Source organism: Littorina saxatilis, linkage group LG11, assembly GCF_037325665.1.
Source record: "Littorina saxatilis isolate snail1 linkage group LG11, US_GU_Lsax_2.0, whole genome shotgun sequence".
Classification (NCBI taxonomy): Eukaryota; Metazoa; Mollusca; class Gastropoda; order Littorinimorpha; family Littorinidae; genus Littorina; species Littorina saxatilis.
The window spans coordinates 36438161-36510249 of record NC_090255.1 but is presented as its reverse complement, the minus strand read 5'-3'; the positions used below and the strand labels follow the sequence as shown (position 1 = coordinate 36510249).

The following is a 72089-nucleotide window of genomic DNA, read 5'->3' as shown; positions in this document are numbered from 1 at the left end:
AATTTCCGCCGACATATTTTTGTAAGCAAAAGTGTCCGCCCAAAAAAAAATTGGGGGAGGCAAAAATGGTTCTGAAAACTGAATTTAATGGCAAACTTGGAGCTCTCATGACATCAAATTGCATAATTTGGGTTCTTTGGAGAAACATTTTCGGGGGGGGGGGGGGGGGGGCATGAAATTTTTCCGGGGGGGGGGGGGGCAGGCCTCCGGACCCCCCTAGTGAGGCTAGGCGCATCGTGCCGTCGACTTTGATATTACTTAAAAATTTTCAGCCTTTTTTACTTTTTTCAATTCCCATGCCTGAGGTATATTTATATTACTAGATGAATACCCGGCTTTGCCGAGTGGATCGCGAGACAGAGTATGCAGCGTGGCGGTTCGCCGGCTTAGAGCCCATGTTGAAAATGTTCATCGACCAGTTTGAACGACTCGCAAGAGAGTACAATGTGGTGGTGGTTGGTAAGCCATGTTGTTGCTGAAAGAGAAAAGAGCACAGTGTTGAAAGTGATTTGATCTGTTTTAAGACAGACACAGAAACACCGGCAAAGCTCCTGACTATTAATGTTGCAATGAATATTTACGATGGGAGGGGTAGTATTAGTGGCAATATTTTGAAGATGGGAGGGATTTTGTACACGAATTGATATACTTAGATCTGAACCAACATTGAAAACTCGGCAGGTTTCAAGTAGAAGGGTCCAGCTGAATATGCCCACCAAATTTGAAGCAGATGCATCGAGAACTTTGGCCGTGCATGGCGAACAGACAGACAGACAGACAGACAAGCCGTATATATAGATATCTATATCTATATACGGCTTGTGTGTGTCTGTCTGTCTGTCTGTCTGTCTGTTCGCCATGCACGGCCAAAGTTCTCGATGGATCTGCTTCAAATTTGGTGGGCATATTCAGGTAGACCCCGGACACAATCTGGTCGATGAACATTTTCAACACGTGCTCTCAGCGCGCAGCGCTGAACCGATTTTGCTTTTTCTGTACATCCATTCTTAGTAACTCTTCCTTATCTTCTCCAGTGTTTTGCGTGTTTATCTCCCTTCCTCCGTGTGGCGTCAATCGCGAAGCCGGGTACCTGGCGGCTCTACTTCTTACCGGCGAAGCCGGGTACCCGGCGAAGCGGGTATTCATCTAGTAAGATATATATATATATATAGAAGTCTGTGGCGTAGATGTTCATCGACCAGATTGTGTCCGGGGTCCAGCTGAATATGCCCACCAAATTTGAAGCAGATGCATCGAGAACTTTGGCCGTGCATGGCGAACAGACAGACAGACAGACAGACAGAAGCGGGTATTCATCTAGTAAGATATATATAGATAGAAGTCTGTGGTGTAGATGTTCATGCGTCAAACTGTAGTTGTTGTTTTCAGTATCCCAAAGAAGGCGAGTCAGGGTATACCAAGTCAGGGTCAGCGCAGCTCGAACTGTCCTTTGAGTACCTCATGTCCAAAGACACACTGCGCTGGATCGCCATCGTCAGTGAACAGGTCAGTTGTTTTCAGGTTTTTTTATTTTATTTTATTTGATCACTTTATTATCCCATTGCTTGGAAATTCAGATCTCTTCCTTCCGGTGAAAAGCTAGCATCATGCTAGCCAGGTGTGCGAGTGTTTAGGTGAAATCAGCTGCCTGCACTTCTGGCAGAATTATGACCAACATCTTTATGCAGTGGTGACATGGGGGTGGGGCATGGATACCATAACTTGGTCAGTCCCGGCCGAGATTCAAACCTGTGAACCTAGGATCACAAGTCCAGTGCTCTTCCATGAATTTGTGGTACAAGTTACAACAGGTCTGCCCGTTCATTGCTGGAAAGATTGCTCTTATCGCTTGTAAAAGCCTGACCAGATTTGTGGTACAAGTTACAACAGGTCTGCCCGTTCATTGCTGGAAAGATTGCTCTTATCGCTTGTAAAAGCCTGACCAGATTTGTGGTGGATGGCACAAGCCTTTCTTCTTCTTCTTCTTCTGCGTTCGTGGGCTGAAACTCCCACGTACACTACGCATACATGTCAACCCCTATCAATGTTTTCCTGTATCACATTACCAAAAAACTGTATCATCAGGCCAAAAAACTGTACATAGCGCGCGGCACCGCGGTATTACCGCGTAAGGCAGAATTTGAAAGTTGTGTTTATGGTAGTGAGGTGCATGGTATAAAGATCAATCAATTTCATCATAAAATGCCAATCAATACTGATTTCAGTGCTTCTGTTCTGATAATGAACTAAAATCAGTATTGATTTGAATTGTATGAAAAAGTGATGTGTATTGAATATGCTTTCTTATTATCATTTCATGATTTATCTATAAACTATAATGAACACAGGCAAAATCCATTCTTCACATTCCTGATTTTATGTCCAGTCCCGGATTTTCCCGAATAGTGCAAAAGTTTCCCGATTAAACATTTTTCGAGTATAGTTATATAATGACTGGAGTGTATTTTCAAGCGCCTGTACTCGGCGTAGTTTCACTTCTGAAATCTCGTTTAGCGCGAGGCTTCGTCACACAAACGCTGTGATCAAAATCGAAACTAAACGAGAATAGGCGAGATTTGTGGCTAGCGCATGCGCTTCAGTCGAATGTGGATGAGAAGCAGAAGAAGAAGCAGCAGCAGACGACCACAAAATGAAGAAAACAACGGTCCAGCGCCCGAAAGTTCTTGTAAAATTTGAAAAGAGTTACAAACAAGAGTATGACTTCATCTCCGAATCGACAAGACGCGGCATACATTTCGCGTTTTGCACCAAGTGCCGCGAAGATATCAGCATCGGACATGGACTCGGACTCGGAGGCCGGGAGGATATTGAAGCTCATTCAAGAACAGCAAAACATGAACGGAACCGTGATCGGAAACCGATCTCACGCTTTCGTCCAATCGGAATATTTCTCCCCCCTTTTTTTTTTACAAATGTCATTTTTGAAATTTCCCGTATCAATGAAGTTTTTCCGTATCAATCCCCGTCATACGCCGTATCACTCGAAAATCACGAAAAATCCGTATCCGATACGGGAAATCCGTATCAGTTGGCAACTCTGACTACGTGTTTTTTGCACGAGTGGAATTTTACGTGTATGACCGTTTTTACCCCGCCATTTAGGCAGCCATACGCCGCTTTCGGAGGAAGCATGCTGGGTATTTTTGTGTTTCTATAACCCACCGAACTCTGACATGGATTACAGGATCTTTTTCGTTGCGCACTTGGTCTTGTGCTTGCGTGTACACACGGGGGGTGTTCGGACACCGAGGAGAGTCTGCACACAAAGTTGACTCAGAAATAAATCTCTCGCCGAACGTGGGGACGAACTCACGCTGACAGCGGCCAACTGGATACAAATCCAGCGCGCTACCGATTGAGCTACATCCCCGCCCCAGCACAAGCCTTTGACAAGAACTTTAAACATTCCTTAGTTTTGAGTACGGGTAAAATGAGAATCAGATACCACTGGACAGCAGTGTACATGATGCAGACCTGGAAACCCATACGATTTTGCCGTATTTTGTACGCATGATTGTCTAGAATACGACCAGTACGGTCAGTGGAAAAAAATATGACGAGAAAAATTCCTAGACTACTTTTCTTCACAAGCGCATCCCGAAACCGAACCAGTGTTTTGACACATGATTACAGTTTTTGTCAGAAAACATTGAAAGAAGCATTTGTTTTAAATGTATTGGTTGCTTAATTAACGATGCGACGGATGCGTGTGAAGCATGTTTGAATCACGAATGTTCAAATGCTGCGTGGAGTACGCTAATTTTTCTGAAAATACACCAAGTTTGTTTAAGAATACTCCTGATGATTTTACCTGTGTGGTTTTTTTCAGGCAATGCTGATGAGCATGTGTTTGCAAAGTATGGTGGATGAACTCATCATGAAGAAACAGGGCAAAAGGTTTAAGAGGGTAAGTGAATGTTACCCTTATGTTTGTCTTGGCTGATACAGGAGCCTCTTTTAAGACCCCCCAATGTAAGACTCCCTCCTTTTTAAGACCTTTTTTTCAGATTTTCTGTTCATAATCTCTGTAAATTTACCTCCATTTTAAGACTCCCTCATTTTTAAGACCTTGTTTTTGCAGACTTTCTGTTCATAATCTCTGTAAATTTACCTCCATTTTAAGACTCCCTCCTTTTTAAGACCTGATTTTCTCAGATGTTTTGAGGTCGTAAAAAGGGGGTTCCACTGTAATTTATATGTATTGCTTTGGATCTCTGATGAGTTGCGCAGAAATCAAAGTCTGGTGGATGCATTTATCTATTTAATTTGTTGCTTTGTTTACCAGCTTTTCTCCTATTGATTTTGTAAGATTTTTATTTATTTAATCATTTCAGATTTTTTTTCTTGAGTTGATTATAATTCAAAGTAAAATGTAAAAATATTATTTGTTCATTTGTTGTAAGCTTATGTACATTTATTTAATCTAAATCAACATTTTACTTACTTTTCTGATCAATTTATTGTATCACCTATTTGGATTGATTGATTGATTGATATATTGATTGATTGATGGATTGATTTTCCAGCCGCAGGATCGACTGCAGCAAAAATCGCAGAAAGGAGGCAAACCACTGTCGCCTATTGACCCCTCTGGTGTAAGTTGCGAAGCTGTATACCCACATTTAAACATTCACACACACACACACACACACACACACACACACACACACACACACACACACACACACACACACACACACACACACATGCATGCGCACACACAAAAGCATGCACACAAGCACACACACACACACACAGACACAGACACACACACACACACACACACACACACACACACACACACATGCACACGTACACACACACACACACAAGGTTCATGATACAGTTTGGGTACATTGTACATTGAAAGTACCGTTTTCTATGTGATTAGATGTTACTGTTCATATTCTTGTCTATTTTCCCCGTGACCCTAATCTCAACTCTGCTCCATTTTTCTATCCCCTCCTGTTTACTTATGAATTTCTGCTTTTTATTCCGAGAGTTTGGTTTTGTATTGTTCGATCAGTCACGTTTTTTGTTATCCTGTGTTTGTGTTTTCTTGTGTCTAGTCCTGTCTTCTTTTCCTTGGTTTGTTTTCTTTATGTTTGTGTTCTGTGTATAAATGTGCATTGTCTTGAGTCTGTTTTGTGTGTTTGTTCATGGTTTGTGTACAAATCTAAAGTGTCTTGGATGGGTATATTTCTTTTTCCGATCCCTGTAAATGTGAATTCAGAACCTAAATATAATGAGTTTGTATATAATGTGTGTTTGTTCTCGTTTTGTGTCTCAATAAACCTACTGTGTCTTAGTTTTGTACATTTCCTTTTTCTTGGAAATGCAAATTCAGAACCTGAGTCTCTTGGTTCTATCCAATATATGTTTAAACTTGTTCATCAATTTTGTGGTCTGTGTGTAATTTTCTTCAGTGTCTTGGATTTTTGAGTCACTTGAGAAAAAGTGACTCTATGTAATCGGTCAGTGTTAGTCTGTCCGGCCGGCCGGCCGGCTGTCCGTAGACACCACCTTAACGTTGGACTTTTCTCGGAAACTATCAAAGCGATCGGGCTCATATTTTGTTTAGTCGTGACCTCCAATGACCTCTACACTTTAACGATGGTTTCGTTGACCTTTGACCTTTTTCAAGGTCACAGGTCAGCGTCAAAGGAAAAATTAGACATTTTATATCTTTGACAAAGTTCATCGGATGTGATTGAAACTTTGTAGGATTATTCTTTACATCAAAGTATTTACATCTGTAGCCTTTTACGAACGTTATCAGAAAAACAAGGGAGATAACTAGCCTTTTCTGTTCGGCAACACACAACTTAACGTTGGGCTTTTTTCGGAAACTATAAAAGTGACCGGGCTCAAATTTTATGTGAACGTGACTCATTGTGTTGTGAATAGCAATTTCTTCCTGTCCATCTGATGCCTCATATAATATTCAGAACTGCGAAAGTGACTCGATCGAGCGTTTGCTCTTCTTGTTTAAATTTCTTTTTCCGGTCCCTGTAAATATGAATTCAGAACCTGAGTATTTGGGTTCTTTCAATGTAATTATTTTACATTGTTTATCAACGTCATGGTTTGTTTGTAAATCTACAGTATCTTAGATTTGTTCATTTCTTTTTCCTATCCCTGTAAATGCTAATTCAGAACCAGAGTCCACGCTCACAGTCACCAGTGGAGACGACAGACCGAGTCAGTGTGGCAGTGGTAAAGTGCAGTCGACGAAATAACTTTGGTGTTTGTGTCCCCTTTTTCAGTTTTCTTCATTTTGGACTTGTTTCATTTTGTTTTAACTGGTTGCGGTTTGTTTGCCTGCAAACATTAACAACTTTATTTCTTCACTACATCTCTGTAACTTTAGAACGTATAAAAGCACGTGACTGCTGACTCAACGTTTAGTTCAGAGAAGCTCAGATTTGTATGTGTTCTGTTTTTCTTCTGTTTTGCACTATGATTTGTGTTAATTTTTAACCTTTTTTATTCTGACTGATCAGTCCTGTTTTTTTTGTTGGACTTTTTCCCCTCTGTACATTGTACTTTGGTTTTGTTTTGGTTTTTATATTCAGCACCTTTTCTTGTTCTTCTTCGTCTTCTTCTTCTTCATTCATGGGCTTAGACTCCCACGTTCACTCATGTTTTTAGCACGAGTGGATTTTTACGTGTATGACCGGTTTTACCCGCCATTCAGGCAGCATACGCCGATTTCGGGGGAGATCAGGTCTTAAAAAGGAGGGAGTCTTAAAATGGGGGTAAATTTACAGCGGTTTTTAGCAGAAAATCTGAGAAATTGGAGTCTTAAATTGGGGCAGTCTTAAAAGGGGGAGGGGGGTAAAACACACTTGTTATAAATAGAATGCTGAGGATTGTCAAGAAGACATTATTTATACAAAACTTGCATGAAGTGGGACCCTAGCTTGCATCAGTTCATACTTTTAAAGTTTGCTCACCAATGCAGCTGTTATTTTTCTAAATTTCAGCTTCTGTCTTTAACATTTTGAATTTGTGTTTTGCTGTTGCTTTTATAGTTTTGCTTGCAGTTTCACAGTGTTTCCTTCAAGTTCTGGCTTTTGTTGTCAACACTAGACTGGTTTAACATTAGAATTTAAGTACATTTACTTACAGTATGCTGCAGTATTGTGATGCATGAAATCATTTAAAGTATATGGAGTTGAAAAGAACAATACTGCACTTCATAAACTAACCTTAGTTTTATAAAGCAGAATGTTTCAGAATGACTTCAAAACTTACCTGTTTATTACTAACGTTTTTTAACTTTAACATCTTGGTGGGAACTAACTGTTACATGTAACAGTGATATTTGAAGCTCTGCGGCTACGTTTGCAGGTGAACATAATTAATTTGCTTACTTTCTTTTTACTAATCAACAGTTTTATGGACATTAATGGCGATTAGTGTACAGGCTACTAGGTTATTGTCATCGAGGTCCAAGGTTTGTTGTTCAAGGGAAATTATATTTACCTACATGTGTGCCTATATTACTCTAGTTTAGATGGATTATTTCTTAGCAGAGATGTAAGTTAAGTAATATTGTACTGTCGGTGTCACACAATTCTTCTCTGAAGTCAATATATCATTATTTTTATATTTATTTCTGGTTGACTGTATGAGACGTTAGTGTTATGCAGGTTGAATTTAGTTTTTCAGTCATTGTGCTCTTGCAGAAATAATAATGTTGTACAGGCGTTTATTTCAAAGAGTTATTTTTCTTGTACCAGCTATACAGCTTATCACGTTCTGGTGAGCAACACCATTGCGTGATCTAGTTGTTAAGTTTCCATGTACAGTCCAGCCTGCTCTTGCGACCACGTCTTGAAAGCGACCACCTGCCCACAACTATACAACCCCTAAGAATCCAATAAGAAGTTTTGTTCTATACAATTCACCTTTTCAAAGCAAGCACCTGTCTCTAACGACCACTTTTTGGTCGGTACGGTACCTCAGGTGGCCATTAAAGACAGGATTGACTATACCTAATGATTCATTTCCTCTTCAGTCAAGTTAGGTGTGATAAATGACCACAGAGACACATAAAACAATATCCATGTACGCCTGTATTTACCCCATGCCTTGTTCTGTTTGGCAGGAAAAATCCAAAATGAACGGAAAAGGAGAAAACGGGGTGACAGAGAACGACGCTTTTGAAGGAATTGGCGATGATGACTTGTGAGGATTCCTCGTCATGTGAACAACAGGGTTACAGAGAGAATGCAGAGTGTTACTAAAGATGGAAGGAAGAGAACCTTTGTACCAGTTTATTATGACAGTTTGATTGTATGTCGGTATGATAAGACAATTTTATCGTAATGATATGTTTGGAGACCATCCCAAATACTGGGGAACACTTAAAATTTCATGTGGTGCCCCTACATTCTGGCTATCGATGAAACCTTTTTCCCATGCATGTCAAGGTTAATGTGATATGTGCAATAGTATATTTATGTATTTGAAAATGACTTTTGTTCATAAGTAAAGCTAATAATTATTTATTAAGAGTTGAACATTAATCTTGAAATTTGAAGTCGAAATGGCACTGAAATGTGGCACATGGGAACCCAGTATGTGCATTTTTTACTTGCAAGATGCAAAAGCCATTGTGACTGGGCTTAAAAAAAAGTTATTTGAAGCTGCGGAATAAATGTAATTTGCAACGACAGCACAGGATCAAATTTTATTTTCACACGATTTCTAAAGAAACATTTAGGGGAAATTTGTCTTGTCGTTGGTAACATTCGTCGCCGGCGACCCTCCATGAGAAGCTGCATGGACCTGTGGAGGCTCTACATAAGACCACCAGCTTCATAACCAGAGCTGGACTCCAAGTGTAACCTAGGCGAACGACAAGAAGAAGAAGAAGAAGGTAACATTCGTTTCAAGGAAGGCTCTCTCGAAAAAAGAAGTCACACCAGCTTTGCATTTTCAAGAAAAAAATGGTCCCGGCCCTTGGTCAATCTTAGTCTGTACAATATATAGGTTTTTACCATATACCAAGCTGTACGGGGCTGATTAGGAATGCAATGCAGTCATTTTGAGGATGCGCAACATCGATTCCAAGGTTAGAAACTGAATTGCAGATGCCGTGTCACAAACTATGCAACCAAATGTATTTCAGAAATTTGGAGGACTCTAGCTTTGTCATGCTTATTTTATTAATAGTGTTGTCCCAGCTTTGTTCCCCCATATCTGGGATGGTCTCTAAGACATTTTAAATTCAGTCGCAAGAGAAGGAAAATTGGTGTGTGGCATAGAAGCAGACTTGTTCTGTTGAGAGAAAAACTAGATATGTCACTGCACTGAAGTTTTCAGTGACCATACGCTTCTTTCTTGTGATGAGGTTTGTTGGTGCAAACTAAAAACGCTGTTTTTATGAGAATCAAAAGTTAAAGGTTAAACATACTGTTGTGCTGTGATATCATCTGCGAATATTGAATTTGGAAACAGTTACAAAATTTCACCTCAAAGGCTTAACTCATACAGTGGATTAATCTTTGTTTTTGGATTTATCTACACAGTGGAATTTAACTTGTGCCATCATTTGTGACAGAAGATGCAGATATACAAGAGTTCATTTCAGCCACAGATATATGTGATTTTCAGAACGAAAGGAAAGTGCTGTGTTTACAGAAGAAAGAAAAAAAGCATTTATTCTGCTTGGTTGAAAAAGAGACAAGGGGAGAGAGGGAACGTTCTGTGATACAGAAAATGGAGTGGCTTTTAGTCTTTGATGTTGATTTGCCAGCATGCTGGTGCCAGAAAAACCCGGTTGCAAGAATGTTTGGCATTTATTTAACATATTTTAATACTTTTGAATGTTACTGGCATTGTTATAGATTATCCCTTTTTATATTGTTTTGTTTGGACATTGGGAAGCCAGTATTTGTTGTTCATGGTACGTTGGAACAAAGGAAGTATGTACGATTTGTATGCTGGGGAAAACATGGTTTTTACAGAGAAAAATAGATCCTTCCTGTGTAAATGAACAGTATTTATATACATGCAGTCACCCACAGATCTGTCCTGAGGCTTCCAACTGAGATGAAAGCGATAATCTTTCGACTAGAACACAATACCAAAATCTGCAGTATGTGTGGCTGCGTTGTATGTGGAGTGAGGATTTGTGCTGCATTGATCTGTCAGATTGACTTTATAGGCGCAGTCAGTTACACAATGAACTCGGTAACAACAACAAACAAAACAAAAGAAATCCCAGTGTGCAGACAGATCAGTCTGGCTGTTGACTGTTGGTATGTGTCAAAGTGGAAGTATGCTCTTATCCCAGACACCTGTCTCGTGTTTCTTTCAGGCGAGATATTCTTTCGGCTAGCCGCTCGCGAAGCTAGGAAGCGAGATTGTCTATGAAACGGTTTAATGGCTAGCTACGCAAGAATTAAACACCATTGGTTGATTCCGAAAAGGTCGTCTGCACTGGTCTGTAAAAAACCATGGACAGCCAATCGGATGGGCAGCTGCGTGGCCGCCATGTTTTCTCGCCAAGCCCAAAGCTACCTAGCGTCGGCTACCGTCACTCGCGGCGAGATGTTCCCAAGAAACGGTACTTCCTCGCCCCACTCGCCAATCTCGCCTATTCTCGCCTGTAAGAAACAGGGGACTGTTGTGATTTTGAAGATTGTCAAACAACGAAAGGATGATTTAGCTTCTGCTGGTGTGGTGTGGTTGTCTTTGAAGAAAACAAGGAAGGTGCTAACCAAAGATAAAAATATTGAAAGTCCAAGACTTAGTGCCAATCACATGTGTATGCTCTTCTCAATGGACATAATATGCCCTGTGTACTGATAATAAATGCTAACATTGAGATGAAGTGATCTAGAATCAAAGGGAAGTAAGCTGTGAATCTTGAGAGCACTTACTTCCCTTTGTTTCTTGCGCTCTGTCTCGCGTGGTTATATATGATTATTCAGATAGAGTTCAATGAAATATTTGCTGTTGCGATGATGTGAAGTTGGCTGAAAAAGAAGTCTTTTGTTTTTGTTTTGCCTCTTTTTTTGTGTGCGACTTCCTTTCCTTATCAAATAACCAAAGGGAAGTAATCGCTCTTAATGCATACGACATGTGTAATAGAGTAAGCGAGAGTTGTACGGAACCTTTTCTCCTGGCACCTGAGAGAATAACAAGCATTGAAATGAACAAGCGACTTTCATCCTCCTTGTTTGGGACTTAAACGGTGTACATACAATATGTGTGGTTTTTCATATTGATGGTAGTCATATTTAGTTTTGTCGGTTTCTCTTGTTGTTTATGTGTTTGGGGGATGGGCGAGCTTGGGTTAACTGATTTTTTCCATCAGTGAAGATTTTGTTCCATATTTCAGGTATTGTGCTACTCCTAGTGATATTTCAAACAGAATTATGGCCACTTATTTTTTTTATTCATCCCTGAGTAAAATCTAAATTCTCCAGAACCAACGTTCCGAATAGCATTGTAAAATATTCTTGATTATGTAACCCAAAATATACAGTGTTGCTTTAAATTAGTGCAATATTCTATGGACAAGAAAGGGTAACTTTTTTTTTAACATCCTCTCCCCCCCCCCCCCCCCCCCCCCCCCCCCCATTCCCTTTTCTTTCTTTTTTCTCTCCTTTTCTTTCTTTTTACATTTAGTCAAGTTTTGACTTAATGTTTTAACATAGAGGGGGAATCGAGACGAGGGTCGTGGTGTATATGTGTGTGTCTGTCTGTCTGTGCGTGTGTGTGTGTGTAGAGCGATTCAGACCAAACTACTGGACCGATCTTTATGAAATTTTACACGAGAGTTCCTGGGAATGATATACACGGATGTTTTTTTCTTTTTTTTCGATAAATACTTTTGATGACGTCATATCCGGCTTTTTGTAAAAGTTGAGGCGGCATTGTCACACCCTCATTTTTCAATAAAATTGATTGAAATTTTTGTAAAGCAATCTTCGACAAAGGCCGGACTTTGGTATTGCATTTCAGCTTGGTGGTTTACAAATTAATTTATGACTTTGGTCATTAAAAATCTGAAAATTGTAATACATTTTTTTTATATAAAACTATCCAAATTTACGTTTATCTTATTCTACATCATTTCCTGATTTCAAAAACATATAAATATGTTATATTTGGATTGAAAACAATCTCTGAAAATTAAAAATATAAAAATTATGATCAAAATTAAATTTCTGAAATTGATTTAAAAACAATTTCATCTTATTCCTTGTCGGTTCCTGATTCCAAAAACATATAGATATGATATGTTTGGTACAGAAACGCGTGCTATGCAGCACAGCGAAACCACTACCGCGCTGAACAGGCTCATCAGTTTCACTCCGTTTTGCACAAGCGGCGGACTACGGTCATTGTGAAAAAATGCAGTGCGTTCAGTTTCATTCTGTGAGTTCCACAGCTTGACTAAATGTAGTAATTTCGCCTTACGCGACTTGTTTGTAGTTGGATATGTGGCTGAAAGGATGAATGTTTGTGAAACTTCTGTCAAAGAAGGACAAAATTCCAATTGATTGGTTAGACATTTTTGTGACGTTTTTCTGATGCATAATGTTCATCGGGTAATATACCAAAGAGAAACCGAAGATGCGTTTTCTGAAATTGCTCTCTCTCTCCATTTTCTTTTTTTTAACCGCAAACTTGTTGGCACAGAGGCTTTTCCAAAGGGCTATTATGAGGATTTTTTAAATTGTTTATCATTGAGTGGTGTTTGGTGTGACTTATCGTGGTCAAGATTGCAATCAAAACGTTACGGTGCTATAATGTACACACGTTACGAGTATATCTTTACTTTCACAGCAATGTTGACTGTGACATGACAAAAAAAGACAGTAGTAATGCACAATTTTTGGAATTTTTGCGGCTTAAGCCACTTCCTTGTCAAGTACGCGAGTTGTTTTTGTTTTTTGTTTTTTTGTGTGCTAGCCAGACAAGAATTAAACATGATTGGGTACAATTGTATTAAATACCAAAGGAGTCATCAGCAGTTGTCAACGAACATGCATCTAATGGGAGAACAACATATGCAGCTGCCATGTAACGTCTTCGCTGGGCGAGCACCTCCGGAGGCATGCTCGCATATTCTCACAAAATTCTAGCTTGCCTCGACATGGCGAGCGGTCCCCAAGAAACGCTACTTCCTAGCTTGATTTGCCATATTCGCCACTGAGAAACGGGTCTCTGGACAGACTCTAGTGGTCTGTACTTCCTTTAATGTTATCCGTTACAACCCAATGCAAGTATTCAGTGGAATCATGTACTTATCTACAAAAGGAATGGGAAATTAAGTCTATATTTCAATCAACAAAGACTGCTCTGGGGTTGAGTTGCAATGAAAATATTCCCATTTTAGCAAACCTCAGAAGCCCCGAGTGGTTTAATTTTGAGGAATTAATGCTGTTTTATTAGTGTCTTAATTATCCTCTTTTTGTATTTTAACTATGTGCATATATAACATATTTTTTCTTCACTTGCAGTTGTGTTGCTTGCACTTACTATTCAGCTACTTAAATCCATGTAGTTTTATTTCTTTTGAATGTTTTCTGTTTCCTTCCTTAAATCTTTTTTTTATGAGTGGAACATATGAAAATGTATTGATGTATTAATAACCCCTTTTTATAAGTGAAGAATGCAGTTAATTTATATTATTTTCAACTCATGTCCAGATACCTAACCTCACGTGAACATTCTGTCACATCTGCTGCCATCGTCTCCTAAGGAACTGACAAATAATTTTGAGAACAAATTTTGTCTGGGTGACTTTGATACATCAGCGTGCATTTCCCTCCGCGGGCCCCTCCGTCTGGAACTCCCTGCCGCTTGAGCTTCGCCAGAGCCCCTCTCTTGAGGCGATCAAGTGTAGGTTGAAGACTCAGTTCTTCCCGTAGCTGGCTGCGACTTTCATGCTCGACGTGATGTGTTGTGCCCCAAAAGACATTCTTGTGCTGTGCTCTGTGAGAGGGATTTTCTTTGTGCTTAATATTATTTTGTTTGGACCTAGCTATTGATGTGTACATTGTTGTTAAACAGTTGTTTGTTGTATGTTTACCAGGGTTTGCTAGTGTGTGATAGGGTTCGTGTCCGTCTGAAGATGTTAGTTTCTTTGTTAGTCCTGTGTTGACAACTCTTCGACAAGCGCTTAGAACTGTACCCACGGAATACGCGCTATATAAGCTTCATATTGATTGATTGATTGAAAATTACTCGTAAGGTCACTGCAAGGCTGTGTATGGATAAGTGGGCTTTACTGTTGTTTCTTATAAGACACTTCAGAAAATCTATAGAAACAGGATTTATGTCAGCCCAGAAAATGGGTCTCGGTAGTCTAAGACCGCAAAAACATATTCTGTCAGCCACCATGACTCCTTTCCACCAGCGATCATTGACAACGTGTCTTACCTCACAATCAATGTGCATTTCAAAGGCGCAACTGAAAAAACTGACAGCGTTATTTCCTGTATTGGTCTTATATTTGGGCAATGGAGGGGGGGGGGGGCTTGTTTAGATGATTGTGTGTTAAACAACCGGTAAGCGTTTCTATTGTTGACAAAAGTGCCTGATACTATTGTGCAGACAATTCTGTCTGCATTATGTTGTATGCAACAAAACATACACGGCTTTTACGCACTCATACACAGATAGAGGCACATTTTCTAGTATTCCAATAATTTATAAGAGCATTTATAATACCTTCTGTCACTCTTGTGCATGCAGAGTTCTAGATCAAGACCCTGAAGTTAAAAGTGCAGCATTTCTTGTCTAATTCTTTCATCAAGAAGTCATAATTTGTAAATTTTTAAAAATATTGCACCAAAGTTAAAGGGTACTCTGCACTGAATTATGAAATATGTATCCATTGAACACTCAGACATGGGACTGGTCCGAATTTTATCGGAATTCCGATATTTTCCTTAGCTCACAGACCATTCTTGAGATCGATGCAAATTCGTTGAGAAAAAAAGGGGGGGGGGGGTGGTGGTGGTATGAACCGTTCAGCCGAAGCTGTCTGCGTCTGAAGTCAGTGCATTCGCACCCCAGCACTCGCGTAAACCTATAGCAGTATCATGGGTCGCGTTTGATTGGCTGTCAATCTCTGACGATTATTGCCTAGGCCTAATTATTCACCGATGGCGGTTTGCGGGTTGTTTTGATTGGCTGTCGATCTCCAAACGCCGAAGGTGAAAAAGGTAGCCTCATGGCGTCTGGATTCCGTATTGTTTTGTCGGCTGTGGAAGCTCTTGCGATCGACGACCAAAGTGTGAAAAACAAGTGGAAAGCCAACTGGCTGTCAAAAGAAGTGACTGTCATTTATTATCAACAAGAAAGAAAGGCGCCAGCTCATTGGCGACAGTATCGCCAAGATATCCATTCCCGGTCAGGCCGTGTGCACGTGGTGCGACATTGGCCACTGCGTGGTGAAATACGGACTTGGTGGAAAAAATGTGTTGGTTCTGAAAGTTTTCAAGTAAGTTTTGTGTGTGTGTGATTGTTATAATTACACTTTTGTTTAAAATGCTAAAACATATTATTCTTGTGCTTTTTATAGCTTTTTAAAAAGGCATGATCTAATTTTTTTGCTATCAGGAGAGGCCCCAAAATGGCCTTTATAATTCTAACATTCATTGTCCGTCAGGGGGGCTTTGCCCCCCTGAACCCCCTACCAGGGCGTTGCCCCTGGACCCCACTGGGCCTATGCGGCCCCTGGACCCCGGCTTACTTTCCTACTTTTGGAACATTTGCTGGTCTCATGTCTGAACATTGGATTTTTCTTATTTGAGCTAACTGTGACGTCAGAGGCGGCTAACACTAACATTTAGGCTGCTGGTCTAGACTACAAAAGAGTGCATGATTATTCGTGTTCATGCTGTTTAAAATTGTAGAAAGAATTCTTACTAAAAATGGATTGATACATAAATGCTGTTTGTATTTTTGACCAAAATATGACAGTGACACAGATCTCGAAAGTCCTTTTTCAAATTGACCGCTCAGGCAATCTTGTAGACCAGTTCAGCTGTTACTGATCTGTGTAAAATGTCATATTTTGGTCAAAAAAATATGAGCAATATCAGTAAAGTGGTTCAAATGCAAAGAAACAAGCATTCGGGTGTGTAACTGTCATATTCAGTCTAGAGACATCCTGCTTGCTGCCGCGCGAGCCGAGAACATTTTCCCTCTTTATCTTCACTGTGCAGGCTGCAAACCCCTCCGCGCGTTGGGGTTTTCAGACACATCAGACACAGGGTGTATTTAACATAATTATGCGGATCCATCACTGGGACTTTTTTATTTAGAATTGTACACTAGTCGCACATACACAAACATTTAGTTACGATCCTCACAGATTTTAAAATGAAGTCAATTGCAAATTTGTTTCATGCAGTTTCCCACCACCTAAAACACTGCTCAACGATTTGTTAGGGTCTGTTTACGCACAATGTGTTAATTATATATGTTAAAATTGGTGATTTTTGTCTGAAAAACATGTTTTAGGGTACTAACTCCATTCAATTGCTTGGTCAAATTGTAAACATTTTATATGCATCCTGATCTAACCATGCAGGAAATTTGACTTATGTTTAAAATCAAGTACATTGAGTTGGCTTTCTGTTCCTTATAATTAACTCAGCTAAGTAAGCCCTGTCTCTGTTTTTAGATCTATGAAAATGGACATTAAATGTCCTGAATAATCATGAAAACATTTTCCCTGTATCTAATTTTAGCAAGTATGTCATTCATAATGCACTTTGACTAGGATATATCTTTTCATGTGTTTTTATATATATATGAATATTGCTTAATTACATGTCTTGTAAACTACCTAGTAGATTGGATGTATGAATTGTGTAGCTCAGGCAGATTTTAATAACTTATTTGTATGTGAGAATGTTATATTGTTATCCAAAGCTATCTTCATGCTTTTTTTAATAGTTGAAATCCAGTCAGCAGTTCTGCTTTTGGTAGACTTAGTTTAATTACTTTTTTTTAGTGCATATTCATTTTAAAAGATTCCGGGGGCACATAAGCAAGTGTTTGAACACACCAATAATATTAACCCTTAGGCTGGTTTCGCGCTACTTCACGTATACTGTCACCTGGTTGTCACAACATATGTCGCGCTACTGGCTCAGTCTGCTTGGTCGGTTCCGATTACCTCCCATTGATGCGAAAACCTATATGACAGTTTTTCTTTATTTTTCTCTCTGTTAATTCACCAGTGGCTTATATGTAACATGTGTTACAGAATTGCACCAGTGTAAGGGTTAATTCATTTTGTCTGAAGTAACTATACACGTGTGTCCTTGTAATGTTCTGTTCTGATTGCTTTTGTTTGTTCCCTTCAAAGTTTGCTTCATCATTTTCACTTAAGTTCCTTGAACTGTGACCTAATGCCTTAGGGGGAAGAATTTACCCGATGCTCCCCAGCATGTCGTAAGAGGCGACTAACGGATTCTGTTTCTCCTTTTACCCTTGTTAAGTGTTTCTTGTATAGAATATAGTCAATTTTTGAAAAGATTTTAGTCAAGCAGTATGTAAGAAATGTTAAGTCCTTTGTACTGGAAACTTGCATTCTCCCAGTAAGGTAATATATTGTACTACGTTGCAACCCCTGGATCCCCTAGTAAGGCTAGGCGCTTCGTGCTGTCGACTTTAATATTACTTACAAAATGTCAGCCTTTTTTTACTTTTTTCAATTCCAATGCCTGTAATGCTCAGAAGACAGAACCTTCTAAAACGAAAATATTACCGCGGCTCATTGAAATTGTTCAAAATCTTGTCTTGCCATCCATTTTGCAATATTTGTTGATGAGTAAAGTGACATGTTTATTACACTGTACTAGATATCCTGCGGCTGATGGGGTCTATGTCGACCAAAAGAGTGGGATTCCCTGTAGGTGGACTTCCTGTACGGGGATAATCCCACAGGTGGGAGTTCCTGTAAGCTTTTCACCGATCTCGTTGAAAGTCACGTGATGCTTAGCGACAACCTAACTTTTAAAATCTAAATAATAAATTGACAGCTTGTTACACAAACATTCTTTAATCATAAAAGAATTCTTTTTTCATCAAGACAAGATCAGTACAATTCAAAGTTGTGAAAGTTTGAAAAAAGAAAAGCCCGGAAGCAGGGTCACACAAGGGTCGTAGCAGACGACGGTTTATGCATATCGCTGTTCCTCTCAACAGTCAAAAGCCATCGCTAGAGTTCTTGTGAACCACAGCCGTTTGTTTCGTGCATAAAAACGTACTATTGTAGATAAGCTCACATCGAGTCGCGTTCAAATGACTAACTGACGACTACATTGTGAAAAAGGGAAACTGGGTTCACGATGGCTCAGGGGTAAGATACACCACGCAAAAATAAATTCTTTGAAAATTGTTCACTCTTTACGGAGGGCACCTAGGATGTTCTCAATCGGTGAGTGTTTAAATGAAAGGGTGTTTGTACTGTGTGTAAAAGCCTGACCGTATCTGTGATGGTTTACGGGAGGCTTACTGTGCCTTTTAATAAATTACTCGTAATAATGACATACTGCACGCAAATTCAGGAATTCTAACAGATTTTCCTGTGGGTAACTCAAATCGGTTTACGGCAATCATGCGCTTCGCACGAGGTCGAGCGGTATCCTACTTCCCTACAGGAACTACACCTACAGGGAATCCCACTCTTAATACAGGGAATCCCCCTACAGGAAGTCCACCTACAGGAAATCCCCCTACAGTAAGTCCACCTACAGGGAATCCCACTCTTTTGGTCGACATAGACCCCATCAGCTTCATACTGCGAGTTGTAATATGTTGTCACGGTTTTGTTTGTTTTTTCAAGTCCCGTTCATTGTTAAATGTATAATACATGCTTGTAAATGTTGGTGAAGAGATGAAATGCAAATTGTGATGAATGTATTAAAGTCTGTTTGATAATTTGTAATCTAAATAATATAAAAACACTGTAATATCGCTTGCTTATGCCAGGCTACCACAAGTATAATAAAGAATATAATCTGATTCTGATTTTGATTTTGGTTCTTGACATGTATGTATGTGTATATATTCAAAGGGGTGGTGAGATTGAAGGGATTTAAAGGTACTGAACTTGTCAAATCCAGGTGCACGGAGCCCCTGGGGCTTTTAGTCATACCTTAGGCAGCTATCCGTTAGAAGAACTACCAAGTTTCATTGACTTGCACCCAAAGAGTCAAGAACTGCGATTTTTTTACGAATTAATTTCGTACTCGGACCCGGCTGGTCTTGACCTATTTTTGGATCTAAATTTAGATCAGGTAGATCACCACATCATGCACAAAAAGACAGTCACTAGCAAACTATGTCAGACATCATCATGAGTTTGTGTAAAACAAAATGGAGGCCGGAATCACTCGGTTGAATCGAACTTGGACCAAACACCACGTAATAACTAGGTTAATTTATGCACTCGCGTGAACAAGAAACTGTCGAGCTTCACAGATGTCGTCGTTGGGTAGTTGGTTTTTTTTGTTTACTACCACAGGAGGATTTTTGAACTGTGAATGCACTCAGCTGCAACAAAAACGCAAAACGAAGGCTGTGAGCTGCACTGTGGCAAGGTTTGATCACAAAATGGGACAGGGTGCTGCAGAAGAGGGTGGGGGGGTGGGGGGGGGGGGGTGTAAGGTGGTTGCACTTGCAGAGAACAGCTTTGATTATGTGTGTGGGCAATACTTTGTAGACATGCGTTTCTTTCCCTGCAGATGCAATTCTTCTTCTTCTGCGTTCATGGGCTGAAACTCCCACACAGACACTCCTGGTTTTTTTTGCACAAGTGGGTTTTGACTGTGTGTGACTGGTTAAACACCATTACTTAGGCAGCCATACTCCGCCTGTGGATGCAATGACTATCATCAGCTTAGTAGTGTATGTTATTAACTGGATGTATCACCTCAAAGGCAAGATGAATACCACAAAAGTCCTTCACTTAAACACAGCAACTAATAGTCAAACTAAAGTGTAATAACGTGGCAAAATAGCTCCCATTTTGCTATGAAAAACTTGTCATCTGAAGCTAGTAGGACTGACTAGCTGCCGACTTTCCCTGGCATTTTGACCAAAAAGCCATACAAATAAAAAAAATGATTTAGAACTGCCAAACACACACACGTACACACAGATACATCATCCGACATTTTAATACCATCTCAAAACACAGACTCCATAACAGTTCAAACAAATAGCTTTTTTTATTTCTTACCCAACACAGCTAAACTCTGATTTGTTTTTCACAAAAAGACGCAAAACATGTACAATGCCTCAAGAAAATGCAAACAATGGCAGGAGCCTGCAGTTTCCAACACAGACCCAAGATTAGATAACAAACAGAAACTTATCCAGATACCTTTATCAAATGTTGCAGTCATGTGTGTCTCTGTTTCAAACATGAGTTATTTAGTAAAAATGTTTATTCAGACATTCATTCTCTCTCTCTCTCTCTCTCTCTCTCTCTCTCTCTCTCTCTCTCTCTCTCTCTCGCTCTCGCTCTCTCTCTCGCACACATACTCACACACAAACTAGCCAAAGCTGTTGCAGTATTTCATGTCATTCTGCACGATCTCAAATAACAACTTCTTGTCACTATTTCACCACAGCAGCTAGTGTCACATTTTTATAATATCAACAATTCACACCTGCGAATCCACAACACTATTTCAGCTGGGCATGACTACTTTAAGAACATTCTCTCATGCATACACCCAAAAACGAACTCTCTGTCTCCTAAATATCAGCCAACCACTCTACCAATCAATCACTCTCTTCTCACAAGTATGCTCAAAGATAAAGTCACTCGCTCTTTCATTATCTCAGCAGATAAATAGCATACTACATTTCTTGAACCAATGAAAAAGAAAATGTTTGCAATGCAAGCTCACTTTGATTCTTGTAACTCGGACAGAAAAGTCCACAGATTTACCAAGTAAAAGTCAGAATGTGAACAGAACCTGCTTAAAAGGGCCTCCATTTCAAAGACCTGCTTCACATATCGATTCCCCTTCTTCTCCTGAACGTATTGTTTCTTTCACTGCTGTCAGGATGTACATCATGATGTTACATGTACAGCACAGATCTCTTAAATCAGAATCATAACCGAGTCAGGCAAACGCTAAACACAAAATCTCAGAATCAAAGTTATGCAGAAACAGTCTTGTGGCACCTGAGAGATTGAGAAGCATTGATTGAACAAATGATTTTCATCCTCAATAATTATCAGTTGAATGCAGCTTTATATTTCATGATGCTTTTAAGGTAAACTACATGGGCAAAAACTCTCATGCAGTTCTTGTCCTGAAACTGTATATGTTTGACATAATTCTATTACCTAGTAAGCACTGTGTAATGCATTGCAGATCTTTTTACTTTCCTGATGAATCATCAATACACTTTGGAGAGAGAACCAAATCTGAAATGCATCAGTATTTATATAAGTAACATTCCATCAGAGATCTCATCGATTTCACAAACAGTCACAGAGATCTCATCAGTTTCACATAAAGTCTAATTATCATACTTCATTTCACCTCAACGTGTTTACTAATTCCATGCCAATGTCACCAATTTCCTGACCAGTCTCAGAGATCCAACCGGTCGCTCATCAAATGTAAATACCAATTCACTTCACTTCACCTCAACATGTTTACTAATTCTATTTAAATACCATCAATTTCATGAAATCTTCGAGGTCCTATTGGTCTCATATAAAGTCCAAATATCAATTCACCTCACTTAAACATATTTACCAATTCTATTTCAATGCCATCAATTTCATGAAGTCTCAGAGATCCAACCGGTCTCACATACAGTCTAAATATCATTTCACTTCATTTCAACATGTTATGCCATCAAATGATCAATGTCATGAAATATTAGAGGTCCTATCGGTCTCACATACAGTCTAATTATCAATTCACTTCATTATGTCCACCGATTCTATTTCAATGCCATCATTTTCATGAAATCTTAGAGGTCCTACCAGTATCACATACAGTCTAAATATCAATTCATCTCAACATGTTATCCAATTCCATGCCAAGGCCTCAAACATGCTCAAAGCCTCCAAAGACCTACCCACAACAGCAGAGTCGATAGTCTTAAAGATACATTCCTTCTTCGGTAGACAATCATTTACAACCCCGCAGATTCATCCAGACTCTTGCATGGGATTCTTCTTCTTCTTCTTCTTCTTCTTCTTCGTTCATGGGCTTAGACTCCCACGTACACTCGTGTTTTTTGCACGAGTGGAATTTTACGTGTATGGCCGTTTTTTACCCCGCCATTTAGGCAGCCATACGCCGCTTTCGGAGGAAGCATGCTGGGTATTTTCGTGTTTCTATAACCCACCGAACTCTGACATGGATTACAGGATCTTTTTCGTGCGCACTTGGTCTTGTGCTTGCGTGTACACACGGGGGTGTTCGGACACCGAGGAGAGTCTGCACACAAAGTTGACTCTGAGAAATAAATCTCTCGCCGAACGTGGGGACGAACTCACGCTGACAGCGGCCAACTGGGTACAAATCCAGCGCGCTACAGACTGAGCTACATCCCCGCCCTTTGCTGAATTAATGTCCTATCTTACACCTATGTCAATCTGCAACAAAAGATTCCAATTGTCCACAGGAAGAAGCCAAGCTGCCTGGTAACTCAGTTGGTAGGGCATTGCAGACTTGTGATCTGCGGGTCATATGTTCCAATTCGGGCCTGGATGGACATGAGTCAACTTCATGTGCAAACTCAGACCCCTGTCACCACTGCTGCACGCAAAAGACCTCACTCCTTCTGCCAGAAGTGCAGGTGGCTGTTTAAACCTAATCACGCACACACCTTGGTAGCGCAGCTCTGTCGCTGCTCATTTTCTACTGGGGTGAAGTAATGAAAAAATCCAAACATTCTTGTTTTTATCAAACGCTTCAAAGTTGAATAATGCTTTTCTCCAATGTTAAATGCCATGGACAGATCTGTGGTGGAGTGCGTCATGGTGCACACAGGAAGGAAAACATGTACCCTGTCATACGCAAAAAGCACACATTAGAGAGATTAAGAAGCACTACCACATTCGTTTCGTTGGCATTTTCGGTTGTAAAACGTCACACCTTTTTGAGTACACGTGACTTCCGATCTCTACGAACAGAAATTCGCTTCGCCAAGAGAAACAAAATTCGTAGAATTGGTCATTCTGACGAAAGTGACTTCGGTCGCGTTTTATATTCGAATAGTCATAAAATATGCCTACCTTGTGTAATCGATGTATGCTCTGACATCTTTAGGCGCGATTTATCATTGAAATGTTTTTAAAAATCAAGTTTAAAAAGCCGTAAAGCAGGCTTGAATTGGGTAAGTGAGTGACTGAGCAGACGAAAGAAATTTCAAGATGGCGACCCAAACATCAGGCCGACTCAACTTTTCAGTCGGCTGGTCAAGCCGCCTAGAGGAGAAAAATGCATGAAGCAGTTAAAGTTTATGATGTGTTGAGTTGTGGCCTGAGTATCTGATGCGTTTCAGCAGAAGTGAGGCAGCTGGTATTATCTGATCGACACTTCTGAACCGGTGCGACCAGTGAAACGAAATTCTTCTGTCCTCTTAAACGCTGTACTAGCGACACATGGTGTTCCCCCGCCGAGTGTCTTTTGCAACCACGAAAATGCCAACCATATGAATGTGGTAGCCCTTCTTAAAGTCTCTATTCATCCCTATGCTCTCCCACACACACAATCAGGATTATGCAGACTGAGCTCTCTGCAGACCAAACTGTCTCCGTAGCAACAAGCAGTCGGGTCCAACTTCAGGCTCATCTGCTGCAGTTGGACGAGAATCTACATTCAAACTGCAAACAAGAAAAGACAAATATGCGCACATTAAATTCAAGGACAACGATATACTGTTAGGTTAAACAAAAATATATGTTGGTTTAGGGTAACCCGACCGACCCTGTTTTTTCCTGCCGACCCTAAAACTTAGTTTTCATTTCTAAAAAAACAAAAAAACTTTTGGCACATTTTGTGAACCATACTGAGACTAAGGGAAGTAACCTTTAAAATCGACTAACTTTTTTGATTAAAAAGTTTACACAACAAACACAAATCTTTTTTGGTCACGTTACCCGAAACCAACATATATTTTTGTTTGGCCTTAAAATGTGCATAACTTTACCTACAAGCAACAAGAAAAGCAGTCTAGTGTATGTCTTCTCTCCTTCATTTAAAAAAAAATGCCTTCAAAGTTAGCAACACATACTTATTACTAGCAGCACATACTGATCATTTTTCCTTCGTCCTTGGATGCCAAACATGTCTCCTTTTCTCCAAAACATTCACAGAAAAACTCAAAGTCTACTGCACTTCTTCTTCTTCTGCGTTCGTGGGCTGAAACTCCCAAGTACACTCGTGTTTTTACACGAGTGGAATTTTACGTGTATGACCGTTTTTACCCCGCCATTGAGGCAGCCATACACCGCTTTCGGAGGAAGCATACTGGGTATTTTCGTGTTTCTGTAACCCACCGAACTCTGACATGGATTACAGGATCTTTTCCGTGCGCACTTGGACTTGAGCTTGCGTGTACACACGAAGGGGGATAAGCCACTAGCAGGTCTGCACATAAGCAATGACCTGGGAGATCGGAAAAATCTCCACACTTAACCCACCAGGCGGCAGCGGCCGGGATTCGAACCCTCGACCTCCCGATTAAGAGGCCGACGTCTTACCACCCCGCCCGTCATGTCTACTGCACTGAAAGTAGAACTTCAAACAAATCTGTGAAAATCAGGGCTTAGAAAGGAGGGAGTCTCTTTCTTTCTTTCTTTCTTTCTTTCTTTATTTATTTGGTGTTTAACGTCGTTTTCAACCACGAAGGTTATATCGCGACGGGGAAAGGGGGGAGATGGGATAGAGCCACTTGTCATTAGTTTCTTGTTCACAAAAGCACTAATCAAAAATTTGCTCCAGGGGCTTGCAACGTAGTACAGTATATTACCTTACTGGGAGAATGCAAGTTTCCAGTACAAAGGACTTAACATTTCTTACATACTGCTTGACTAAAATCTGTACAAACATGGACTATATTCTATACAAGAAACACTTAACAAGGGTAAAAGGAGAAACAGAATCCGTTAGTCGCCTCTTACGACATGCTGGGGAGCATCGGGTAAATTCTTCCCCCTAACCCGCGGGGGGTGGAGGGAGTCTCAAAATGGGAGAAAATTTAAAGAGGCTATGAACAGGAAATCTAAGATAACAGGGTCTGAAATTGGGGGTCTTAAAATATTTTTTTTTAACTGTATATATACAAGCTTGAATACAGAATTGATACTGGCTCCTCTCCTTTTAATGAACTACCTGTTCAGATTTTCGTATGCGTTTGTCATTGAAAGGAGAGGAGCCAGGATCGATTCTGTATTCAAGCTTGTATATATATACAGTAAAAACACATAATAATAATAATAATAATAATAATACGAATATTTATAACGCGCACATATCTCACCAACAGGCGACTCAAGGCGCACATACACTCGTTCACACACACGGAGACTTAAAGTCACTAGCACACACACACCATCAAACATTAAAATATGTACAGTTATTCAGGGTGGGATGGGGTGGGCAGTGTAGAATGCATGGATTATTTGGAAAAAAGGAATGTCTTGAGTGCAGATTTGAATGATTCGAAGGACTGTTGTTGACGGAGGGGGAGAGGTAGTGTGTTCCATTGGCTAGGTGCTTGGAAAGAAAATGAGCGTTGACATCCTTTTAAGACCCCCAATTTTAGACCCTGTTTTCTTAGAAACGCATATGAAAATCTGAACAGGTAGTTCTGTCACTGAAACTGCATGAAACTGCATGAAAAAATACTTACGGTGACACTTTGGGGATGCTTGTGTCAGGTATCAAGCCGATCTCAGTGATGAAGGTACTGAAGTGAGAGTTGGGCGTAACATCGTACATCAGGTTCAGCAATCCCAGCGTCCTTTGCTCTTTCCAGTTCGTCAGGATGGGGGGCAGATGGCCGATCGCCTCCAGTTCGTTTGCGTCACCTGTCACATGAAAATAAAAGTACAAGACGCTACACGAAACTTCAATCGCTTGGTTTTGTTCTGTTTACTTTGGTGTCATTTTCACTTTTATCTCTCTGTTAAAAGCTGTTTCCAAGCAAAACATATTTGATAAGTACCTTGTACAAACACGATTTTCAGTACAACTAATCGACCACTTTTCAGACAAACAGACTCTCAAAAAGACAGTGCAAATGTATTTAACTTGATAATGTTGATCATTTGTTTAACCCCTTCACTGCCACAGTATAACAGCATTTTGGTATTGTTGTGCGCCAGGGCAAATTTCGCTTTCTTCGGTAGGTTCACTAATCTGTTCACTGCTCAATCATTTATTGAGATATCTCTTAGATCTTTGGCATGTGTTTTGCTTATACCCTTGGCTATTATGTGATAACATGATCATTGGACTTTGTTTGCGATTGTTATAGTAAAAATCGATATAATGACCATTTTTGTCAAAAATTACAGTTTCCAAACTTTCACACACACACACACACTGCAGCACGTAAAACCGCAGAAAACACAGCTAAAACTGGTGTCAAGCATCAGGTACTCACATTACATAACAGTATTCATGTGGTAATCCATAAATCACTTCTTGTAGAGCTTCCAGAACACTGTATCATTTGAAAACAGGTCTACGAGTTGATGTCCGACTTTCGGCCGCCATTTTGAATCTTATAGATCGGAAAAAAAACTTCTAAAAATGTTTTTACCACGTGGTACTAACTTATCTGAACGGTCAATGTGAAAGAACTGTGTTTTAACCCCTACAAGAAGTTGGACAGTGGTTACCTCCCATTTAGTTTTCACAAATGTCCTGAAAAGTGCTGATGTAAATGCCACGTACCTAGTACGTGTATGGGCGTATGACAAACCAAACATGACCACGTACCTAGTACGTGCTGGGCAGTGAAGGGGTTAATAACCAATGTTTCAGAATAAAAAAAACCAGTAAGGTATATTGTTGGAACGTTATATTTATAACAAAACAAAACGTTCACTGATCTTCAACCCAGGGGAGTTGTAAAAGCTGTTTGTTTGTTTGTTTGTTTGTTTGCTTAACGCCCAGCCGACCATGAAGGGCCATATCAGGGCGGTGCTGCTTTGACATATAACGTGCGCCACACACAAGACAAAAGTCGCAGCACAGGCTTCATGTCTCACCCAGTCACATTATTCTGACACCGGACAAACCAGTCCTAGCACTAACCCCATAATGCCAGACGCCAGGCGGAGCAGCCACTAGATTACCAATTTTAAAGTCTTAGGTATGATCCGGCCGGGGTTCGAACCCACGACCTCCCGATCACGGGGCGGACACCTTACCACTAGGCCAACCGTGCCGGTCTAGTTGTAAGTGCACAGACAGACAAACACTTATAAGGCAAAAAAAAAAAATAGGTGTGGTTACGGTAACATAGCCAAAAAAAATAGGGTAGGTAGGTAGGCAATCACTTTTTTTTTTTAACTTTTTTTTCTAATGTGTACAAATTAAACCTACTTGACAGGGAAATAGGTGTGCGACTCGGGCGCTTTCGCTTTCATTGCGTTTTTTGCACTCCTTTTTGTTTTGTTTTTTTTGTTTTGTTTTGACAAATGTAATAAAAAGTTATAGGATCGGCCCCTAAAAATAGGGTAGGTCGGGTTACCGTAACCACACCTATTTTTTTTTTAGGCCTAATATAGAAAGAAAAGTTATCTGAAAATTTGTCCACAAGCTCGCTCAGAAGACACAAGCAACATAATTAGTTTTTTTATTTTTTAACCAATGTTTCACACAGCGTACAATGTCTCTATCCTTTTCTCTCTTTCATTTTCAGTCCTTCTTCTTACTTTATGGGCTGCAACTCCCAAGTTCACTCATGTTTTTGCACGAGTGGATTTTTATGTGTATGACCGTTTTACCCCACCATTCAGGCAGCCATTCGCTTATTCCGGGGGAAGCATGCTGCGCCCTTCATTTTCAGTCAAACCTACCCAGCTCATTGAAGACAAAAGAATCCGTCTGAGAGCGATCGGTGATCTTGTACGTCTCAAAGCACGCGTAGACGGGGATGTTGAGAGCCTTAGCAATGGAGGCCAGAGACGCTGTGCCGATGCGAGACATGACGTAAGCGTTGTTCAACACGCCGTGCGCTCCCAGGAACAGGCGTGTTTTCTGTAGCTTGCAAGTGCTTGGCTGGTGAATCTGTCAAGAAAACAATAAGTGAATGGATAATTAATTAGAAATTAATGCGAGACATGACGTAAGCGTTGTTCAACACGCCGTGAGCTCCCAGGAACAGGCGCGCTTTCTGTAGCTTGCAAGTGCTTGGCTGGTGAATCTGTCAAGGCAACAATAAATGAATGATTAATTAATTAGAAATTAATTCAAATTGTATCTATTGCATATATCATATTGTTTTTTGTTAACTTGTAAAGCGTTTCGAGCTGTCGAGATACGCTACATAAATGTAACATCATTATCATCATGGGCGGGGATATAGCTCAGTTGGTAGTGCGCTGGATTTGTATTCAGTTGGCCGCTGTCAGCGTGAGTTCGATCCCAGGTTCGGCGGAAATTTATTTCACAGAGTCAACTTTGTGTGCAGACTCTCTTCGGTTTCCGAACCTCCCCCCGTGTACACTACATTGGGTGTGCACGTTAAAGATCCCACGATTGACAAAAGGGTCTTTCCTGGCAAAATTGCTTAGGCACAGTTAATAATTGTCTACCTATACCCATGTGACTTGGAATAATAGGCCGTGAAAGGTAAATATGCGCCGAAATGGCTGCAATCTACTGGCCGTATAAAATTTCATCTCACACGGCATCACTGCAGAGCGCCTAGAACTGTACCAACGGAATATGCGCGATATAAGACTCATTGATTGATTGATTGATTGATCATCATAATAAATAAGTTATTAAGACAGCAAAATCTGTCTATTTTCCACCACATCAAATAAGACAGACTTGCCAAACCCCTCTTGTGTTTAACTACACAATATGACACATTTTTCCAGTGCAAACGTGTCCTTGTCAGTACAAGTGTCTGCTTTGTGGATTAAAGAATAGCCAAGTCAGCATTATGGGAATTTTGGTTTTTCGGCGCAGACAGAACACTAATACTGATTTCAAATGGCCAAAAATATTGTTGTCATTTGTTCAAGATTGTTGGGCGCTTTTTTTACATTGGGGGAAAGGTGCCACCAAAGGCTGCCTAACATTTCTGAAAATTGTCAATTTGTAACGGCCATTTGGGCAATCTGTGGTATAAAATAATGTAAGAATAGTCCAACTCACATTGCGGATGTAGAAGGCAGCCTGCTCAAGAGGAACAAAGATGCACTTGATTCCCAGCCTAGTGAGCGCCTTCAGCATCTTCTGTCCTGTTAGCGAAAGAAAGAATCACAGAAGAGTAGCATAAGCTTGTTGCTGTAATGTATTTCATGTGTAACCTTCAGCTAAGAGAGTAACAGGTACACACACACCTCCTCCCCCAATTTAAGGCCAGAAACAATCTGAGAAAAACAGGTCTTAACAAGAAGAGCGACTTACATTTTGAATAAACAGAACAGAAAACAGGGTCTTAGAGAAAATGTAAGTTTTACGCCCTCACGGCAAAGCCATTAGGGACATGTTACATGGGAAAACCCGGCTTTGTATAAAAATAAAAAATAAAAATGTAGGGGGGGGGGGGGAGGGGGGGGGGGGGGATGTAGACAGCTGGCTGCCAGCTGCTAGAGGAGACCTGAAATGGGCTAGGGACCGGGTTGGGTCGTCTTGGGTCAGTGCTGAAATGGTTACTTTATTGGCTGTTGGCCGAACGGACACCCGGGCTTCATATTTTTGCATGCATGTATTCGTGTTTCCAAGGCTTGAGGCTTTCGCTGTGACCCTGGGATATTTATCGTGCGCATGCGTGCACACGGGGGTGTTCGGACACCGAGGAGAGTCTGCACAAAGTTGACTCTGGGACACACATCCCGCGCCGAACTTGAGGGTTGAACCCACGCTGATAGTAACAACCGGTTTTAAAGCCAGCGCCTCTACCGACTGGGCAAACTCCCCCCCCCCCCCCTTCCCCCAATTGGTTACAGGGTCTTAAAAGGGAGGGAGTCTTAAAGAGGGGGTTCCACTGTATGCAACATCACCCAACTGAGAAAGTAAGATCTTATCATCTCTTTCTTCCTTTTTGGCTCACGTAAGTGTAGCCTATGCGATGATAAACTTTGTCTGTCTGTGCGTGCGTGCGTGCGTGCGTGCGTGCGTGCGTGCGTGTGTGTGTGTGTGTGTGATAGAAACTTTAACATTTCCGAGTCTATGGATTACGTCAGTCTCGGTCAAAAGTGTTTGACGTGTGTGATAGAAACTATTTGAAGACGTCACATTATGACGTAAGAGGGTTAGACGTCACGCAAAGGAATTACTGAACGTCTCGGTCATTGTTATTGTGAGCGGGCCGAGACTACTTGGCAGATCCAGGGTCTCGCTTTCTTGCACAGTTTCACCTATGCTTACTGTGTGTGTGTGTGTGTGTGTGTGTGTGTGTGTGTGTGTGTGTGTGTGTGTGTGTGTGTGTGTGTGTGACGGAGTGATTGAGTTTGTGTTACTGTTTGTCGATTTCTTACGTGAGCCTTGAAGGCTTCGCCTCTTGTTTTGTGTGTGATTCTTCTTCAATGTGACACAGACATAGACAACTTTATGTTTCTTTTCTTATGTTATTTCTTACGAGAAAACTTTTTATATATATGTAAAATGTTGAATTTTAATGTCTAATGTAAAGCACCATGAGACGGTTAACAGCGCTATAAAAGAATGTTTTATTATTATTATTATTATTATTTAAAGAAAAAGGTGTACACACAAAGGGGGATAAGGCACTGGCAGGTCTGCATATATAAGTTGACCAGGGAGATGGGAAAAATCTCCACCCTAAACCCACAAGGAGCAGTTGGGATTCGAACCCTGAACCTTCCACACAGAATACGGACGTCATAAACGCTAGGTTTTGCGCCCGTCTGGTAAAGATCAATTCACTGATTACTACAATAAAGCATCCATCCGTCATCCCAGCAGCAGTGTACAACATGCCCGAGGAGAATGAGAGAACCTGCACCACGGAACTCCCCTTTTAAAACCTAAAAAAATCTGAGAAAATCAGGTCTTAAAAAGGAGGGAGTCTTAAAATGGGGGTAAATTTACCGAGGTTATGAACAGACAGTCTGAGAAAACAGGGTCTTAAAAAGGAGGGAGTCTTAAATTGGGGGGTCTTAAAAGGGGGCTTCCACTGTACATGTCGCAAAATTGAGGAAAAAATCGAAACTTGCATCGGTCTCGAATAGCAATATCAGCTGAAGAGAGGATAACAAATTATAACCATAACCTGCAGCAGATTACCTTCATGTCTGGGTCGACTGTCCACCACCAGCACTGTCAGGGACTCCTTGTTGTCTGCCTTCCTGAGCGCGTTGTATATCACAGATGAACTGTAAATTACAAGATGTAATTATTAATTCCCGTTAAAAATTGATTATTTATAAACATTGACAGGCAGGTTAGATGTGAGGATTTTTTATCTCAATTTTAATGTATACATTCATTTGAATGGACACTAAAGTATTGTTAATGTTATCATTATTTACAAATGTACATGATATTTCATACCACAGGTGTAATTAAATGCAATAAAACTTTATTTTTGAGTTGTCAAAAAGATGTCTAGGGTCGGGAGAAAAAATAGGGTCAGTCAGGGAATTGGAATCATGGATTTGTTTTGTTCTTGGTCTAATAGACAAAGAGACAGAATACACCCTTTATTTTGGAGGTTTCCTTTTGCCAGAGGGGCCTCATTGTTGAGGTACCACTGAACTATGCGATGAACTGTCCATGGAAATGTGGAAATGCTGTATTGAACTCACTAGCCGTAGACGATGATGACTTCGCTTCTTTTGATGATGGGTCTGGTGTAAATTGAGATGGCCTGGCCAGCTTTGGAGATCTTCTCTTTCACAAACTTCTTCATGCTCAAAATCAGGTCTTGCTTTGCCTGAAACAAACAGATAGTAAAGGTTTACAAAGATGAATTCAGAATCAAATCTTTCACTTCAACATGAAGCCAGTGAAACTTTCAAACTGTGCTTTGAAACAATAGCACATGGATCAGAAATTGTGTACTGAGTCTATATCAAGAGATCTTTTCATCGTTGAAAAAAACATTCATCGGGTAAGATTGGAAACAAACTGTACTGCGTTTAATGTTCTTTTTTTTTATCAGACTTTTTCCTCGGAGATTATTATTCTTACTCAGAAAACAAATCAGGTTTTCTCTGAAATTTGAGGATCCAAGGATGATTCCCCAGCCTGATGCATCCCCTACCTCTTCTTCCGACAAGCCATTGTGGTTTTCCGAGAGGTTGATGATTTTCTGCTTCAGGAACTTGATAGCGTTACCCATACTGATGGACAGGGGGCGACACTGGTCCAAAAACCTGCAAAGAGAGAGTCAGGCACAGGAACTGAAAACTAAACTCAGTCATTGGATTCTTCTTCTGCGTTCATGGGCTGAATGGTTTTTTTGCACGAGTGGGTTTTCACGTGTATGACCGTTTTTACCCTGCCATTTAGGCAAAATTGTATTTAAAACACTAGAATATAGTCAATGTTTGTAAAGATTTTAGTCAAGCAGTATGTAAGAAATGTTAAGTCCTTTGTACAGGAAACGTGCATTCTCCCAGTAAGGTAATTAATTGTACTGCGTTGCAAGCCCCTGGAGCAATTTTTTGATTAGTGCTTTTGTGAACAAGAAACAATTGACAAGTGGCTCTATCGCATCTCCCCCCTTCCCTCCGTCGCGATATAACCTTGAATGGTTGAAAACGACGTAAAACACCAAATAAAGAAAGAAAGAAAGATTTAAAACACAAAACATGAAACAATTAAAAGTAAACAACTGGGGCACAAAGCAAGCAAAAGTTTATGTTACGTGACCCAAACAGTACAACATGACACAATCATGTTGATGATAGAGACATGAGAATACAGTGGAACCCCTGTTTAAAGACCTGTTTCTTTCTTTATTTGGTGTTTAACGTCGTTTTCAACCACGAAGGTTATATAATAATAATAATAATAATAGTGGCAAGCTTATATAGCGCGAACCATGGGGTTAACCCACGCTCTCCGCGCTTTACATCAAACTGAACAATGCAATACATGTTTACAATAAATAGTATCCTAGTTCATACAGTAGTGTAAATGCCATAATGCATTAAGTATACAAACAACAACATCCAAAGAAAAATACACACTCACACAAGTTAAAGCTAAGTACATAGTAAGAAAAATAATATGTTAAATCACTATATCATAGCGCGCGCATACACACACACACACACATATCGCGACGGGGAAAGGGGGAAGATGGGATAGAGCCACTTGTCAATTGTTTCTTGTTCACAAAAGCACTAATCAAAAATTTGCTCCAGGGGCTTGCAACGTAGTACAATGTATTACCTTACTGGGAGAATGCAAGTCTCCAGCACAAAGGACCCAACACCTCTTACATACTGCTTAACTAAAATCTTTACAAAAATTGACTATATTCTATACAAGAAACACTTAACAAGGGTAAAAAGAGAAACAGAATCCGTTAGTCGCCTCTCACGACATGCTGGGGAGCATCGGGTAAATTCTTCCCCCTAACCCGCGGGGGGTTAAGACCCGTTTTCTCTGACTGTTTGTTCATAACCTCTGTAAAGCTACCCCTATTTTTAGACTCCCACCTTTTTAAGACCTTATTTTCTCAGATATTTAGAGGTCAAAAAAGGGGGGTTCCACTGTAATTATTTGTTTGAATAATACTATAAAGAAAACAGAAGAGAACAAGAAATTCCTCCGAGGTAGGAAAAACACCCCCGTCCTTACCATTCTCACTGCCACCAACTGACAAGGTTATTTCCCTTTGACCATTAATATGTCCCTCTATAAGTCCTTGTAGAATCTTAATCCACCAATAACTCCCTAACTGTGTATTTGACTGGTCCCAATTTTTGTAAGGACTGTCTCAGGAATGTATAGAACCTGTTCACCAAGTTTGGCGACGATCGGTCCGTTCATTCTTGAGATCTATATGCGAACACAAACACACAAACAAACAAACACATCGACCGAATCCTATACACACCCCTATACCGGGGGTGTAAAAATAGATCGAGCTCAAGGCTTACGAGATGAGTCGGGTGATGTGTGTTTCCAGGGCACGGCACATGTCTTTATCAGCAGGTGTCTTGTAGTCCCAGATTACCTAAAAACAAACAATACATACAAACATTTTTTTTAAATAGAAAAATGAATTTAACAACAGTTTAACCCAAAACTCAATCTTCTGCCCAAAATGAAACTTTCTGAGCTTTAAAATTACCATAGGACTGCCTACACACCAGCAAATACCAGTATTAACATGTGCTCAAAGCACAAACTATCTTAACTAACTTGCTTCTTAAAAACACCACCATAATAGACAAATTGTGAAAAACAACTCTGTCGGGTTTGTATGGGTTGTGAAAGAGTGAATGCCCTTGCTTTTAGTGTGACAAACAATCCACAGGCCAGTCACTAGCAAGGGGTGTGTCTGACACACGTGGACAAAGAGCGTGTGTGGAGTATGTGTCTCACTAAGAGCAAGGGTATTCACTCTTTTACAACCCAGAAAAAAAACCGACAAGAGTTATTTCGGAAGATTGTCTATTAACATGTGCTCAAAGCACAACCACATTACTTATCATCCTTAAATCATAAGTTCGTGGTTTTTTTTTTTAATGCCAAACAAGTCGCGTAAGGCGAAATTACTACATTTAGTCAAGCTGTGGAACTCACAGAATGAAACTGAACGTAGTCCGCCGCTAGTGCAAAAGGCAGTGAAAGTGACGAGCCTGTTTGGCGCGGTAGCGGTTGCGCTGTGCTTCATAGCACGCTTTACTGTACCTCTCTTCATTTTAACTTTCTGAGCGTGTTTTTAATCCAAACATATCATATCTATATGTTTTTGGAATCAGGAACCGACAAGGAATAAGATGAAATAGTTTTTAAATCGATTTCGGAAATTTAACTTTGATCATAATTTTTATATTTTTAATTTTCAGAGATTGTTTTTAATCCAAATATAACATATGTATATGTTTTTGGAATCAGAAAATGACGAAGAATAAGATGAAATTGTTTTTGGATCGTTTAATAAAAAAGATAATTTTAATTACAAGTTTCCGATTTTTAATGACCAAATTCACTCATTAGTTTTTAAGCCACCAAGCTGAAATGCAATACCAAACCCCGGCCTTCGTCGAAGATTGCTTTGCCAAAATTTCAATCAATTTAATTGAAAAATGAGGGTGTGACAGTGCCGCCTCAACTTTTATGACGTCATCAAAGGTATTTATCGAAAAAATGAAAAAAACGTCCAGGGATATCATACCCAGGAACTCTGTCAAATTTCATAAAGATCGGCCCAGTAGTTTAGTCTGAATCACTCTACACACACACACAGACAGACAGACAGACAGACAGACAGACAGACACACACACACACACCACGACCCTCGTCTCGATTCCCCCCTCTTGACTAAATGTAAAAACAACCACATATACGTGACCCTCCACCACGAAATGAGTCGCATGTCACCTCGCGCGGTTCTGCGCTAGGCTTAATATAAGTCCGGGGAGTGTCTAAATGTAACAGTGTGAGGGTCACCTTAGTCACAGGCTTATAACTCCACTGGATAGAGCATAAACAACTCTTCAGGAAAATGTAAAAATATGAAAATCATGCAAAGGTGACATGCGACTCATTCCGTGGTGGAGGGTCACATATTGACCTCCTGAAAGGCTGCCAGCAGTCCCACAGCGCGAGCGTTGGAGCCGATGATGGTGTAGTCGGCGTACTGGAGACCCAGCGTGGAGATGGCCGGGTGGATACCATGCGTTGCTCCTGGCTCCAAGTTGTGCCACACTCTGCGCACAACACAAGGTTTCAGGGTTTTATTCGTCTTTAGGCGCATAAGGCGTTTAATTTTAAGCTAACATAACACACAGCTTAAGACATAATGAAGGACAGTCACAGACGTCGCTTCAAGTTTTTTTGTTGCTGCAAGTTTGCCATGAGTGTTTCAGCAATTTGCAAAAATGTATAGCAGTCCTTGAAGACTGAGTTTTCCCCTACTGTCAACAAAGTTTGGCAATTCTGTCGCAAGGACGACCAAGATTTTGGCAATCTGAGAAAAGTGTCTGTGTTTTGCCAAAGTCAAACTGACTCCCTCAAATAAATCATAAAGGCTAAGAGAAACAGACATCCAAGACTCACAGGAGCTCGTTGAGGTGTTTTTTTTCTTCTTCTTCTGCGTTCGTGGGCTGAAACTCCCAGTACACTCGTGTTTTTTGCACGAGTGGAATTTTACGTGTATGACCGTTTTTTACCCCGCCATTTAGGCAGCCATACGCCGTTTTCGGAGGAAGCATGCTGGGTATTTTCGTGTTTCTATAACCCACCGAACTCTGACATGGATTACAGGATCTTTTTCGTGCGCACTTGGTCTTGTGCTTGCGTGTACACACGGGGGTGTTCGGACACCGAGGAGAGTCTGCACACAAAGTTGACTCTGAGAAATAAATCTCTCGCCGAACGTGGGGACGAACTCACGCTGACAGCGGCCAACTGGATACAAATCCAGCGCGCTACCGACTGAGCTACATCCCCGCCCGTTGAGGTGTTTAAGATCTGGGACAAATTAAAACTGACTTCCTTGAATAAATCATAAAAGTAAACAGCAAGAGATGCCCAAGACTCCCTGGAGCTCTTTGAGGTCTGGGACAAAGTGAAACTGACTTTCTTGAATAAAGTTCCTTACCATCCTGATGAAAAAAAGTTCCTTGCCATCCTGATAAAAAAAAAGTTCCTTACCATCCTGATGAAGTCAGCGACTGTCTGACGAAACTTTGATAACGAATTTACCAAAACTGGTTGCTGTTATGTTTTCTTTTCGTTTTGATTTTTTTCCTTGTATAAATGTTAAAGCAAACAGCAGCAGATGCCCAAGACTCACTGGGGCTCATTGAGGTGCTTCAGGTCTGGTTAACGAATTTACTGAGACTGGTTGATGTTGTGTTTTCGTTTTGATTTTTTTTACCTCGAATGAATGTGTCAAAGCAAACAGCAACAGATGCCCAAGACTCACTGGAGCTCGTTGAGGTGCTTGAGGTCCGGGTCGTACTGCTTGAGGTGGTTGAAGAGAGCCACACGCCTGGTGGCGCTGGACCTCTGCGGGACGTTCTGCTTGGCCAGCTTCTTGCCCTCCTTCTTCTCCATGTTGGGGTCGTCTCTCAGCACCTTGGCCGGCACCCTGGGGGCCTCTTGCTTGGCTGGGCCCTCTGTGGATATCAAAGGGTGACTGAAATGAGGTTTCAACTAACCTACAGTAGAACCTCCCTATAAAGACCGACCCCTCTATTCAAGACTGACCCCTCTATTCAAGTCTGACCCCTCTATTCAAGCCTGACCCCTCTATTCAAGACTGACCCCTCTATTCAAGACTGACCCCTCTATTTAAGACTGACCCCTCTATTCAAGACTGACCCCTCTATTCAAGAGTGAAGACTGACCCCTCTATTCAAGACCGACCCCTCTATTCAAAACTGACCCCTCTATTCAAGACCGACCCCTCTATTCAAGACTGACCCCTCTATTCAAGACTGACCCCTCTATTCAAGAGTGAAGACTGACCCCTCTATTCAAGACCGACCCCTCTATTCAAGACCGACCCCTCTATTCAAGACTGACCCCTCTATTCAAGACTGACCCCTCTATTCAAGACTGACCCCTCTATTCAAGACTGACCCCTCTATTCAAGACCGACCCCTCTATTCAAGACTGACCCCTCTATTCAAGACTGACCCCTCTATTCAAGACTGACCCCTCTATTCAAGACTGACCCCTCTATTTAAGACTGACCCCTCTATTCAAGACTGACCCCTCTATTCAAGGGTGAAGACTGACCCCTCTATTCAAGACCGACCCCTCTATTCAAAACTGACCCCTCTATTCAAGACTGACCCCTCTATTCAAGACTGACCCCTCTATTCAAGACTGACCCCTCTATTCAAGACTGACCCCTCTATTCAAGACTGACCCCTCTATTCAAGACCGACCCCTCTATTCAAGACTGACCCCTCTATTCAAGACTGACCCCTCTATTCAAAACTGACCCCTCTATTCAAGACTGACCCCATTCTTTTACACCTTACTTTTTCAGACTTTCTCTTCATGTCCACGTCTCCATTTTATTTTTAAGACCCTTCCCCAGTTTTAAGACATCTTAGCCATTTGCACTTGTGTGTATGACAAACAATGTGCTTTGAATGAGAGAGAGAGAGAGAGAGAGAGAGAGAGAGAGAGAGAGAGAGAGAGAGAGAGAGAGAGAGAGAGAGAGAGAGAGAGAGATCTTCTTCTTCTTCTTCTGCGTTCGTGGGCTGAAACTCCCACGTACACCCGTGTTTTTTGCACAAGTGGAATTTTACGTGTATGACCGTTTTTTTACCCCGCCATTTAGGCAGCCATACGCCGTTTTCGGAGGAGAGAGCGAGAGATCAAGAGAGAGAGAGAGAGAGAGAGAGAGAGAGAGAGAGAGAGAGAGAGAGAGAGAGTGATGGGGGCAGCGACAACAAATTAAGACAGACAGGAAGAGTTTGCCTATCTCTAAAGTATTTGTCTGTGTTTCTGTCTGTTTGTGACTGTGAGTGCATTCTTGTAGTTGTATACACAGGGCACACATGACAAGTTTTCGAAATATTTCATATTTAGTTCCTCTTGCACTAAAGCACAAATAAAGCAGTAACTGTTATCCACTTACGTCCTGGTTGCCCGCCTGCTTTTTGGGCTGCTTTTGCCGCCCTCTGTGCTTCCTGAAAAAAGTCATTCACGATCAATAAAATCAAACACACAAGCTCCTTAACTCATTGTCTCCCAGGTACGGATATCTGTACCCACTCATATGGCTCTATTTGCCTTTATACGGATATATCCGTACATACAGTCACTTCAGTCGCTTCCTGTAACGTCGATCTAACGCCTGTCTTCCAGCGTGTTGATACACAGTTTCTACACAGTTACTACAATTCTAAGTGACCTGCTGCAGCACAGCTGGTCTCGGCTAAAAAAAACTTGGTCAACATAGGTGGGGTAGAAAGTGTTAAAGTGCCAGTCTGCAACAAAATATTAAATTAAGCTCCAAGACGTTTCTGAGCAAATTTCTCTGAAAAATAACTGGTTCTGTACTAAAAATGTTATTTTAAAGTGCCAGTCTGCAAATTTCTCTGAAAAATAACTGGTTCTGTACTAGTGTAGCGGGAGAGCCCAACTAGCCCAGAGTTGCAGGCACTCAGTCACCCCCACCTTCCCTCTTGTTATCCTTACTGCCAGCCAGCAGCGGTCACAAAGTGTAGTCTTTGGTCAGCTCAGCAAGTTTCAGGAGCAGTACACTGAACAGTGCGCTCACTCTCCTTCTGGAGTAGTAATGTTGTGCTGAAAAGCGTGCACGCTCACTTTTACTCTCAGTTTACCTCTTTTCGTTTACTCGTGTTGAAAAGCGCAGCATGTCTGTACTTGCTTGATCGTTCGTCTGCTTGTGCTGAGAAGCGCAGCAAATCTATGTCTGTCTATTTGTTCGTTCGCTCGTGCTGAAAAGCACAGCATGTCTGTACTTGCATACATGTTTGTTCCTCTGCTCGTGCTGAGAAGCGCATCAAGTCTCTATCTCAGGGCTCCCCATAGAGCGCGTCCCTGCGTTCTATACGCACTAGAAGCCGAAAACACGTTCTAGAAATGTATGGAGGGGGTGCCGGGACGCACTAAACTTTAAAAGAGCGGGTCCTGGATGGTCATGTCCACCTAAAATATTCCAAAGAAGAAGACACTTCACAGTACACAATACGTGACCACAATGTTTTATAAGTACACTGAGACTTATCGGCTTTTGGACCCTTAGGACCCTCTGCTGTGGGGGTCCATGAACCCTCTAAAAAATGAAAGTGGGGGTCCCAGGACGCATGAGGAGGGACGTCTGTGGGGACCCCTAGCTGCTATCTGTTTATATTCGTTTGTCTGCTCGTGCTGGAAAGCACAGCATGTCTTGTTGATTCGCATGTCCGTTCAGGGGCAGAGTTGTTGACGTGTCTGTCTGTCTGTCTGTCTGTCCGTGTGGAACAGGGCAGAAAGGAAATAGTTTAGGGCATTCGTAAATAGTTGTAGGTATACCAGCTAGTTGGGTAGCTAACGCTAGGTACGATTTAGGATTGTTCGGATGATTTGATGCTTTGTTTGATTGGTTTCTAAATTGCTAATGTTCGCTATAGTGTAAATAAAACCTTGTAACTGTTTTCTGATGAGTTATAGTGAATAGCACTGTACGTACAGGAGGTGTGAGCGTGAACATGCGTGTGTTGGTGACAGAACGTAAGTGTGTGAGCTTGCTCTTACGTCATGTGTTGTAACTTCTGCCTCACCTTGACAGTTGTACCGTAAATATGTGTTGTTAAAACTGTATGTAGCGAATTCTAGCATCCAAAACACACACCACAATATTCTTGTAACACACAATCTAGCACACTAAGAAACACACAGGGTTTCCTCTGAATACCGAGGTCAGCCAGTAATGTAGGCACATGGATTTGAACACAACGCCAGACATAGACTAACTGATTGTGCAACATTACATAGGGCCAGAGTAAAGTGAAGATAGTTGCTCTCCTTGGCAATCTTCAGCCTCCCCCTGCGAACTCTCAATGGGGATACGGACCCGCTAGGGCTCCGGTTACACTGGAAATGTTATTTTAGAGTGCCGGTCTGCTAACAAAAACTCACTTCAGCTCCAGCACATGACCAAGAAGTTTCAGAGATGTTATTGTCTTTTCACAAAGATCGGTTGAACACATACTTAACTGGCAACATTCACGTTGACATGCATGCTGGAATTCTGAAATCATGAAGTTGACCTATTGCTATCAGTGTCGTATATATATGATATATGATTTATATCTTTAAACACAAGTATCTTCTACCCAAACCGAAGTCCATACAACAATTAATGGTCGTGTGCACTTCATATACCAAGATTAATATTAAACTTCAAACGGTTTGGATTTTGGCTAAATTGCACACACTCACTCAACCAAAATTCAGTCAATCACTGATTACCTGTATAGCTCGTCTCTCTGCTTTCAGCTCAGCATTGCTTTTCTTGGGTGCTGCTGCTGCCTCCCCTTCCACTTGACCTTCACCTTGGCCTTGACCTTGGATCTTGGCCTGGCCTTGGACTTCAGCTTGACCTTGTGCTTGCCCTTCAACCTTCTTTTCTGCTTTTTGCTTCTTAGCACTTGCAGGTTTGTCACCTTTCTGTTTGGATTTCGGAGTCTGAGCCGTAGATCCTCCTTCCGCTGCGGCAGCCTTATCCGCTGGAGGTGTGACCTGTTCTGGTTTTGCTTTGGGTTTCTTTGGTTTCTTTGCGCTGCCCTTGGCTTGCTGAGGCTGTGGACTCGGCATGCCGTCCTTGGCTGTGGCCTCGTTTTCACTCTTGTCAGGCTCCATTTCTTCGTCAGTAAGTGTTAAGAAGACTGCTGGTTTAACTGTGAACAGAGTTGGGCAGAGTAGAATTAGACAAGACAGTCTTGGAATTTTATCCTTATACTTAAAAGTTTGAATAATTCAGACCTCAGAAACATCAGACTCTTTCTGTACACTCGGAATTTTTATTCTCTGCATACATTCATGTGATGACTGTCGATTCCCCGAATAAGATAAGGGAAACAATTCCCATTTTCCCCAGTGAGCGTGTTGAGCCGCGCAGCAGCGAGTTACAATGTTACCTCACTGCATTTGACTACCACCGACAAGAAAAGTTCAGATCTAGAAGTATGCATGAGAGTTGAGACAGGTATGTATACAGTAATGTACCGTCCCTGTGGGAACTTAATTAGCATCATAATTCATATAGTCCGACTCCAAGCACCGGTCGTAGTGCAAGTACATATATATACCCGTGTGACTTGGAATAATAGGCCGTGAAAAGTAGCATATGCGCCGAAATGGCTGCGATCTGCTGGCCGATGTGATTTGAATGCGTGATGTATTGTGTAAAAAAAATTCCATCTCACACGGCATAAATAAATCCCTGCGCCTTGAATATGTGCGCGATATAAATTGCATAATTTTTTTTTTTAAATAAAATAAATCCCTGCGCTTAGAGTTAGAACTGTACCCACGGAATACGCGCGATATAAGCCTCATATTGATTGATTGATTGATTAATATAAATTTGTGTGTATTCTGTGCTCGTCAGAGTACAAGAATCCGGGCCTGCCCCAGACGAATAATTATGTGTGAGCACCGTCTTGTCATCTTATGTGCTTACAACACGGCTGTCACCACACACACGTTTGTGTCATTCTGTGTGTGTGTGTTCTGCACATATATGTGAGTGTAAATGATCATACTCATAGTTAAACTTAAAACAACCAAATACCAAATTCAGTCTGTTTTTCCATTTTGCTACTTATGGGATGTATGCAATATGCACGAGCAGACTTCGTAGAATAATTAAGAAAGTAAATGTGTAACTGTTAGTGTTAGTCAGTGTAACTGGAATTTAACACAACACAACCATGTGTTTATTTAAGGTGTCAAACATGCAGGCTGCGCTTAGGTACCCACTGATACCCGAACTCCTGAAATAAAAAAATTAAACAGAAACTACACACAAACTGAGCACTTACATTCGTTAAATTACTTGAAGTAGTCACAATATTTGCACAATCTTCTTTCAATTTCATCAGACCGGAAGTGCTATGTCTTGTCTCTGAGAGTTATCTACCTTGGACGCGCGGAATCGACAACTTCCGTAAGAATGGATTTTTAGAGCTCTTCTTTTGATTTGAGCGATTCAGTAAACACTGAAGAAAGATGTGGTATTGTCAGTGCGTTGCCGACGAAGGCAGAAAGTTTGTCATATTGCCAGGAAAGGAGTACGTTCTTGGCAGACGTGACTGTGACATCGTGATCGAAAATGACCAGAGTGTAAGTCGCAAACATGCCTCTCTGCAAGTCATCCACCCAGAATCTAACGTTACCAACCTCGGCAAGCCAGCTGCGATCATTCTCAAAGACCTTTCCAAATTCGGTACTTTTGTCAACAATGTGAAAGTCAAAGGAGAGAAAGTGCTGCGGACTGGAGATGAAATCCGTCTCGGGACTCCAAAATCTGTACATCGAGTTGTGTATAAACCTTTCGTTGTAACCACGTCATGTCTGGATGGTGCGGACAAAAAAGGCGTGCGATCACTCGTGTGTCAGGTCGGAGGCCATGTCTCCAACGACTGGAGAAAGGACTGCAGTGTTCTCATCATGAAAACTATCACAGTGACAATCAAAACTGTCTGTGCGCTCATTGCACAGAAACCAATCGTCACTGTCAACTACCTGCGTGACCTTGTGAAATATCTGAATGATGGAGAAAAAGGAGCTAAACCTGATCCACAGAAATATCTACCATCCGTGACGGAACGATTGGTCGGCCCTGGTGTGTCTTTTCAACCAACAGCAGAGCGGTCAACCATTTTTCTTGGAATGACGTTCTACTTTCTGTGCGAGAAGCAGTTCAAGAAAATCAGCATGGCCGTGGAACTTGGCGGAGGGGTGCCCATTTTGTCCGATGACCCCAAAACAGCTGACCTTGAGGGCTTCCTCGAGGACAAGACAGTGGTGATGAATCCAACGCCAGGGGAGGTCACCAGCAAGGCACAGAAAGATTGGGTTGAAAAAGTATGTGTTGCAGTTTAACTTTAACTTTAATTTTTGAATCACTGTTTAATCAGCATTTTGTTTGGAGTTGGGGTAGTGAAAGGTTGATGATAGTTGAGAGGATTTTGAGAGTGAAAGAGAGAGAGAGTGTGTGTGTGTCACTATGTGTGTGTGTCACTATGTGTGTGTGTCACTATGTGTGTGTCAATATGTGTGTGTCAATATGTGTGTGTCAATATGTGTGTGTGTGTCACTATGTGTGTGTGTGTCACTATGTGTGTGTGTGTGTCACTATGTGTGTGTGTGTGTCACTATGTGTGTGTGCCTGTCACTATGTGTGTGTGTGTGTCACTATGTGTGTGTGTGTGTCACTATGTGGGTGTGTGTGTCACTATGTGTGTGTGTGTGTCACTATGTGTGTGTGTCACTATGTGTGTGTGTGTCACTATGTGTGTGTGTCACTATGTGTGTGTGTGTGTGTCACTATGTGTGTCACTATGTGTGTGTGTGTGTCACTATGTGTGTGTGTCACTATGTGTGTGTGTCACTATGTGTGTGTGTGTGTGTGTCACTATGTGTGTGTGTGTCACTACCGGTATGTGTGTGTGTGTGTGTGTCACTATGTGTGTGTGTGTGTCACTATGTGTGTGGTTGCACAGACAAGGAGGATGAGGGGGAGAGTAGGAAAACATATTTTTGGCTGTGGCTATATCCACGGGTCCATGTCTCTAGACTCAATGCCATATTGAGGTCTAACGAATGACGTATCACAACGTGCGCGGTCGTCCTTGGCGGTCAAGAAAGCCGCGGGCGCCGCCGCGATCATTGCGCAGACGACACTTCTAGACCGCCAATATTTTTTGTGCGCATCACGTGCTCCACATAAATCGGCCGGAAACGAAGCAATTGGGAAACCTGGATTCACGTCACTGTGGTCATCGTACTAAAGGGACACTACTCTCGCCTTATATTTTCCTGCTTTCGGTTGGGTACTTCACTGTCATGACCAGGACGTCAGCTGTCAAATTTTAAAAGTCAAATTTCTTTTTAAATAACGAGTTAGACTCCATGAGTGGAATACAGGGTCCAAAGTTCGAGCAGCAGCACTTTGTAGGGAAGGAGAGGGGAGTTTATGTGATTAAATGTAAACAAAGCCGGCTGCCGTCTTACGTACTGTTGTGACCGGTGAAAATTGCAGTCCCCTCTCGTGAGCTTTTTTGTTGCAATCTCAGTTCTATCAACAAAATGCTTTGGAGAAAAGAAGGGTCGAGCAAAATAAAAGAAAGGTAAGTTTAGAGGGGGAAAAAATAGGTCAACAAATTTTTAATTTGTTTTAAAGGAAAAAAAAACAAGGTCCAGGCTTGAACTGGACATCTCATGGGCTGTTTGGCAATTCACTACCGTCTGACCTGCGGAGACAACATGCCCATTAGGGGATAATAGGAATCTATATTTTGTGCGATATTCCTGATGACTGCTATCGATGTCGACGAACGTTTTGAAAGTTGCACTTGAGTGCACGATCCTGAAAGGCTTTCAGTTTAGTTTACAGGTTGTCAAAAGACTTGATTGTGTCGTGGTAAAAACATTATGGCGCTAAATAAAGTGCCAACGCGAGGCTTCGGGCCATGCGACGATGACGTCAGTGACGTGGATATAGCCTGGGGACTAGAGACACGGACCCGTGGATATATATATATATCCACAACCCATATTTTTAGTTGTACAAAATGCTAGTTGCTACTTACTAAATTAGCCTGATGAAAGTGAACTGAAACTACCTGATACTATGAGTATGATAGTCTCAAAAACTGTTTGGATCTTGCACCATTCTACAACCTCTGGATGGAAAAGCAGCTTTTCCCCTCACCGGTAATATACTTTATTTAAAATAAGAGTATTGGGGGGGGGGGGGGGGGGGGGGGGGGGGCAGCTGACAATGACTGTGCTAGAGCCTGTAGAGAAAACACATTGTGTTTCAATACATTTTGTCCAATTCTATTGGTACTCACTTTCTAAATGGGTAAAGCTGTATAGGGACTGGGTGGCCGAGTGGTAAGTGCACTTACCTCGGAAGCGAGAGGTTGTGAGTTCGACCCTGGGTCGGGGCGTTAGCAATTTTCTTCCTCCTTTCCTAGCCCAGGTGGTGGGTTCAAGTGCTAGTCTTTCGGATGAGACGGAAAACCGAGGTCCCTTCGTGTACATTACATTGGGGTGTGCACGTTAAAGATCCCACGATTGACAAAAGGGTCTTTCCTGGCAAAATTGTGTAGGCATAGATAAAAAATGTCCACCAAATACCCGTGTGACTGGGAATAATAGGCTGTGAAAAGTAAATATTCGCCGTAATGGCTTGAGATTTACTGGCCGATGTGAATGCGTGATATATTGTGAAAAAAAATTCCATCTCACACGGCAGAAATTAAAATATAAAGCGCTATATAAATCTCCCATATAAATAAATAAAAGTATACATGGATGATGGATTAATCACTCTGACCATACTTTTTGTCTCCTGTGTTTTAGGTTAAGACTTTCCTCCAGAAGAAAGACAAGCACATGGTTCAAGACGCGGAGGTGGGCTATGCTGTTCTCTACTGCTCCACCGAAGATTACTGCAACGCCGACAAAGAAAGCGGCCATCTCCTCTCGATGCCCCTGCCCTCCCAGAGTCTCACGCAGATGGGAAGTCTAGCGTCCCAAGCTCTCAACATCGGCAGTCAAGCCAGTCATCAAGCGCCGTTCAGAAAACCGGGTGCTGTTACACTTACAGGTGGTAGAAATGCGACAGTACCAGTGAAGCATGGTGACAGTTCTGGAAGAGAAGTTGCAGGTTTCGGTGAAAGTCAACCAGGCAAGAGCGGACCAAGTATGACAATAAAGAGCGGTGAAGTTTTCACAGTGCCCGAGAGTCTGACGGAAGAGACACCTAAAGTCAAAGGTCAAGGACAAAAGGGAGGAAGGTCAAGCTCTTCCGCGACTGTGCAAAGCATCAAAGAGGAGCCTACGTTTCCTGATGAGTCTTCAACAGTCCCTTCAAGATCTTGCGACGCTGTTGGTACCAGTGAGCCTGCAGCTCATAATGAAGCAACTGAAACAGCGGCCGCTTCAAAGCGTCAGACAAGGTCAAGATCACCTGCAAAGTCTTTAGTGATTATTGACACAGAGACATCGCAGGCAGTTTCTCAGATGCCAAGGGGTAGAAACAGAGCTGCTGTGAAACTTGAAAGTGGTGCACTCTTTTCTCATCCACCAACCTCTTCAACCATGGCTTCAGAGGTTCTTTTTGACAGCGAATTGCCTGCAGTGTCAAAAATCAAGAAGGAGAGATTCGAAGCTCTACCTGACAGCAAACCTGTCCTCTTGTTGGACGATGAAGATGATGATGATGATGTGGTGTCCATGAGAAAACCAGCTCCCTCTAAGAAGCGTAAGATGCAAGATGTGTCCAGTGAGGAGGAAGAAGACAATCCTTTTGACTTTGTCAAGAAACGCACCAAGAAGTCTCCCTCCCCTGCTCCCCCCAAGTCTCAGCAAGAGAAGCCAACAAGATCGCCTTCCCCTGAACTTCAACCCAGAAGCAGCAAGCGTAACAACAAATCACCGTCCCCTATTGCTGAGTCAAGAACCGGCACACTTAGGAGTAGATCCCCTTCTCCTGTGCCTAAAACGACAGGCAGCAGACACAGGAATAAGTCTCCATCCCCCGTGCCTGAACCAAGAACCAGCAAGCGTAAGAATAGATCACCTTCTCCTGTACCTGAACCGAGAAGCAAACAGCCAAGGAACAGATCACAATCTCCTGCATTTGAGCCTGAACAGGAGAAGGAAACTTCAAAAAGATCAGCATCTCCAAAACCTCAGACCCATGGAAGAACAGCCGCTTCCATTTCAAGAAGAAGAAACGAAGACATGAGTGATGAGGAGGCACCCTTAGCGTCAACAAGTTCTGAAGCCCCACTGCCTCGTTCCTCTCAGCGAAGTGAGAGACCATCACAGTCTCAGAACGGACATCACGAGCCAAGCGTTTCTCACACAGGTCCCGTACCTCATGGCTTTCTCACCACGCGCCAGCCAATCGAAGACCAGGTGCAGGTTAACCCCCGCTTCGAAAAAGAAAACATCGACGCTCCGGTTGTCTTGGTGGAGTTTGAAGACCTGGTGGTTCGCCCAGGGACTAACGGACGACACAAGACTCAGACAGACGACCAATCAGACGTCCCGGAAGGCATGATGCGTTGGCAGGGGCAGCTGGTTTGCAACTTCAAGAAGTTCAGTAAGGTCAAGCACGTAGGAGCAGGTCAGCTGCCTCGGATTATCGGCGGGCGTGACCTTGTGGAGCACTCCACAGAGTCCAGGCAGGCCATGGACGACTGGCTGAAGAACCTGCAGGAGGCAGAGTCTCAGCAGAGCCAGAGAGACAGAGAAGCGGAACAGCTCTTCAACTGGCAGCCGCCCAGTAGAGCTAAAACGTCCACCAGTAGTAAAGCAGGCAGTAGAAGCAGACGCTAGAGTAGAGCTCCTAAAACTTCAACGAGTAGTAAAGCAGGCGGTAAAAGCAGACGCTAGAGTAGAGCTCCTAAAACTTCAACGAGTAGTAAAGCAGTAAAAGCAAAGGCAGTAAAAGCAAAGGTAGTAAAAGCAGACGCTAGAACTATTGTCAGGCCGAGTATTACTCGCGATGGCAAGTAGAAACATGTAACTGGCGATTAGAAATGTTCATCTACTCACCAAATGTGAGTAAAGTTGCTGAAACAAATTGTTGGTTCGGCTAGTAAAGTTTGCTCTCTGGCTAGTGAATCCGAAATAGTAAATGTTCAGTATCAATAGCCAAAGGCTAGTACACCATTTTGTTTTAACTTTCAGGGCTGATTGTGTAGATTAAACAAACAAACCTACCACTGTACCAGTACCAAGGTGAACATTTCTCGGTAATGACCATCAACCTTAGTACCTGTCATGACCACCCCTCCCGCAGTGGGGCACTGCGGTTATGAAATTAAAGGCCCCTCCTGTTTTTGGAACCGCAGGAGCTTTCTAGTTTGCTGTTAGGTAGATTTTTGGTTCCTCTTTCCTGTCATGCTCTCTTTTTCTTCATGAATTCTTTTCTTTTTTCTGCCTTCTTGCTCATTCACCTGTATTTTTTCCAAAAATCTCTTCTCTTGCCGCTTGTCTCGCGATTCATGTATAGTTTAATCTGTTAGTGTTCTGATGTAAGTCCAGCAGTAGATAGGTTAAGCCTATTTTAACATACTGGAAACTGGTAATCTTCCAGTAGGTATTAATTTAGTTTTACTAAAGCCTGCTGGGACACAAGTAATGGGTTAGTGCATTTGTAAACAGGAATCGCTTGACAAGTGGCCCCCTTCATCCCCCCCTTCCTCGTCCTGATATGGCTCTGCGTAGTCGGCTGGACGTTAAGCAACAAATAAACAAACAAACAAACAAACAAACAAATGACCACCCCAAACTGCTCCGCCTGGCGTCTGGCATTATGGGGTTAGTGCTAGGACTGGTTGGTCCGGTGTCAGAATAATGTGACTGGGTGAGACATGAAGCCTGTGCTGCGACTTCTGTCTTGTCTGTGGCGCACGTTATATGAGCCTGTGCCAAAAGGTGATCCTTGAAATGGGACATTCACATGCAAAATTCAGAATGCAAACAGAGCTTTGCAAATTTAATATAGTCATTTTGACTGTTTTAGGATTCTGTTTTTGACAGTTAAAAGATAACTGGTAGCATCCCTTTTTGATAATGCCAGGACAAAGCTTGATATTTATGTGTGTCAACTGTAACGCAGGACACAGTACAGTGAAGTCCGGCTGTAGTGATAGACCCATATAGTGATAGTCCGGCTGTAGTAATAGAATTTCTGGGTCCCGGTCCCAGTTGTTCATGTTCTTTGTTAACTTAGTCCGGTTGTAGTGATATTTTTCAGTCCGGATAGTGACAGTGCGCTTGTAGTGATACTATTTTCAAATCCCGGGGAAGCTAAAGTCCGGCTGTAGTGATAATGTTCGAGAGTAATCTCCCTTTACCAAAATGGCGAGCAAAAGCCAGCCACGCACTGTGCTTACCCTGAAGCGGAAAATTGATCTGACAATTTTTCATTTAACCCTTATTTCTAAGTAGCCCTTCTCTCTCTCTCTCTCTCTCTCTCTCTCTCTCTCTCTCTCTCTCTCTCTCTCTCTCTCTCTCTCTCTCTCTCTCACTCTCTCTCTCTCTCTCTCTCTCTCTCTCTCTCTAGGCTAAAACACACACGCACGCATGCATGCACACACACACACACACACACACACACACACACACACACACACACGCACACACACACCGGCTGTTAAACTGCCAGGACGGGGGTAGGTTAACACAGGACATTTGCAAGCCTGACTAAGACGACAGAAGAAACGTCACAAAACGAAGTCAATAGTGGTTCCAAAATCACCTTGTTACTGCCTTGAGGCTAGTTTACCAAATGTGCCGCCGCATGTAGCAATAAAAGCTTTGAAGATATCACTACAACTACAAGCGATTGGCCGGATGTAGTAATAAAACCTACAAAAATAGAACTATAACCGGACGTCCGGATGTAGTAATAAAACCTACAAAAATATCACTATAACCGGACGTCCGGATGTAGTGATAAAACCTACAAAAATATCACTAATAACCGGACGTCCTGGTGTAATGATAGTCCGGATGTAGTGATAAAAAAATTTGGTCCCGAGGGCTATCACTACATCCGGACTTCACTGTACTATGCTTAATATTTTGTACATAAAAAGTGTTAAATGGCTCAAAATCACATTTTTATACATACATGCATGGTAAGCTAAGGATATATTGCTATTGCTCACATAGCTGAGGCTGCTGGACTAAAAAAATGATGTAACCACTGTGTCTTCCGTTACGATTGACACATAACAAGTCAAAATGTTCTTCTCACAAACCCAAAAATAGTTTCAGAGCAAAAGTTTAAGAAGCTATGTTGTATTTATGGTATTGTAAATGTTTTGGTATCCAAACTTAGTTGGATTTCTATTCTGATTACTAAGATACTCATATTTGTGTGTCACTCGTAACGAGACATGAATTTTTGTTTCAAAGCATATATTGTTCACTTATTTTAAAAAAAGATGTAATTTTGGACAAAATTAGTAATAAGTAACTCATACTTATTGTTTGAATAGAAAATGAGCCAGGAGAAACATACACAGGATGAGTTTTCAAATTTTGTGTGTCAACTGTAACATGTCCCGGAAGACATTAAAAATGTCCCGAACAATGAATAACTGCTGTGACAAGACATCAAGACACCACATTGAAATCTTTCTCAATTATCATTAAGAATACCAACCACAGGAACTGTGCAAAAGGGGAAGCAAGACACATGCTGCTTTGGGTGATTTTTAGACTTTTGTGTGTCAATCGTAACGGCCTGCTGAAGACACAGTATGTCAATCGTAACGGTTCTGTAAAGAGGACACAGTACAAATATTTTATTTTGTAGCCTAAAATAACTACATATGCCCTTCAACTAAGTTTTGTTCAGGCAGGTGTGAATAAAAGCTATCATTTTAAACTGTAATTCAAAAGAGAGGAAACAAATTGTGAATTTTATAAGGAAATGGTCAATCGTAACGAAAAGACACAGTAATTATAAAATATTTGAAATTTCAAAAATAAGAGTGTAGAAATGACATCTGAGTTTTTCTTTTGTCATGAGGCTTCAATGTAAAGGCTCTTTTCTTGATGTTAATTGACTGAAAGCTATCAAATATATAATTAAATAAGAAAATTGCAGTCTTAAATTTGAGAAATTTAGGACATGAACCGTTACAGTTGACACGCCACTTTTAAAACTCAAATTTTTCATAAATATTCAAACATGTTTTGGGTGCAAACTCATTTGAGCAAATCCTCATTATACACTCATAGAAATACAATAAAGAAATTTAATTTCCAATGAGCATACATGCTCTTACAAAACAATGAAGTAGCTATGTGTCAAATGTCCCACTTTGACAGTGTCGGATTTTGGGGCATTCTAATAACCTTTTCAAGACCTTCCAATTGATAAAAACTGATGAAATTATCTGTACTATCTCTCTGAAGGGTTTACTTTAAGAAGGAGTGGTGCTATTAGTAACTTGCTGCTTTCATAAAGAGAAATTATTCTTGAAAGGTAGGTATCTTCTTGCTGACCATGTTTTGGCACAGGCTCATATGTCAAAGCAGCACCGCCCTGATATGGCCCTTCGTGGTCGGCTGGGCGTTAAGCAAACAAACAAACAAACAAACCACCCCAAAGGATCGGTGACAAGTTTTAAAAAAATAAGTGGGGGAGGCAAAAAGGGTTCTAAAAACTGAATTGAATGGCAAACTTGGAGCTCAGGTGACACCAAATTGCACCATTTGGGTTCTTTGGAGGAAACAAATTCCGGGGCGGCCTTCTCCCAGTACCCCACTAGAAAGGCTAGGCACTACATGCCGTCGACTTTGCAATTCCTTGCAAATGTTCAGCCTTTTTTACTTTGTTCAATTCCCATGCCTGCAGAACGCTGATGACAAGATCTAAGAAAAAAAAAGGGAAGTGAGCACTCAAGTACAGACAACAGGAGGTCGTGAGTTCGAATCCAGGTCGCTGCCGCCTGGATGGTTAAGAGTGGAGATTTTCCCGATCTCCCAGGTCAACTTATATGCAGACCTGCTAGTGACTTAACCCCCTTCGTGTGTACACGCAAGCACAAGACCAAGTGCGCACGGAAAAGATCCTGTAATCCATGTCGGAGTTCGGTGGGTTATAGAAACACGAAAATACCCAGCATGCCTCCCCCGAAATCGGCGTATGCTGCCTGAATGGCGGGGTAAAAACGATCATACACGTAAAAATCCACTCGTGCTAAAAACATGAGTGAACGTGGGAGTCTAATCCCATGTGGACTCGGTGGCCGAGTGGTAACGCACTTGCGCTCGGAAGCGAGAGGTTGCAAGTTCGACCCTGGGTCAGGGCGTTAGCAATTTTCTCCCCCCTTTCCTAACCTAGGTGGTGGGTTCAAGTGCTAGTCTTTCGGATGAGACGAAAAACCGAGGTCCCTTCGTGTACACTACATTGGGGTGTGCACGTTAAAGATCCCACGATTGACAAAAGGGTCTTTCCTGGCAAAATTGTACAGGCATAGATAAAAATGTCCACCAAAATACCCGTGTGACTTGGAATAATAGGCCGTGAAAAGTAGGATATGCGCCGAAATGGCTGCGATCTGCTGGCCGATGTGAATGCGTGATGTATTGTGTAAAAAAATTCCATCTCACACGGCATAAATAAATTGCATATAAAATTTTTAACAAAAATAAAATTAAACAAAAATTTTAAAAATTAAAATCCCTGCGCTTAGAACTGTACCCACGGAATACGCGCGATATAAGCCTCATATTGATTGATTGATTGATTGATGAACGAAGAAGAAGAAGTTTTACAATTTAATTCATTAGGCCCAAAAAAAAAAAAAGTATGTTTACGGTATCCCGACCGACCCTATTTTTTCGCGCGACCCTAGACTTTTTTTTGGCATTGGGGGGGGGGGGAAGAAAGAAAAAAGTCTTTGTTTTTTTGGCAAAATAACTTAAAAATATGGTTTTTTTGGAGGGGAAAAAACCCATCCCGACCTATCGACCCTATTTTTTTTGCCTATGTTAAATTCCCATTGTGCAGACACAGCTCCCATGTTCTGTGGTATATGTCCAAGAGGATGATTGTCTAAGCTTATCGCATGTGAAAGCTTGCGCAAGCCTGAGATGGTGAGTCAAACTTGAAGAAAACACGATCTTATACTATAGGAATAAAGTCTTTAAATCGGGGGGGGGGGGGGGGGGGGGGGAGGAAGGGAAGGGGGGGGGCAGTGTCTTAAAGTTAAAAGGGAGGCTCAAATGTAACATGCTTTAGCAGTGAAGATGTAAAGCAATAGCTTTAACCTGATAACAAGATACTGTCAAATGATATGGTTTTGACTGGTTGGTGCTTTTTTTTTCAGTATAAGTATCTATATATATATATACACAACACTGATCTATATTAACCATAAACTTGATGGTATGCACTTGTACACGTTTTATTTTTGTGTGTTGAACATTTCACAGAATATATTCTGTTTTACTTTTTTTGTTGCCTTACCTTCTATCATGTAGTGATCAGAAATACAGTGGAACCCCCTTTTTAAGACCTTCAAAAATCTGAATAAAACGCAAAACAGGTCTTAAAAAGGAGGAAGTCTTAAAATTCAGGCATGGGAATTGTCCGCCGAAAGGCAATTTTCCGCCGTATTTTTGTTTTGTTCCGCCAAAAAAGCAAAAGTGTCCGCCGAAAAAATAAAAGGGGGAGGCAAAAATGGTTATAAAAACTGAATTTAATGGCAAACTTGGAGGTCATATGACACCAAATTGCACCATTTGGGTTCTTTGGAGAAAACAAAATTCCGGGGCAGGGCTAGGCGCTTTGCGCTGTCCACTTTACTATTACTTACAAATGTTCAACCTTTTTTACTTTTTTTGTAATTTTTACTTTTTTTGTAATTTGTTTTCCCATGTCTGAAAATTGACAGAGGTTATGAACAGAAAATCTGAGAAGACAAGGTCTTAAAGGGAGGGAGTCTTAAATGGGGGAGGGGGGGGGGGTTCCACCATACACAGTCATTCATGAATAAATTCCAACAGTTACAAAAAATTCAGGTATCAGCCTGATGCTGATACATACGTGTACATATTGAAAAAATGTCAACAATTGATTTGGGCACATTGACACATGCATGTTTGTTGAGAATATTTCACTGTCATTTTATGCAGCACACATTATGAATTTGATTTTAAAGTTCATTGTTCTTCAGATGATTTTGTCTTAAAGGCATATGTACTCGATGACTATACACGCTAATTGCTTTACCAACAGCTGGAGACATGCTAAATTAAGTTCCCTGCAAAATATTGTGGTCTAGGACCCCTTCAATGTTGAGATATGTTAATTTTCATTTTGATCTGGATCGTCCTATTTATAGATTTGGCAACACATGTAACGTTGATGCAAGGGAGCTAACACCGCGGCTTTGTTGACATCCTCACTTTTTCAGAGGCTAGAGCAAGCTGTAATGCATGTATTATGGTCCACGCATGGTGACATATCGTCATTATATGGTCTTATGGTGCGTTTGACATCGATTATGGGCAAACTACACTTTGTAAACACGGGAGCGCGTACATATGCCTTTAAAAGTCTAAAGATTATCTTTTAAAATGTTCAAGAGAAATGTTTGATTAAAAATGTGCAATTATTGAATGTAATTCTGACCAGTTGAGTGTGATTCGTGAAACTCAAGTCTTGATGCTGTTTCTTTTGGTGTACCCATTTTGATACTTGATGCATACAATGATTGGCAGGCCTGGGAATGATAGGCCTTTCGTGGTAAATAGGACTAAGTCCTTTTCTAATTGTGTAAGAAAAGAGCCTCCGTGTGCCCTGAAAAATGCTTAAAACGCAACATTTTACCGTCAGTACGCCCAAACCACTTTTGCTCATTCCCAGGCCTGTTGATGAGTAGTGTGCATGAGCATACACTTGCATAGCCTACAAACTGACAAACATAATTAACTCAAAATCAAAGGTTTCAGTCTAGTTGCTTTGATAACCCTGTTAAAATTTAAATAAAACATTTTGAATTTGTTCTCCAGCCGTGTGTGTGTGTTGGTATCTTCTGTTATCAAGAGAAAGTGGGCTGTAAGAATGTGAGTTGTGAGAGAGGGAGAGAGAGAGAATTATGTGTGTGTGTTTCTGTGTGCTCATGTCTGTTTTTCTGTGCACGTGTAAGGACTTTTTATGTAAACAGGAAAAGATAAAATGACATTTCACGGAGGCCAAACGAATTATGGAACTTTTCAATCAGTCCTCGAATTGCTGCTTCTCTCTCTCTCTCTCTCTCTCTCTCTCTCTCTCGAGTGGTCTGCCCTTACCACCAGAGAAGGACGCAAATTTCGGAGCTCCGCAACATTTGATAAGTATCTTCTCCTAAGCTACTATTGCCGACCAAAAATGTCACAAACGGGACTGCCACATCGCCTGGAACAGTTCCTGATCAACTTAGTGGACGAAGTTGGGCTATCTTCTTGGAAAATCCAGGGGGAAGGTGACAGTACAACAGTTGTTTTGAGGTTTGCTGGGCCGCCATCAGACCAAGCCAACATAGCTCACTACAGGAAGAAAAGCAGGTCACAAGTAAAGCGTGATGAAACAAGAAGAAAGAACTTCGTGCAACGCAAAGCAGCTGAAGCGGAACAGAACACAGCGTCATCCGCGGTAGAGGCCCCTGTCAACAATAGCCGTGCTTCTTCTACCCAGCACGTGCAGGATGTGCAAACCAGTGTCACTCACGCACCTGCCCACTGTGACACTGCAAGCTCAACCACGTGCGAGAATGTCAACCCTTTGGTGTGTAGTGCTGTGACGTCACAGACAGCAGACGACGGAACCACTACAGCTGAACTGGCAGCAACGGACCGTGAGTTTGAACCAGATGATGTCTACGACTTAGCCTCACACTGCTCAAAGAACGTGCGACTTAGAGAGAAACTGTTAAACAGAAAGAGGAACCGCACTCTCACAAAAGTAGTGTGCGAAAGAAAAGGTGGAAAGAAGACGCTGTTTGCAAGGGGAGACGACTACGTCCTGACATACGACTGCGAAACAGCACAGACAACGTCATTCCGAGAAGAGGAGGAAACGCCCCCGTGTGTCCGGCGTCTGCCCCAAGTCGACCGCAACGTCTTTAGAGAAGAAATCGACCATCTCACTACTGACCTTCATGTCGTGTCTACACTGGTACAGTGCTACCTCCGTGCCATGCCAGACTGACTGTTGTCGCTAAACTACAGGGCACACATATTTCATGTGTGTTTGTGACAAACCGCGATCAATATGGAACAATACCGCGATCGATATGGAACAATACCGCGATCGATATGGACCAATACCGCGATCGATATGGAACAATACCGTGTTCGAAACGGAAAAGTTATTTCCCGACTTGGATTACAAGTTGGATGCTTCGGACCGAATCACGATGCATTGTTTTTGTGTAACCAATATGTACACTGATGTTCGTGGATCGTTCGATTACCCAACCCCCCAGCACCCTTTTGCTATAAACAATATGAGTTTTCGCAAATAAACATTCTGATTCTGATTCTCTCTCTCTCTCTCTCTCTCTCTCTCTCTCTCTCTCTCTCTCTGTCTCTCTCTCTCTCTCTCTCTCTCTCTCTCTCTCTCTCTCTCTCTCTCTCTCTCTCTCTCTCTCTCTCTCTCTCTCTCTCTCTCTCTCTCTCTCTCTCTCTCGTCTCTCTATCACACAAACACACACATGATTTAGTTACACATTAACAAGGTTACAAACCATTGCCACTAAGCCAGCAGAATGTTCCCATAATTACAGCAAAAATCAAAAGGTAATTAACTTTTCCGACCAAGGCGCCAGGAATTCGTTAATTTAGGAAACAGAAAGGCCAAGTCACAACAACATTTGTCATTCAGGGCTCTAGATTGTGCCAGCTTGTGTCAATAAATTCCGTATGCTACCCCCATAACCAAACAACACGCACCCTGGCGTTCAGAATATGAGCCTGGCAGCATTAATACGCTGGGAAACATTGGCCGAGATTACTATACGGACAAGCTGGTACACGCGATTCTCAGAAGTTGTATTGCGTGTGTAATGGGGGAGGGGGGGGGTGTGTTTGCGTTGGGGCATGTTCCGCCTAATTAGAGCTGGTTCTCATTTCCTGGTCTGCTGGTAACGTCATGGTTACATCAGTGCAGCTAACGGGAGGTAACCCCATATATATCAGAGCCGGCTATGAGGTGCTAAATTAACCTGTAGGGATGGGAATTGTCCGCCGTTTGGCGGATTTCCGCTTTTTTTTTTAATTTTCCGCCGAAAAAAAATCGCATTTTCGCTTTTTTTTCTCAGCAAAAAAAAATTTTTTTTTTTTTTTTTTTTTTAAATTTTTGCAGTAGAAATTCCTCTTTTTTCGTATTTTAGTGCGAAATATGTAGTGTTTTACTTTTAGTGACAACCCCCCCCCCCCCCCCCCCCCCCCGGTCATCAAAAAATATTTCCTCTTTTTTCCTTAATTTTCAGCCGTTTTTACAATTTTTAATTCCCATGCCTGTAAATAGTAGCTCCCGTAAATTGCACGTACATGTTATGGTGTGCGTTTCCTAGTGTCAGTGCTGACTCAACAATGTTGCACCCTGTTTGGGCAGATGAACATATAGGTTTACACGACCGTTAATTCGCTCCCCCGACCATGATCCTCCCCCCCCCCCCATCCTCCCCCCCCCCCCCCCTTCCCAAATAAACAGATCATTCGAGTGCTCATAAAGCTCCCGGCCGATCTGACCGTTGCCCTGCGTTCCGTACGGTGATCACTAGGACGGCTTACTAGTGCCAGAACTAACAAATTGTAATTATCACGTGAAAATTACAATCATGCGGTGAACATTAATAATTTTCAAGATAAAATTACAATTATGGCTTGAAAAATATTAATTTTCACGTGTTTATTACTCATTTTCGCGTGAAAATAACTAATTTTCAGTGTTAGCTCGCTTTCCGACGGATTGCCAGAGCCAAAACGGAAAATTAGTAATTAACACGTGAAAATGCCAACTGACAGTGTTTATTACCAATTTTCACGTGATAATGGTAACCGTGTTCAGGTTTTGTCACTAGCGGTAAGCAGTCATAGATCATATTGCCGATACTGATCAGCTATTCTAGGCCCCTTCCCCCTACGCAATCCTCACCCCCCCCCCCCCACCCCCATAACCCTGGGACTTTCATCGCTATCGCCCGGCCAAAAGAGAATCGTTTCACAACTACTCGACCCCCCCCCCCCCCCCTTCCCTCTCCCCCGCCGCACCACACACACACCTCGTCCGGCCTCACTGAGCGACAGCAACACTGAAGTGTTGTAAAATTTGGACTAGAACTAAACTGACGTTATGCTCAACTAACTGACAATGTTATGCCCTAACCTGCGAAGATAGTTGAAGAATAACATGACTGTAAAAGTGGATTTGGTTTTTAACCTGGCACCTTCAGTTTATTTATTTTTGAAACTAAGTTTAACCTGTGCGTGTCAGTCAGTCCAGGCTCTGTGTGTGTGTGTGTGTGTGTATGTGTGAGTGTGAGTGTGTGTGTGCCGGTGTCACAGTGTGTGTGTGTGTGTGTGTGTGTGTGCCTACGTGTGTGTGTGCGTCAGTGTGGTCGGCGCTACTGCCATGCAAACGGTAGGCAGCTGCATCACAGTCACGGTCAGTTTCTGTGACGGCGCAATGCTGTACAAGAGATAAGGTGCAACCTGCAAACACGAACCGTGGCCGATAATTCAAAGGTTAAGGAACTCTACAACTGAAAATGAAATTAGCAACATTTCGTTGATCATCAGTTACTAGGTTTGCCTACTGAAATGGCTAGGCTTCAAGGCCGCTAGCTTCTTTTGCAGTGTCAGAACTGATTCAGTTTCGTCGGAAGCCAAACGGGGTCAAAATCGTAAGCTTTTGCGCGAACATACAAAACTGTATGGTCATTGTAGGTCACGGGTGAACTGCTCGACCAATTCGACAACGCAACACTGAAAACTGTCAAGACTATCACCACTGAAAGGGGTAAACGAACACAAGGTAAACTTGACTCTACGTTTTGGCGTCTGTCGACTAGTCACAGAAACAAACCTGGCGAGGTATGCGTGTACTTTATACACGTGGAAGAAACCGGAACCATGCGTCTTTGTTAAAGCCTGTCTGATGGATGAGTGGGATTCGTCCGGTATACTCCGGAAATCCGGATTCGTAATGTCAGTCTGTGGTGACGCTTTTTTTTGTATGGCTAATTATACAAATCTTTCAGCGTCTGGGCACCTCCCCTTAAAATTCTTCAGGTTTCATGAATTTTTTAAGTCCCACCCATGTTAATGGTCAGTTAATTATTTGCGACACATGGTGCAACGTGCGTTAATTGAATGATAGGTAGCAAACGGAATCTGAATGGTGTAACTGGTCCATCATGTGTTAGAGCCACTCAGTGGTTTGAACTCGACCTCCTAAAGAACTATACAAGGTAAACTCTGTTTTGGCGTGCAGTTCAGTGATTTGATGGTCAGTTATTGGCGAAATTGTGCAACGTGCTTCCTTGAACATTGGCAGCAAAACTGAATGGTGTAACTGGTCCATCATGTGTTAGAACCACTCAATGGTTAGGCTTTGACCTCCTCAAGAACTATACAAGGTGAACTCTATTTTGGCGTAGGGATACACTCTTTTGTGCAACGTGCTTCGTTGAATATAGGCAGCAAAACTGATGGGTGTAACTGGTCCATCATGTGTTTAGAACTCAACCTCCTCAAGAACTATATAATCACCACACGTCAAGAGGGTTTAAGACTGACTGACAGCAAAAAGGTCAACGAACACAACAAGGCACACTCTGTTTTGGCGTGGAAGTGGAGGTGATGGTGATTTATGCCATTCTTCAGCTCTGAGCTAGCGGCACCCGACAGACTTGACTGACTTAGAACGGCCTGTGCGATATCTCCACACGGCAGTCGCTTCCGAGACCATTGCTCCTTTATCGCTGCATCGTTGAGTGCGTGCGGAGCGCATTGCCTTCGCTATGTCACGGGTTTGAAGGGGGGGTGGGGGGATATTGGGAGGGATGGGGTAAGCACTGAGTTATCCATGGATATAAACAGTGGTTGGAGGGGGAGGAAGAGCTAGACTGGAGGTGTGTATGTGTGTGATAGGTAAAAGGTTTATATGACAGCAGGGTTGATGTGTTAATTTTATTCATGCCTGAATCTGAAGGGAATGACTCGATGTTGGAACGTTTGCAAGCTTTCTGTCTGTTTGTCTGTCTGTCTGTCTGTCTCTGTCTGTCTGTCTGTCTGTCTGTCTGTTTTTCTTCTCAATTCACTTCCCACAATTTGAGAGACCCAACAAAAATGTATGCTCCTCGGCCTCGTTAAGATCTTTTTAAGTCCAGCCTACTCTTTTCGGGGACTAATCTTTGGAATTCACATCCAAGCGGTCTCAGACATTCCGTCAATGCCAAGACTTTTAAATACAGATATTTCTCATTCCTTATACATGGCACATTTTGTTCTCACTTAGCTTGAACATGTTTATATTTCTGATGCCTTAATTGTACCTTTTACACGTTTCAGTAGATAAATGTACCTAATTAATTTCATGGCATGACTTATGTAACGATGCTACATTGTTATTACTTGCAACGTAGTTGTTCCATTGATTCCTCAGTTCACGGAATTTTTCTTCCCTCTAAGTTGTACACGTTTTTTTGAAAGGGCCGATGAGCTGGCAAAAGAAGGAGCCGTGGAAGACCAACCTGAAAACAGTGTCAGCTTTAGTGAGCAGAAGACAATCATCAAGGCATTGATGAGGCCAAGGACAAACAGAGATGACTACCACACAATGTCCAGAGAGCAGCAAGTCAACCTCATCAGACTGCGTACTGGCCACAACAGGCTCAATGCTCACATGAACCGAAAGTTCAAGCTGGCGCCATCACCAACCTGTGCCTGCGGTCAAGAGGACCAAACAGCGGAACACATCTTACAGCGATGTCCCTTACTAGATGAGGAACGAAAAGAAGTGTGGCCGTCACCAACTCCCTTGCAGACCAAACTATACGGCAGTCGACAGGAGTTGGAGAAAACGACAACATTTATCACCAGTGCTGGACTGATTGTGTAACCTCTGCGAACGCCAAGAAGAAGAAGAAGTACACGTTTTTTCTTGCTTGAAACTGTTTTCATTATGCCCTTGACAATAATATGTTATGTTCGTTTGTATGTATATATATATATATTTTTTTTGTATTCTGTATAATCGTTTGTTTGTTCGTTTTTTTATTACTTCTTTAATTGATATTCTAACAGTTTTAAAACGTATTATCATTAGATTAAACCCTCCCATGGGCGAGGGATGGATGTAAAAAAGCACCTGTTTGCTTATGCCATTACCTTCGTTAATAAAGAACTGTCTTGTCTTGTCTTGTCTTGTCGTGTCGTGTCGTGTCGTGCCTTGCCTTGCCTTGCCTTGCCTTGTCTTCTCTGTCTCTGTCTCTGTCTCTCTCTGTCTGTCTGTCTGTCTCTCTCTCTCTCTCTCTCTCTCTCTCTCTCTCTCTCTCTCTCTCTCTCTCTCTCTCTCTCTCTCTCTCTCTCTCTCTCTCTCTCTCTCTCTCTCTCTCTCTCTCTTGTCACAAGTTGCGCAGCGAATTAAGTGCAGTTATAATCAAAATGAATTCGTTGGGATGATTCCATAAGAATAACCTTTTCAGTGTCAACCACGGCCAGCCTGGCGTTTTGAGACCTGTCCAGCTTGTGCCAAAGAGTAACTCAGTCTTTCAGTCTAAAAATCACTGAGAGGATAGGCCGCAGAGTGATTACAAGTTTTAATAGAAGTGTATGATTTTGGTGGCTAACAGTACTGCGGGAACACTACAGACTGACTTTGTTGTTTTTTGCATGTCTTTTCTGTTCTCCTTCTTCCTTGTCTGCACTGATTACACATAAAGAGAGAGAGAGAGAGGGGGGGGGGGGGGGGAGGTGGGGCGATTGTACCTTGCAGCCTTGAAGCAATTAAACTTCCCTTATTTTGGGACGTTATTATTGCAAAATTATCCAGAAATACAGATTTGTACCGACTTCAATCGTTTACCGGCCCAGCCCAGCCAAGCCCCTGACGTAGCTAAGGTCATACAAATCAACTCACATCAGTACTACGCCCTTCCTCATCATACTACCAGCTCAACCCCCCAACGTGCGTGTATCGTTGAAAATTAGGTCACGCTCTCGTAGCCTCTCAGGGCCGACCTGCGAGCCGTGTGGTGCTTGTGCTTCTAATCCATTCACAGACAGACAGCTTTTTCTCTTGTTTCCCCCCGAAGCGCACGTGCAGAAGAATGCTCCTCTCAGTCTGGGACTTTTTATATCCTGCACGAAAAGACGTTCTGGCTGACTTATGTACGAGTGCACAATCGGTTACTGTCTTGTTCAAGCCGCGAGGGCTTTCACTGTGTGTGCCCACAAACGCATGCCTCCCCCGGTCTTGTGGAAAGTTTTGACTACTTTTCTGTGGTGTGTGCATAACTGGGATGTTTGCTGCGGTGTTGCAGCTGTGGTTGTGTTGGCGGGATGGTGAGGTGGCGATCCAGGTAACAATTTGTTAACATGGATATGTGATCGGCGAATTATCGGAACTATACGTCCAGCTGCTGGAAGTAAGGCTCAGTTTCGGGTATTTTTTTAATTTTTTTTGTAAAGTGTGTATAATTGTGACAGTGGGTTTTGTTGGTTTTAATTTGTATTTTTTTAATGATTGGTTGGTGTACAAAAATAATTGACAATTTATTTACGGTGCTTCACGATTAACCACCCATCAGAAATCAAAGAGCACAGAGATGAATATATATATGAAACTTTCATTCCCGTGTCATTTCCTTTAAGCTTTCCGCTATGCCTCAACTATCCGGTGTCACGATTTCATCTTTCGCCTGTGTACATATTTCCCCCTCGACATATATACTGTACTCATGACTGAAACTGATGTTGTTTCCTGGTAAAATTAAGAAGTAAAATTATTTATGGACGAAAAGCATGTCAGTTTCTTGCATGTGAAGAAAATTGGTGGTAACATTTAATAGATTTCACCCCCAAAATCGAATTCTTCGAAAACGTGTACTGAGTGGTTACGTCCCTTGAGTAAGAAGGAAAACATTTTAGGATGAATCAAATTTCTAAGTTAAATAAAACAAATTGGTTGGACAAATTTGGCCCCATGAATGTAAGGTACACAAGGTCGCTCATCAGTACTATCCAAGGGTGTTTTTTTGTTCAGTGTAGAGTTTATATTAGATCAACGAGGCCGAGAATCGAAATATCAACACGGCGAAAGATGAAAACGTCACACCTGTCACGAGTTTATACTAGATCAACGAGGCCGAGAAGCGAAATATCAACACGGCGAAAGATGAAAACGTCACACCGGCTGGCACATTTGTTTTGGATCAGTCAAAGAGTTTTTACACCCCCGGTATAGGGGTGTGTATAGGATTCGGTCCATTTGTTTGTTTGTTTGTGTTCGCATATAGATCTCAAGAATGAACGGCCCGATCGTCACCAAACTTGGTGAACAGGTTCTATACATTCCTGAGACGGTCCTTACAAAAATTGGGACCAGTCAAACACACGGTTAGGGAGTTATTGGATTCGGTCCATGTGTTTGTTTGTTTGTTTGTGTTCGCATATAGATCTCAAGAATGAACGGACCGATCGTCACCAAACTTGGTGAACAGGTTCTATACATTCCTGAGATTGGGACCATTCAAACACACGGTTAGGGAGTTATTGGTGGATTAAAATTATACAAGGACTTATAGAGGGACATCTTAATGGTCAAAGGGAAATAACCATTCTCACTCAGTCACTGCCACCAACTGAGAAGGTTATTTCCCTTTGACGGGGGTGTTTTTCCTACCTCGGAGGAATTTCTTGTTTTGTTACAGGGGTCGCGTGACCGCAACTCATGGGTTGATTTTTGGGTGGGCATTGTAAAGTACGTGTATGACCACATCACAGACCGCCATTTCCCAGCCGCGAGTTAATTTGGGGGGGGGGGGGGGTGGTGAGGGTGTAGCTTTTGAGTATCCCGTGTAAAAGACTGAAGACATATAATTATTATACATGATGATTGATATAATCCTGCACTGACTCAGTGTCGGGAAGGAATCTTAGCTTACTTTGATAATTCTGCCTGCAGAGATGAAAGCTACGGGTTACACTCTCACAGCCAGTCTTGTGTTGTTCCCGTTTTAGTGTCCGGAGCACTTCGTGGGTAAACTGTCGGAACTCGAGGCATCTGGTGTTGTGTTTTGCCTGAGTCATCGCTACTAGTTAGGGCTACACGGCGAGTGCTACTTAAATACTGTGTAGATCCCGGCCATGATTTGACTTTCGGTATACGGCACACCGGCTATACGAACAACAGTCATCATTGCAGATTGATAGTGAAGCGATTGAAATGAAACTGTGTAAAATCAAGTTGTGACTGCTTGGCTGGTCCGAGGTCAGGACAGACCCAAAGCCTCGAAGAGAGAGAGAGAGAGAGAGAGAGAGAGAGAGAGAGAGAGAGAGAGAGAGAGAGAGAGAGAGAGAGAAAGAGACAGAGAGAGAGAGAGAGAGTGAGAGAGAGAGTGAGAGGGAGAGAGAGCCTGATGAGGGGGACAGAGGGGGGGGGGGGGGGGGGGGGGGAGGGGGGGGGAAAACTCGAACTCGAAAACTTTATTACCAAGGGATGATAGCATTAGGTCCATATGGTCCTTTCTTACAGCTAGTCCCTACTATAATACACACATGAAACGAAGAACAAGTATGAAGAATAAAAAAAGAAATCAAATAAAACACAATCATGTAGGGAAAAGTATAACAAAACACACACACACAAAAATCAAAAGTGTGCTTAATATTAATGGAAGCATACTATACACTTTCTCTTTCACACATCCTCACACACACTCGCACAAATTGTACACCGACTTAGTCATTAGAGAGGTGCTTTCGGAGCTGTCTTTTTTTTTAGAGAGAGAGAGACAGAGAGAGACAGAGAGAGACAGAGACAGAGACAGAGACTGAGAGATGGGGGAGGGAGGGAGAGCCTGATGAGGGGGACAGAGACTCGAGTCTGGGGAGAGAGAGAGAGAGAGAGAGAGAGAGAGAGAGAGAGAGAGAGAGACTGAGAGAGAGAGAGAGAGAGAGAGAGAGAGAGAGACTGAGAGAGAGAGAGAGAGAGAGTGTGTGTCAGTGTGTGTTTGTGTGGGTGCCGGCGTGCGTGCTCGTGCGTGTGTGTGTGTGTGTGTGCGCGCGCGTCAAGTCAATACCGCGTCTGTCTCAGTGTCAGTCTGTGTGTTTCCGAACTGATATATATCAGTAATTAAAAGAAAGTGGGTGGCGGCAGTCATCATGTCTCCTCCGACTGGCGTGTGTTTTGATTGGCTCCTGGGCTTCCAGCGTACACCACATTGGCTACCCGTGTTACGCTGGATGAAGTTCTTGTCTGATGTTGGCAACTGTTTTCATAACAGATGTTGTCTGCCCTTTGCGTCGCGGCGCCGCGTGTAGTGCGGTATCAAGTGATGTCATCGAGAGGCAGATAGGAAAAATATATAAATGAAAATACTGTCAGAGAGAGAGAGAGAGAGAGAGAGAGAGAGGGAGAGAGAGAGAGAGAGAGGAGAGAGAGGAGAGAGAGAGAGAGAGAGAGAGAGAGAGAGAGAGGGACAGAAAGAAAGAGAGAAGAAGAGACTAGGGGCGGGGAGGGGAAGTTGAAAGGGTCGTGGGGGGGGGGGGGGGGATGCGAGTGAGTGATCAGGTGATGCAATCGGGAGGTAGGTACGCCGTAACCGATAATGAAAATGCACGAGAGAGACAGAGAGACAGAGACAGAGACAGAGAGAGAGAGAGACAGAGAGACAGGGAGAGACAGACATATATATTTATGTATATCTATATATACAGAGAGAGAGAGAGAGAGAGAGAGAGAGAGAGAGAGAGAGAGGGGGGTGGGGGTAGGGGTGCGTTGGGGGGCTGCGAAAGAGTGTTCAGGTGATTTAATCGGGAGGGAGATCGGAACCAATCTGAAAATGCAAGAGAGAGAGAGCGGAAGAGCAAAGAGGGTAGAAGCAGAGATTTCTACCCTCTTTAGAGAAAGAGAGAGAGAGAGAGAGGGAGAGAGAGAGAGACACAGAGAGACAGAGAGAGAGAGACAGAGAGAGAGAGAGGCAGACAGACAGACAGACAGACAGACAGACAGACTGAGAGAGACAGAGACAGAGAGAGACACAAACACAGACAGAGAGAGAGCCGTAAGGCTACACAAATAAGCAGTGGACGATGTGTCTGTGTGTTTCAGTGTGGGGAGGGGGGATGAAGATTGGTAGAGATTGATGGAATCAGGAGAGAAAGGGGCTGGTGCCGCTTCACAATAGTCCGGATATTAGTCTTGGACTTGAAAAGTACAGCACCTGTCCGGTGACTTCAAACGCCTGTGCACTGCAAACGGGGCACATCACAGGCACCTGAAGCTTTAATCACAAATGAGCTGACAGGGTATAATTATAATAGTCAGCGCGGCCGTAATAGAAATAATTTGCTGTAGTAAAGGTCGTGCGATTTGTAGAACTTCCATGTCTAATATCTCCAGTTGGCGGTACTGTCAAAGTGTCCATCTCAGTGCTTACAATTGTTTTGTTGCAATGTCGTCGTGGTCGGCATCGAAGGATAGTCCTTTTGTTTTTAATGTCAGCGTAAACAAAGTTAAACAAAAAATAAAATATATGAAATCGGATGCTTTTTAAAAATTTTTTTTTAAATGTATCTTAGCCAACTGGAGCCCGTTCAGGGTTGAAGGGCAGCTGTCGGGTTGTGGCTCTCAAAATCTGTTCCTTAGAATGAGTTATCATGTAACTGAAACTATACTTAAAAGTTACTTGGTGATTTTGACAGCTTGATAACACAAGTCCGAAGACTTTAGACATGCTACACAGGGGGTCACATCCACGTCGGACATCGGACATACACGGATATTTTTTCCAAATGTCCTATACATTTTTCATGCAAGAGGACATATGTCCTATTGTTTTTGTCACAAAGGGGTTATTGTCCGATTATGCTTTCATTTGATCTGGAAACTGTCACTACTTTCCAATTTACAGTAGTTTGATTTGCTACGATGTGTCTCTCCAAGCAGACAAAACCATGCTGTTAGTGTCCGTTTTGTTGCGAGACAAAAAAGGTCCTATTAATTTTTTTCCGGGACAAATGTTCTATCGCTTTTACATTGTCCAGGACATTTGTCCTATGCCATCTCTCATGGATGTGAGCCCCTGGCTACAATGTCTTTAATCGAAGAAAGTTTGCATTCTTGGCCGAGTCAATGCAGCCCGCTCAAAAATTACTTCCCTTGGACGCGTGACGTCAGGGCCGGTATGCAGGCGTTTCTTTCAGTCTTTCTTTATTTGGTGTTTGACGTCGTTTTCAACCACGAAGGTTATATCGCGACGGGGTATGCAGGAGGCGATTTTCGATAAAGTGCATTGAGGGTACTGTTTATCCCGGTTAAGGCCAAGAAATATAAATCAAACGATAGAGTACATATCCCAAATCACACTTGTTGGACAAAGAACGAGGAGTTTATTTGTGAATCTGTGAAAGATCAATTCAAAAGAACAGAAAAGAAAACCGTACAAGGTATGAATAGAATTTGAAATAAGGACGAAGTTATTCGCACTAACCTCGACCCTTGCATACAGGCCCAGAAAGCTGTAGCAGGAAAGAAAACAAACTTTTCTGGCCGACTGACTTACGGATTGATTGGCTGGTTGGTTTATTCAAAGAACAGCATGTGTGAAGCAGTCGACTTGAAGGTGATTACAACACCTGTTCTTTAAACCATCTCCCCGACCGTCTATATATATATTCTGTCCAGAGCTAAGGCTCAGGTAGTTCTGGCACGGATGAACACGCCTCTCCTGAAGACTAACTGATTGGTCAAAAGTCCTACCCGTATAAACAGTTTAAGCTGCTTTAACACGAGAAAAGAACACCCCTCCACTTGGTCACATACCTACAGTCTACAACCTGACTGCTGTTTGTGAAGGTTGTTTTGTTGTAATAATGAAGTGGTGTTCGTTTTTATATTTAGTCAAGTTTTGACTAAATATTTTAACATCGAGGGGGAATCGAAACGAGGGTCGTGGTGTATGTGCGTGCGTGTGTGTGTGTGTGTGTGTGTGTAGAGCGATTCAGACTAAACTACTGGACCGATCTTTATGAAATTTGACATGAGAGTTCCTGGGTATGAAATCCCCGAACGTTTTTTTCATTTTTTTGATAAATGTCTTTGATAACGTCATATCCGGCTTTTCGTGAAAGTTGAGGCGGCACTGTCACGCCCTCATTTTTCAACCAAATTGGTTGAAATTTTGGTCAAGTAATCTTCGACAAAGCCCGGGGTTCGGTATTGCATTTCAGCTTGGTGGCTTAAAAATTAATTAATGACTTTGGTCATTAAAAATCGGAAAATTGTAAAAAAAAAATAAAAATTTATAAAACGATCCAAATTTACGTTTATCTTATTCTCCATCATTTGCTGATTCCAAAAACATATAAATATGTTATATTCGGATTAAAAACAAGCTCTGAAAATTAAATATATAAAAATTATTATCAAAATTAAATGTTCCAAATCAATTTAAAAACACTTTCATCTTATTCCTTGTCGGTTCCTGATTCCAAAAACATATAGATATGATATGTTTGGATTAAAAACACGCTCAGAAAGTTAAAACAAAGAGAGGTACAGAAAAGCGTGCTATCCTTCTTAGCGCAACTACTACCCCGCTCTTCTTGTCAATTTCACTGCCTTTGCCATGAGCGGTGGACTGACGATGCTACGAGTATACGGTCTTGTTGAAAAATGGCATTGCGTTCAGTTTCATTCTGTGAGTTCGACAGCTACTTGACTAAATATTGTATTTTCGCCTTACGCGACTTGTTTTGTTTTGTTTGTGTGTGCTCACTCAGGTTTGAAACTGACACCTATGTCAATTTGCAAAATACATTTAAAAGCAGTAAGGATGTTGAATTTCTGTATGTGTCAGCGTAGAGGGGTGGTCCTGATCCCCTTAGAATCGCACTGATTTCACGGGATGGAATGTGACTTTTAAACTATCGCACCGGCCGGCAGCAGACTGTCAAGACTTGAGGCCCAGGCAGCTCTGGCACGAATAAACACGCTTTTCCGGTTGATTGATTGGTTTAAGCGCTTCGAGCTGTGGAGAAGTGCTATATAAATGTCCATTATTATTATTATTATTGATTGATTGATTGATTGATTGATTGATTGATTGAAATTACAGCGTGATTGATTCCAAGACTTGTTGTTAAAGGCACAGTCCCGGCTCCTTCCTGGGGAAAAAATCGGTTCATAATTTCAGATCTGACCAGGCTTTAAACACGAAATAAAGAACATATCTCCACTTGAATACATACTATTAATCCATAGCCTGACTGCTGTCAGTGAAGGGGGGAATTTTTTGTAAGTGGTTTTTGTTCTTAAACAAAAATTTTTTGCTCAATAAGTTTTGTAACGGACTCCTATAAGTACTTATGTCAGTTTGCGAAACAAAAGTATCTCACTCTGCACAGAAAACAGCCAGGATAATACATTTCTGTGTGTGTGAATGTGGATCGAGCGATGGTCTTATCTCACATCATAGACCATGTATAGGCTATTTGGTCTATGCTCACATAGAGCCGAACTGAGTTCACGGGAAGTAGTGTGACTTTAAAGCTATCTCGACGGCCGACAACAGACTGTCAAGACTTGAGGCCCTGGCAGCTCTGGCACGAATAAACACTCTTTTCCTGGCGCTTTGATCTCAGCGCACAAAGAATGAACACACCGCGTTTCCTCTCAAGCCTGTCTATCCTGGGCTGTTTGTTTTTGATGCGGTGGGCCAGGTAAGAGTGAAGAACGATGTTGTCCGTGCCGTTTATTATTATAGTCAGTGTGGAGAAGTGAAGGATGAGTTTAGTGACTTCCGATAAATTGTAAAACATTTTGTGTGTGTGTGTGTGTGTGTGTGTGTGTTAAATATGGTGCTTTCGTACCATGCAATGAATACACTATTTTTACAAATACAAACAAACAGACAAACAAACAAGGAAACACACACACACAAAATGTAAAAAAAATCAGTGACGGTTTCCATGTCTCACCCCCATTACTCTGGCACGTAGATAACCTCGGTCGTTCTGACAGAAGTGCAGGTGGCGGATTACACGCGAACTCGCAATTAAACACTGACCTTATCCCAAAAAGGAAGATACAAAAATGACTGTGTAGATCGGATTTCTTCCCTTTTGTTCTGAATTAAATTTGCAGACTGATACAAGTGTCAGTCACAAAATAATATTAGCCCCCCCGACAATTTTTTTTTTAAATAATCCACACTCTGTACGGAAAACAACTGGACGTTAGATTGTTTGTTTGTATGTGTCTGCGTAGAACGATGCCCTTATCCCCCGGGTGGATTTTATTCCACGTAATAATCCAGGGGGTCTGTGCTGATCTGACAAGCAAGTTGATACGAGAATGAAGTTATCTTGAGAAGGATTCCCTACCGCGGCAGTAAACTTTTTTTCCTGTCAGATATTGCGGCTAGAAAACGCTCAGCAATGTACTAGCTGTGTCTGTGGACAGAGAAAGATGAGTTCAGTGACTTGGTGGATTATTGTGAAATTTGTTGTTGTAGGGGTGCCGTTGTTTTCCAAGCAAAAAATCCTTTTTTCTTTGGTCTGACGTTTTCCTAACAACCAATTCTTATTTGTCTCATTAATGGTTTTTCAGCCAGAAAAAAATAATAATACCACAGAAAAAATTGAAAAATGCAAATTCGGTTATTGGCATGGTCCCGGATAGGAAGACATTTAATGACATGCTTTTAAACGATGTGTGTAGAAAGAAAAGAGGTGGTTAATCTCCTTGTGGGCTGTGGTCAATTTGTTGTTGAAGGAGTAGTTCTGCCAGTAAATAAAGGAAAAGTGGGTTTTTTATTTCTCACGAAAAGAAGCCATTTTGGTTATGGCTTGGACATTGTAAGCTGATGCGGGGCTATCTATAGTTGTGAAGAAGTGAAAGATGAATTAAGTGACTACCTGGATCGAAGTAAATTTGTTGTTTAGGGTGTATTCCTACCAATAACCTACTTTTTTAGTATGTTTTTTGTGTGTGCTGGGAAACTTTTTTTTTGGGGGGGGGGGGGGGTCGTCCGCGGAATGTACTATGATATATGTCAAATGCATTTGAGGGATGTCGGTAATCTGAAATTCTATTGTTCAACTTTAGAAGATGTGTAAGGACAGCGGGTTAATTAGGCAGAGGGTAAGGGGAAGGCAGGTGGGGGTGGGTGGGGGAGGGGGGGGGGTGATTGGCCTTGCTGAATGTACTGTGAGATATGCCAGAAGCCACAGAACTAACA

General features: G+C 41.9%; 4 protein-coding genes across 6 annotated transcripts in view; 3 read left to right on the top strand and 1 right to left on the bottom strand.

The window, feature by feature from the left end:
• LOC138980403 (sorting nexin-17-like) overlaps positions 1-11585 on the top strand; it is a 25177-nt gene extending 13592 nt beyond the window's left edge. Inside the window, exons 12-16 of one of the 3 annotated variants that reach the window (XM_070353270.1) lie at positions 1390-1506; positions 3851-3928; positions 4548-4616; positions 6178-6237; positions 8135-11585. In XM_070353270.1, the coding sequence (XP_070209371.1) occupies positions 1390-1506; positions 3851-3928; positions 4548-4616; positions 6178-6237; positions 8135-8218 (408 nt within the window). In that variant the 3' untranslated portion in view covers positions 8219-11585. Of the gene's footprint in view, positions 1-1389; positions 1507-3850; positions 3929-4547; positions 4617-6177; positions 6268-8134 lie in introns of all 3 variants that reach the window. The other 2 variants (XM_070353269.1, XM_070353272.1) reach the window with 2 other exon arrangements.
• An 8633-nt stretch (positions 11586-20218) lies between these two features.
• Positions 20219-43006, bottom strand: LOC138980400 (translation initiation factor eIF2B subunit delta-like). The gene is made up of 13 exons (XM_070353266.1): positions 42909-43006; positions 41335-41762; positions 38993-39044; positions 37322-37514; positions 35966-36101; positions 34322-34398; positions 32473-32584; positions 32015-32142; positions 31494-31582; positions 29397-29482; positions 28088-28298; positions 25909-26086; positions 20219-23878 (listed from the first exon to the last, which is right to left on the bottom strand). The coding sequence occupies exons 2-13, from the start codon at positions 41722-41724 to the stop codon at positions 23773-23775; spliced, it is 1758 nt and encodes a 585-aa protein (XP_070209367.1). The 5' UTR covers positions 41725-41762; positions 42909-43006; the 3' UTR covers positions 20219-23772.
• A 7-nt stretch (positions 43007-43013) lies between these two features.
• On the top strand, positions 43014-48827 carry LOC138980397 (nibrin-like). The gene is made up of 2 exons (XM_070353263.1): positions 43014-43953; positions 46459-48827. Exons 1-2 carry the CDS (start codon positions 43096-43098, stop codon positions 48442-48444), a joined length of 2844 nt encoding a protein of 947 aa, XP_070209364.1. The 5' UTR covers positions 43014-43095; the 3' UTR covers positions 48445-48827.
• A 14134-nt stretch (positions 48828-62961) lies between these two features.
• LOC138979548 (uncharacterized) overlaps positions 62962-72089 on the top strand; it is a 16656-nt gene continuing 7528 nt past the window's right edge. Inside the window, exon 1 of the mRNA XM_070352262.1 lies at positions 62962-63272. The gene's annotated coding sequence lies outside the window, so the exon portion shown is untranslated. The remainder of the gene's footprint in view (positions 63273-72089) is intronic.

Excerpts from the sequence above, each read along its gene's own strand:
- LOC138980400 (XM_070353266.1), bottom strand. The coding sequence starts at position 41,724 with ATGGAGCCTGACAAGAGTGAAAACGAGGCCACAGCCAAGGACGGCATG. Across the intron at positions 37,515-38,992 it reads AGCAGGCGGGCAACCAGGAC|AGGGCCCAGCCAAGCAAGAG; the intron begins GTAAGTGGATAA and ends TGATATCCACAG. Across the intron at positions 34,399-35,965 it reads TGCTGGCAGCCTTTCAGGAG|GTAATCTGGGACTACAAGAC; the intron begins GTCAATATGTGA and ends GTTTGTTTTTAG.
- LOC138980397 (XM_070353263.1), top strand. The coding sequence starts at position 43,096 with ATGTGGTATTGTCAGTGCGTTGCCGACGAAGGCAGAAAGTTTGTCATA. Across the intron at positions 43,954-46,458 it reads AGAAAGATTGGGTTGAAAAA|GTTAAGACTTTCCTCCAGAA; the intron begins GTATGTGTTGCA and ends CCTGTGTTTTAG.